This window comes from Camellia sinensis, chromosome 11, assembly GCF_055761805.1.
Source record: "Camellia sinensis isolate YWXY chromosome 11, ASM5576180v1, whole genome shotgun sequence".
NCBI lineage: Eukaryota > Viridiplantae > Streptophyta > Magnoliopsida > Ericales > Theaceae > Camellia > Camellia sinensis.
The window spans coordinates 139104020-139172053 of NC_138971.1; the positions used below are offsets into that span (position 1 = coordinate 139104020).

The window sequence follows — 68034 nt, forward strand, 5'->3', positions numbered from 1 at the left end:
AAGAGGAATTTTTTTTTAAATGAGTTTACTGTAAAGAACTACTCTATACTATATTTTTTTTAAATTTTTTTAAATGAGTTTACTGTAAAGAACTATTCTATACTATATTTTTTTAAAAAAAATTTAAATGAGTTTACTGTAAAGAACTACTCTATCACTAGGGTAGTAGCATTTCTTATAGCACTGGAACTACTCTATAAACTTGCCTCTTGAAAACCATCGAGCAACAATGACATCAAAGCAACCTTTGTAGCGGCATGCTCTGCTTCTTTTAAAGTCCTAAAGTACCCTGGACTCTCAAAGGAATGCCCATCCATTAGGGGTGGGCAACGGTTTATCCGAACCGCTCAAACCGCCCAATCCGCCCAACCCGCATATAAATGGGCGGTTTCGCAAACATAATGCGGGCGGATGCGGTTTGAAATATGACAAATTTGCGGGTTGCGGGCGGGTCGCGGTTTAAACCCGCAACCCGCAAAAACCGCCCGCACTTTAATTATTATTATTATTATTATTATTATTATTATTATTATTATTATTATTTTTATTTTTATTTTTATTTTTATTTTTACTTTTTATATACCAACTTTGTAACTTTTATAGGAGCACCATTATATTATCTATGACACTATAGGATCCTTATTTTTAAGTATTTCTCAACTTTCTTAATGCGGTAGAATTATCAAGTCCTAAACTTGGTTTCTTATATGATTTTCATTGGTGATTCATCCACTTTTTCCTAATAAAATTTTCCTTCTAATGGTCGATGGAACTTATAGTTTGATTATTGATTACTGAACTGGCAATTCTAATTGAGTACAACCTTTAATGCATTGATATACATTTTTTTTATGGCAAAAATGCTAGTGTAGGGTCTCTTTGTTTTGGGTACTTTCATTTAATGCATTGATATTCAACTTTTATTTGTAAACTCATCAAAAAATTGTTATCACAAATATATAAAATGAATTTGATGCCTAAATTCGCTGGGAAAAAAAAACTCGAAAATTAATTTTTAAAGAAAAAAAGTGTAAACCGCAAACCGCCCGCAACCGCCCGCACATTTGCAAACCCTATCCGCACAAACCGCAAACCGCACTGCGGGCGGTTGCGGGTTGACTTTTTTCCAAACCGCATAGATGCGGGCGGGTCAAAACCGAACCGCAAACCGCACAAAACCGATCCGCGAACACCCCTACCATCCATGAACAAAGGATCAAGTTGAACAACATAATACATAAAAGTGATTTTTCAACAAACGATCCATCATGTAGTCATATATATCTAAGTGCCTTGAAGCAAAATTAAAAGCACAACAGAAATGACAAGCAAGTGAATGTAGTCATACATATCTCAGCATGTATCAACTATTAAATTACTTACCAACTTTGACATCTGAAGCATTTGAATGAATCTGAGAACTCATATCTGTTTCTTCAATCTCAGGTCCTTCAGCAATGGGTTTCGCATCTACAATTCAATTATGTATGTGGATTATAAATAATGATGGCGAGTAAAAATATTCAGGGCATGTCAAAGTTCTTATCCAACAAATATCATACTTTTTTTAAACTAAATTATCATCATAGGCTTCTAACTATATTTTTCACAAAGAAAAATGACCTCAAATCTCTCTGTTACCAAACATAAAGGAGAATTGGGGCATCCCAAAGAAACGAAATCATTTGTTGGCTTCAACACATAAAGGTGAGGATCATTTTCGAACTCTGCAGGGAACAAACAAATATTGTAATTAAACCCAAAGATCCAGTTGTCATGGTCTTTGAAGCAAACATTTCAAATATGAAATAATAGAACTAATATGATTAAATGTATCATCTTAGATTCATCAGAAGAAGAAATCAAAAAACAAAAAATAAAAATCAGCTTAGGTGACTCAATAAACTTTCACTAATTTTTAGTTAAGTTAAGTTAAGTTTGATTGATTGATTACCAGGAGCAGAAGCAGAGCTAAACTGCTACCCTAAGCTAGACCACCCAGATTTACTAGGAGCCCACTGCAGCAAAACCAAATCAATGATACACTCTCCTACCCAAAGACAGACCAGATCAAACCAGCCAACTGGGGACAGTCCAAACTCAAACACCCATATCTCATCTACTAAATCAGCCCTAAATTTATCAATTATTTATAAGTTGGGATGAGCAAAGTGAGCCCAATACCATATTCTGATTATCACTGGAAATTTGTTGCTCTAAAAATCTAACATAACTGCATGGAATCGTACACAATCCAAGTCAATAATCAAGAACATAATTTTAAATCCTTAGTTTAATAAAACTTGGCCAAAGGAAAACATCTGAAAGTACTTGATGATAATTTCACTAAGCATATCATTACAAACAATCTCTTATTCCCAAATTCTCCTTTAGTTGCTGAGAAAGCTGTGGTAAATCCAAACAGAAACAAAAAGACTAATAGTCCAATATTATTGTTGAGTGATTTCCCAAACCCAAATTAAAATCCAAATATTTATATAGGGAATGACATGTATTCAGGTCCAAGTGATAGAAAAGACATAAACTTCCTTCATTTTCTCAGCAACCAAACAGTGGACATCCAAAAAAAGAAGAAAAACCCAATTACACCTCACCAAGATAAGGCAAAAGAATGAATCAGAATCATAGATCGGCATAAAATATAATATATAAAGAGAGAAATTTAAAAAGAGCACCTCGACAGTCCAAATGAAGAAATCAAGAGGCTCAGGAGGGCGTTCTTTGTTCATCTCCCAAATCAAGACACAAAGAAACCTAACCTTAAAATCAAATTAAGCTTGAATAAGATCAAATGATTCCATTAAAAACAAAATCAGAAAAAACGCAACATATTTATGAATATATGAGTGATAATGGATTTACTGCGTGAGGAGGAGGTGTAATTATGGATCTGATTGTCTTCTTCTTCTTCTCCTACATTTTATGCTCAGATTACGATTTCAGAGAGAGAAACAGAGAGGGAGGTTCTTTGAACCAAAAGGCTTCACTTTTTACGCACTCTCTTGCTCTCTCTCTCTCTCTCTCTCTGTTACACATACACACGCACACACTGAATCTATTCATCGGCGCCGTGAGACTCCATTTGCAAAGTCCGCCGGAATCACCAGATTGGGATTGAGAAGAACATGAAGGAGAAGGGATTGAGAGATTCAGACCACGAGAGAGAGAGAGAGAGAGAGAGAGAGAACATCTGCAAAGGGCTAGGGCAAATATAAGGAAAAGGAGAAAAATTAATAAAAAATAATTTTTTATTTTACATTTGCCGACTAAAGGCTTTAGTAGCCAAATGTATACAAAAATTAATTTTTTATTTTACATTTGTCGACTAAAGGCTTTAGTAGCCAAATGTAGTAGCCAAATGTATACCTACGGTGACTAAAAGTAGATTTTGTCGCTGAAAATCAACTTTTGGTGACTAAATTTTTAGTCGCCAAAGACAAAATTTAATTTTTTATTTTACATTTGCCGACTAAAGGTTTTAATAGCCAAATGTACACCTACGACGACTAAAAGTATTTTTTGTCGCCCATTTCTGGCATTTTTGCTGACTAGATTTCTTTTAGTCGCCAATTGTGATATTTTTAGCTACTAATTTTTTTTTAGTCGCCAATTGTAATATTTTTAGCTACTAAATTTTTTTTAGTCGCCAATAATTAACATTCCCCTATGAAAAAAAATTAGTAGCTAAAAAGTTGACTTTTGCCGACTAAAATTAATTTTGGTAGCTAATTCCCACGCTTTTGGCGACTAAATTTGTTTTGGTAGCCAAACATGGTCGCCAAAAATATGTTTTCTTGTAGTGTGGTAAGTCTCCAAATTTAGTAGGTGTTTGGTATGTACTAAAAAAATGTATTTTTTTTTTATATATATATACTTATTTAGGTTATATTAATCAACATCTATCAAAATCTTTTCTCTATTTTTCTATTCACTTTTTTTACTTTTCTACACATTTTTTTTTATTTTTTTATAAAAAGTCAAAAAGTACATTTATTTAAAACATCCCAAACCATCCCTTCGTCACATCATCAATTTTTTTATTCAATTTTTTTTGATCAGCAAAAACAAAAAACTTTATTGATAAAAAAAGGCACAATATATACAAAATTACATCAACAAAGTAGGGAAGTGTAAAAAATATTATAGTTAACCTCAGCAATCTTAACTATGTTGGCACCGCAAAGACAATACAATCGTGTACAAGCACTTTAATCCAAAATTGGTGAGAGGCGAATTAAAGACACTCAAAGACAAACAGAGCAACTATACAAGAGCAAAAAAAATCAACGGCAACAACAACAGCAGCAAAATATCAGCATCAGCCGAAACCAGTGAGCAGGGAGACCACTGCACACATCTCCTATATCAAAATTTTTTTATTCAATTTTAGTAGACTTTTTTGGTGCTTCTTTTATCATTATTATTCTCTATATTTAAAAAATGTACAGCTACACGTCTTATTTAGACTTCGTTTAGAAACATATTTTTTTAGTAATTTTTTAATTTTTTAATTAAAATATTATGTAAAAAAAATTAATATATTTAGAATATTTTTTAATTTTTTACGAAAAGATGTACAAATATAGAGAGAAAAAAAAGTCTTAAACTTTTTAGTATAGATTATCGACTTTTGATTTTTTTAATAACTTTTTAATTTTTAAATTAAAAAGTGATATTGCCAAATAAGATCTTAATATATTAATTGATATACTAATTAATGTTTGTAATATTGGTGGAATTTCATACATTAAAACACATCTTAGTGGAATATTTACCATAAATTGGTGAGTCTCCAAGTTTAGTCACATCATCAATTTTTTTATTCATTTTTAGTAGACTTTTTTTGTGCTTCTTTTATCATTATTATTCTCTATATTTAAAAAATGTACAGCTGCACCTTCAATGGAGTACTTTCCACATTGACTATAATAACTGAAAATCATGAACCAACCCTCAATCCCTTGTCGGCCTTAGACTCTCTAGTGGTATCCGAAAAGCTTGGAAAATCATTAAATAATTCGATGTATTATGTGATGTTATTTATATGATATTTTTAAATTTTAATAAATAAAAATTTACAAAATAAATTGTCATTTTCTATATCAATTTCTTAACAAAAAATGGCTAAAAATATTGCCTACCCTAACGTTTTTACTACATAATTACCTGGAAATAATACATGGCCTCGTTTGGCAAGTAGTAATTTTAGCTAAAAAATTAAAAATTTACTAAAAAATCAAAAAGTCAATAACTTATACTAAAAAGTCAAAAATTTCATTTTCTCTCTACTTTTTGTATATCTTTTTATAAAAAATTAAAAAGTCATTCCAAATATACTAATTTTTTTACACCATATTTTAGTCAAAAAATTAAAAAATTACTAAAAAAATATATTTTCAAATATCATATAACACTATGAAGCTAGTGAATAATTGCAGATGAAATTAGTACCTAGAGTTCAATCATGCGCCCACAAGAAGGAGATAGCCCTCGTGTGTGCAAAGAGAACATTTAAAAGATTTCTTCCACTTTTGAATACTCTCTTTTTTTGTTTAAGGAAACAACAATGATTCATCCCCCTTTTTCCCCCACCCCCTTTGACCCCCTCTCTCTCTCATTGGTTACATTTTCTTTTTCTTTTTCTTTTTTTTCCTGTTCCTCCAATCACCACCTGCCACGTAACAAAGGGGGTGAGGGGGTGACCCCCAAAAGGGGATCCCAAGCATTATTCTTAAGGAAAATCCACTAGGATCTGTAGGCCATGGTGTACTATTCCACCAAATATAGGATCAAAATTCTCTTAATAAATCTTTGAAAAATACTCGCGATCCCACCATTTTTTACCCTACAACTTTCAATTGATTTGTAGTCACATATTATATTTTTTCTTTTTCTTTTTTTTCCTCCACTCTCTCTCCTCCCTCTCTCTCACAAATGTGTGAGGGGTGCTGGGTCTGAATCACTTCTCTAAATTTTTTTGTAATAGTTTTTATTAAAGCTGACACAAAATTACCTTATAATTTTAATGTTGTTATTTCAATTTTAGTTTGAATCCTTTTGTTATAATGAAAATATAATAAAATTATTTGAAGAAGAGGATGAGATTCTTTAACCATATCTAATGCCTTTCTTTTGTTAAATTTCTCTTCACAACAATGTTTTTAGTTTATTAGAAAAATAAACTTTATTAATAAGAATCAAGACAAATCTTGTATCATTCATCCGTAAAGTATAAAAAAACTTGAAAGTGCTATAAACATAAAAAAAAAATCTATCCATCCCAACTAAGTTAGCACAATAGGACATGCCCAATCATTGTAGCACAGTCCATTGACAAAGGTTAAAAAGAGATCAACCATTCATCAAAACAAAAACAACCCAGAAGACCTCCCTAGATGCACTGAAGAGAGGACAAAGAGAATTCACAGACTCATCACCTCAGTTTTATTCACCTTTTTTTTTTTTTTTTCCAGCCCACAAGCCCTTGATTTACATATGTATGTACTTTCATCTATGTAGTTGTGTCATGTATGCTGGTATATATATTAAAATGTGGTGGAGATGTGATAAAGGGAGTTCATGCAGAGCGTTGGCTCCAACTTTAAATGGATCTCCGCAAGTGGCCAGCATCATTGGTTTCTAGAATTAGTCGAGATATACGTAAGTTGACCCAAACACCCGATTATATAAAAAAGAAAAGAAAAGTGATAAAGGCTCTAACCTAATTATGTATCTCTTTCATCTTCCTCTCTCTCCTTTTGAACTAGGAGTAAAACATAAAAACCATAAGCACACATTACAAAAAATTTTAAAAATGGGCTAAATTATTATTTTTTTTATTCACTAAGAACTAAATTGATATAATTTAAATATTGGGACCAAAATAGCACAGACAATATATTTTGGTAAGTAAGAGCGTAATTTTTTAAGTGAATTTTATCCATATTCTTATTTTAGCAACATTTAGTAACGGAGTTAGATTAGGGATTAAATTGAAATTTTTTTTATACATTAAAAAATAAATTGGCATAATTTAAATATTGCAGATTAAAATAACACAAATAAAATGTTCTGATCACTGCAATGTTTTTAAATCCAAATATGGCCCGGAGGTAGATACCATCATGATAATGGGGGTCGGTCTTAGCTTGATTACCTCAGAAAACTATGAACTCTTTTGAATAAACCAGTGGTTCATATTTGTTTTAAGGAAAGAGAAAGAGTATATTAAAAGATATTTTTAGAATAGCTGCTGACAAATGATAGATATCTCTACTTTAGTGGGCAGGCATGCCACAAATGGAGATCAAGCTCAAAGATTTTCTTTGTACATCATTATTTCATGATTTAATTTCTTCAACCACCTTAATAATGAAAGGTATTGTTAGGTTTTATTCTTGGCAATCCCGTTTGACAAAATTTCTTTCAGTTGTATTTTTTTTCGCACTTTTATTTCAGTGAGGCTATGAGTGTTTAGATGCGAATCCAACCCGAATTGTGCTTTTCAGAGAAGGTACTACCTATGTTGTCAAATCCGGAGACAAAACATTGTATTGATTCAATTGTAATTTTTTGTGTTTTTGTTCTGTCCGCTCGAGCGGAGCCTTGTGAGCTCGAGCGTAGATTAGCAGGTCTCAGTATTTTGTCAGGGCAAGCAAAAAATACTGGTGGGTGTGATTTTACGCTTGAGCGGATTCTCCTACGCTCGAGCGCATCTCAGTTTGTTCGCACGCAGCTTTTGGTCAGTCCGCTCGAGCGGGCTGTGTTGAGCTCGAGCGGACCGCGCGATCTAGATTTCCAGATTTGATTAAAGAGTTGGTTTTCTTCTAAAATTAGGATTGCTTTGGTTTTCTATAAATAGTTGGTTTTCTCCCAACACTAAAAAAAACTTCTCCAGATCCTATTTTTGGATCTTAAGGTTTAGATCTGGAGAGATTTTGCTAGTTTTCTTTGATGTTTTGATTGAGTCTTCAACTCATGTTCTAAAGAGAGTACATCAAAGGTTGTGTTTTGTTCTACAAAAGAGAGTGTTGTTCTTCAGTTGTGTATTCTGAAAAATTCGAGCCTGAAGCTGTGGTGGAATCCAGAGTGGCTCATCAGAAAGACAATTCTGTGGTGAAGATGGGGTTGGAAGAGGCACATAAAGGTTGGTTCAATTAGGCGTTGTGGATTCGCTAGGTAATTGAGAGTATACCTGTGTAATTCCTTTAATTCTTCTTAGTGGATTGTCTTGTGGCTGTTGCCCGTGGTTTTTTGATCACAGTTGGAGGTGTCCAATTGTGGTTTTTTCCACGTTAAATCGTTGTGTCTCTTTGTCTTGATTGTTTGATTGGGATTGTTATATTCTGCTTAAAATTGATACATAATCACAAATCAACATCTAGGGGATTTCTAGATTTTTCAATTGGTATCAGAGCAGGTCGTTCTATTTTTTTAAAAAAAATTCTTTTAGAACGAGATCTTGTTTGATTTGTGATAATTGATACAATTCGTGAAGGAAATTCTATGGTTCGACCACCCCTACTTGACGGATCCAATTATTCTTTTTGGAAAGCTCGGATGAGATCTTTTTAAAAATCTATTGATGAAAAAGTTTGGCAATCCGTCATGAATGGGTGGACTGAACCAACAATTATCGTTGATGGAGTTACAATCCCCAAACCAATTGATAAGTGGGACACAACTGATTACCAAAATAGTAGCTGGAATAGTAAAGCTATCAATTCTCTCTTTTGCGCTGTCACACCTGAAGAATTTAGTCGTATTTGCAATTGTGAAGTCGCAAAAGAGGTTTGGGATATCTTACAAACTATTCATGAGGGCACTCCTTCTGTGAAACGTTCAAAACTTCAAAGGCTCACATCTAGTTTCGAAAACCTTTCAATGAAAGATAGTGAGACCTTTGATGAATTTTATGCGAAATTGAGTGACATTGTAAATTCCAGCTTCAATTTAGGTGAAAAAATTCCAGAATCCAAAATTGTGGGAAAAATTTTGAGATCCTTGCCCGATCGGTTCCAACCAAAAGTTACGGCTATTGAGGAGGCTCAAGATGTTGACAACCTCAAGCTGGATCAGTTGGTTGGAAATCTCCAAACTTATGAGGCACACAGGAATTTCAAACAGAAACAAAAAGATATTGCTTTTAGTAGTGCTCATAAAGTGGAAGAGGATTCTGATGAGGATTGCGAGATAGATTCCAAGATTATGGCTGCTTTTGTTAAACAATTTAAAAAATCTTTTTTGAAAAAGAATCCTAATCTTTTGAAATCTACTCATTCTCATAAATCTAAAGGCAAAGATAAACTCAAAATTAATCCTAGAGCCAAGAAGGAGAAAGGAAAGATACAAGAGAACTCTGAAAGACTCCAATGCTATGAATGCCAAGGATTTGGCCACTTTGCTTCAGAATGCCCTACTCGTTTGAGGAAGAAGAAAGCCCTCGCTATTACTTGGGATGATGAATCAGAATCTGATGAAGATGAAAGTGACAACGAAGATCAAGGCGAAGAGGGACATAAACAATTCCTTGCTTTCATGGTGGCTTCCGAAGTTGAAGGACAAACAGATTCTCCGAAGATGTCAGTTGAGAATATCACCGATGATGAATCCTCGGAGAGTGATCATGAAGAGCTTGAGCAAGCTTATGAAAAGTTGTATAAGGAGTCTCTTAACTTATTCAAATTGAATGACAAACTCACAAAGAAACTCAAAGCATGTGAAAGTGAGAATGTCAAACTTAAGGAGGAGATTTCCGAGGCCAGGATTAATGCCATCAAGGTAGCTGATGATCGACAAGTTCTTTGTGCAAAACTGCTGGCTTGTGAGACAGAGAGGAATGAGCTGCTGCAAACCCATGCCATGTATGAAGAAAAGATTGAATCTCTCGAGATGTCACAAGTTGCTTTGGAAGAACTAATGATCAAGAAAGAGGAAGAGCTCAAGTGTGCTATGGCTACCATTGGTCTTTGGAACAAAGGATCAAAGACTTTGGAGGATATCATTGGGTCTCAACAAATGATTTGTGACAAGAGTGGCATTGGCTTTGGTGGTAAGAGAGAGCAAAAGCAGAGTGCTTCAACATCTCATGATACAAGAACTCAAGGAAAGGGAGAACAAAAAATTCAACATCAGGATGGACTTCTCAAACTTCCTAGAGTTGGTAAGGTAAAAGAAAAGAAGGTACATCCTGGACACCCTGTTTTTGTTTGTCATCATTGTGGTTTGCATGGTCATATTCGCCCTTTTTGTTATAAGTTGCATGGGACAGTGTTTTTGCCTAGACCTAGGAATAGGAAGTTGGAAACCATGTTGAGACGGGTTCCTATTGCAGGGGAAAGGAACCACAACGTCAAGACACCACCCAAGAACTGCAATTCTCACAACTTTGTTCGTACTAAAGCAATTTGGGTGAGAAAACTTGACTTGTGTTAATTTGTTTATTTGTTTTAACTTTTGGATTTTTGTGTGGTGTTTTTAATGAAAAAAAAAAAAACTTGTGTGCTTGTTTAGTTTTTTTTTTTTTTTTTTTTTTTGTCTTACTTTATTTTTTAAAAATAAGATAAAAATCCCAAAAAGATTTTCTTAGTATGATTTTGCAAGCTTGAAATTTTTTGAGTGGTCCTTGGTGCATATTGGAATTGATGAGAATATCCATTACATGTTAATATGTGTGTGCTTTCTGTGGTCATTTCTCGTTTTGGAGTGTGTGTTTTTTTGATTAGTATGTCTCATTCTGTACACACTCTTGGATTAGCAAATTTTGGAGTCTTCTGCCTTAGTGATTATTTTTTATGGACTTCTGGCATTGTATCTTTTGCTTTTCTAGAGGAATTGACCTATACTAGCATATCATGGGTGATGTTGAGTCTCTTAACCACCTACTATCCTTTTGCATCTCCATGGCTTTCCCCTTAATTCTTTGCAGTCTAGCCATGAGTAAAAGGCTACCTCAGAGTCACCAACCAGGCCATCCTTATTATATCCATGCTTCTCTGGTTCGGTTTCCATACTCTTGAGCGTGTCAGCCGCCAATGATTGTGCAAAAGAAAAAGAAAAAAGAAAAAGAAAAAGGAAAAGAAAAAGGAAAAATATGCACAAGAAAGAAAAGAAAAAAATGTGAAAAAGAAAGAAAAGAAAAAGTGTGTGAAAAAAAAAGGAAAAAGATTCATTGATTGAGGGGAGCCTCCACCTTTACTCACCAAATACCCCTTGATTCCTAGTGGTTTGACTTTCCTTTGTCGTGCTTAAGATTCTCTTGTTGGAGGTCCAACTTTCAGATCACTACTAGGATTGAATCTAGTGTTTGTCGAACTCCAAGAGTCACACACACACACTTTATCATGGGATCTATGCTTTTCACATAATGCATCACTTTTTTTTATGAGGAATTTTCTATAGACTGTGCACATTGTGTTTTCTTGTAATGGTGCTTCTTGGATAATCTTATGTGTTTTTAAGGTACTAATCTGAAATTCCTTGCTTACTCCACCATATTATTTTTTATCGTTTTCTTTTTGTTCACTGTTTTCAGTGTTTGTGGTTGCTTTTAGTGAGGGGGAGTTTGGTTCATCTTGTTTTGGCTTGGTAAGGGAGTTTGGTTTCTCATTGCTAGAGTTGTTTAGCATGAACACTTTGTTTTGTTTGGTAAGGGAGATTGGCTATATGTTTTGCATGTTGCTATGCACTATTTGCCCTTTTTGTATGTTCATGGTCTTTACATCGTCATAACATTGCTTGTGTGGTTTATAATCTTGTTTTTGTTGTTTGAGAGTTGTTTTTTTCATGAGTCTTAGTTTTCCTCTATTCATGTTTTCCATCTCATGTTTCAAGAAAATCATGCCATATGTCTATTGCTTTTTCATATACTCTTGTGGGACTAATAGTTGTTTTGGAGGTTGTGGCACTAATAACTATTTTGCAGATCAAGACCTTGAAAACGATGTTGGCTTTTGTTGACTGTAATGGGTTGGGGTGTTTAGGATTTTATTTGTTAGGTGTGTTTTATCACGGCATTGCCAAAGGGGGAGATTGTTAGGTTTTATTCTTGGCAACCCCGTTTGACAAAACTCCTTTCAGTTGTATTTTTTTTCGCACTTTTATTTCAGTGAGGCTATGAGTGTTTAGATGCGAATCCAACCCGAATTGTGCTTTTCAAAGAAGGTACTACCTATGTTGTCAAATCCGGAGACAAAACATTGTGTTAATTCAATTGTAATTTTTTGTGTTTTTGTTCTGTCCACTCGAGCGGAGCCTTGTGAGCTCGAGCGTAGATTAGCAGGTCTCAGTATTTTGTCAGGGCAAGCAAAAAATACTGGTGGGTGTGATTTTACGCTCGAGCGGATTCTCTTACGCTCGAGCGCATCTCAGTTTGTTCGCACGCAGCTTTTGGTCAGTCCGCTCGAGCGGGCTGTGTTGAGCTCGAGCGGACCGCGCGATCCAGATTTCCAGATTTGATTAAAGAGTTGGTTTTCTTCTGAAATTAGGATTGCTTTGGTTTTCTATAAATAGTTGGTTTTCTCCCAACACTAAAAAAACTTCTCCAGATCCTATTTTTGGATCTTAAGGTTTAGATCTGGAGAGATTTTGCTAGTTTTCTTTGATGTTTTGATTGAGTCTTCAACTCATGTTCTAAAGAGAGTACATCAAAGGTTGTGTTTTGTCCTACAAAAAAGAGTGTTGTTCTTCAGTTGTGTATTCTGAAGAATTTGAGCCTGAAGCTGTGGTGGAATCCAGAGTGGCTCATCAGAAAGACAATTCCGTGGTGAAGATGGGGTTGGAAGAGGCACATAAAGGTTGGTTCAATTAGGCGTTGTGGATTCGCTAGGTAATTGAGAGTATACCTGTGTAATTCCTTTAATTCTTCTTAGTGGATTGTCTTGTGGCTGTTGCCCGTGGTTTTTTGATCACAGTTGGAGGTGTCCAATTGTGGTTTTTTCCACGTTAAATCGTTGTGTCTCTTTATCTTGATTGTTTGATTGTGATTGTTATATTCTGCTTAAAATTGATACATAATCACAAATCAACATCTAGGGGATTTCTAGATTTTTCAGGTATTTTTGAAGAATTTAATTGTAATGTATAGGAATATCAAGAAATGAATCGGTATTACTTGGGGGTGTAATGGTATTGAGAGTATTAAACAATACGTATTAAAAATCGAGTGACACAGTCTTGAATTTATTAAAATTATTAGTCATGGAAAAGTAATTTTAATTACATATAAAAATATGTATTTTGAACTTCTCGACAAATAAACATTTTGTTTCCATTAATATACTGTATTTGATAAAGAGTCTAGCCATGATCAAGCTTCTTCAGATAGCTCCAGCTCCAGCTCCAGCCAGCATGCTCATGCTCAGTCGACAGCTTCATCTTTATTATCAGCACCTGCAACTGCAACTGTTAAGCAGTTACAGAGTAGTTACGCAGTTACAGAGTAAACTAGAGTTAGTTAGTTTGTTATGAATTAGTTAGCTTGAACCAGAGTTAGTTTGTGTAGTTTATAAATACCTTCATCCATGTAATTGTATTTCAATCTGAATAATAGAAATGTTTTGATCTCTGCAAAATATCTTTTATGGTATCAGAGCCATCAACTCTTGCAAGTATTAGTTCTTGAGGGTTCATCAATGGCGTCTTCACTGCCATCTTTGAATCCGACCTCTTCTACTGTATCATCTACTTTATCTTCCATACCTCCAAATCTTGCACTACTCATTACAAATCTGAATGCCTTTGTCACTGTCAAACTTGATGGCACAAACTTTATTATCTGGGAGAATCAAGTTCACAATATTTTGAAAGCTACACAGCTTCTCAGTTTTGTTGATGGCACACAGGTATGTCCATCATCCACTATCATTGATGAACACAATCATGAGATTCTGAATCCAGACTATACAAATTGGATGCTGATTGACTCTCATCTTCTCAGTTGCTTAACTGTAACTCTCTCACCATCTATTTTCACCTCTGTGTTACATTGTTCCACAAGTCATGAAGTGTGGAGTGTTCTTCTCAAACGTTTCACATCTTTGTCACGATCACATATTCATCAGTTGAAGAATCAACTTAGTCAAATTGTGAAAAAAGGCCACACAATGGATACCTATTTGACTCAGATCAAGTCCATTGCTGACCAATTGGCTTTAGCTGCATCACTTGTTGATGATGAGGATCTGGTTCTCCTAATTCTTAATGGATTGCCTAATGAATATAATGCATTCAAAACAGCAATCCGAACTAGAGTTGAAACCATTTCCATTGGAGAGCTATGTTCCCTATTAAATTTTGAATCCATTCATGTTGAATCTTCATCAAAGTAAGCTCATGCTTCAGAATTACCTTTTGCTTATCATGTTTCAAGCACTTCTTCTAGGGGTGACTTTAGAGGTGGTTCTTACAGAGGTCGAGGAGGAGGCCGAACTGGTAGCAGGTTCTTTAAAGGAAATTCTAGTGCTAATTTTCGAGGTAGAGGCAGATCTTCTACTTCAGGCCAAGGTCACACAGGATATCAGTCCTATCAATCAAGTTCTTCTGCACACTCTGCTGCATCTGCTGCACACTCTGCTGTATCTAATCCTCATTCTCCTCAAGTGATTTGCCAGATCTGTGGGAAACCAAATCACTCAGCATTAGAGTGTTGGTACAGATTGGACACATCTTCTTTTCACTCTTCAAGGCCTCAAACTCATCAAGCCTATATTACTAATACAAATCAGTCTGCTACTGGTTCTCCTGGTGACAGTTCTCCCACCACTAACTGGTTTTTAGATTCTACAGCTACTAGTCATATCACCAATGACTTGAACAATCTCTCTTCTTATCAACCATATCATGGACATGATCAGGTCACTGTTGGTGATGGAACTGTCTTACCTATTCACCACACTGGTCAAGGTTTTCTCCCTACTCCATCATTTCCTTTTCATCTTTCAAACATGCTTCATGTACCTTCCATTTCTTCCAACTTAATCTCTGTCTATCAACTTATTTCTGATAATCATTGCACTATTACTTTTGACAAATATATGTTCATTATACAGGACAAGAGTACCAAGAAGGTGCTATATAAAGGCTTTCATTCCCATGGTCTCTATCATCTTCCTAGTGCTGCTCCATCTTCTGCTTCTGCATCACCAGCTTGTTTTCAGTCCACTGTTAGTTCTTCTCATTGGCATTTTAGATTAGGCCATCATTCTTCAAGGAAACTTCAGCACATTGTTACACATCATTTGTTACCTTCTTCATCTGTAACTGTTCCGTCTGTTATTGATAATAAAATGTGCTCACATTGTTGTGTTTCCAAAAGTCATAGACTTCCTTTTAGCTTGTCTAATTCTACAGTTAATAAGCCATTGGCTCTTATTCACTCTGATGTATGGGGGCCATTTACTTCATCTGTTTCTTCATACAAATATTATGTGTTGTTCATTGATAACTACAACAAGTTTACATGGTTGTTTCCTCTCCATTATAAAAGTGAAGTTTTTCCTAAGTTTTTGGAATTTAAAGCTTTTGTTGAAACACAATTCTCTACTCAGTTACAAGTGTTAAGAAGTGACAATGGTGGTGAATATCTTAGCACCAAGTTTCATGATTTCTTAAAGAGCCATGGCATCTAACATCAGTTAAGTTGTCCTCACACACCTGCTCAAAATGGGGTAGCAGAGAGGAAACATAGACATCTCATAGAGACCACCATTGCTCTTATGCACCACTCTTCATTGCCTCTTGTTTATTGGTTTGATGCTCTTGCCACATCTGTTTTTCTCATTAATAGACTCTCTACTGCTAAGATCAATTTTCTTACTCCTTTTGAAATGTTGTACCACCATGCTCCTGATTATACATTGCTCAGAACTTTTGGTTGCCGATGTTATCCATGGCTTAAACCTTATGTTTCACATAAACTTCAACCTAAGTCTGTGCCTTGTGTGTTTCTTGGTTACATTACATCTACCAAGGGCTATAGGTGTCTTGATCCTGCTACTGGACAAATTTATGTTTCCAGACATGTTTTTGATGAAGATGTCTTTCCTTTTGCTTCTTCTCCATCAGTTAAGTCTGCCTCTCCTTCTTTGTCCCAGCTGAGCTCATTTTTCTGGTTTGATCAGTCTTTATCTGTGCCTTCCCCTGCAGTTTTTCCTGCTTCAGTGTAGTCACCACAGTCACAAGCTTTTCCACAGTCCCAACTTTAACCATAGTCACAAGTTCCAATTCCTGCTTCAGCTTAGTCATCACAGACACCTCTTTTACCACAGTCCCAAATTACACCACAGTCACCAATTCCAATTGTTTTTGGTCAATTTGATTCTGTTCCAGCCACTGCTGCTCCTCTTGGCAGTCTGCCTTCTGTTTCAACTCAGTTTGCTGGTTTGCCTCCATCTGCTGCTGCTAGTTTGCCTCAGTCTGCTGCTGCATTGTCTCTATCTACTAGTTTACTTCCTTCTTCTTCAATCTCCAAGCCTACTTCTGAGCCTTAAATTCCCATATCTTCTTTATTTGTTCTTTTACCTCATATTCCTTCCTCTCATTCTATGCCCTCCAATTCTCCTCCTAACATTCATCCCATGATCACTAGGTCTAAATCTCTGCATCAGTGTTTTCTCATTTCTTCTGATCATACTAAGCCTCAATCCTATCAAGAGGCCTCTCAATCCAGTGCTTGGACTGCTGCCATGCAGGAGGAATACACTGCCTTGATCAAACAAGGTACTTGGACTTTGGTCCATCTTCCTCCCACCAAAAGGGCTATTGGTTGCAAATGGGTATTTCGCCTTAAGAAAAATTCTGATGGGACTATTGCTCGGCATAAAGCCCAATTGGTTGCAAAAGGGTTTCTTCAAATTGAGGGCATTGATTACTTTGAAACATTTAGTCCCGTAACAAAACAACCTACTATCTGAATTCTCCTCTGTTTGGTTCTTCATTTTAAGTGGTCTATCAAACAGCTGGACATTTCTAATGCATTTCTCCATGGTATTTTAGAGGAGGAGGTGTACATGCATCAACCTATTGGTTTTGTTGATCAAAATAATCCTTCCTTAGTTTGCAAACTAAATAAAGCCTTGTATGGCCTTAAGCAAGCACCTAGGGCCTGGTTCTCTACTTTTTCCTCTTTCCTTCTTACTCATGGTTTTAAGGCCAGTCATTGTGATTCATCTCTGTTTGTTAAAAAGACTCCTCACTCTATCACTATCCTTTAATCTATGTTGATGACATATTACTTACAGGCAGTGATTCTTCCTATATTTCTACTCTCATTACTCAGATGCATTCTACCTTTCTCTATGAAGGAATTGGGGCTGCTCAATTATTTTTTGGGAATCTCTGTTACTACTTCTTCTTCAGGATATTTTTTATCTCAAAGAAAGTATGCTATTGAAATTTTGGTTAAAGTTGGTATGACCAATTACAAATCTTCTCCTTCCCTTTCGCCTCTCAAATCTTCTACTGATCTAGTAGATTTACCATTTTCTTAGCCTTCTCTCTATCGTAGTCTTGTTGGTGCCTTACAATATCTTACCATTACTCGTCCTGACTTAGTCTTTGCTGTTAATTATGCATGCCAATTTCTTCAAACTCCTCTTACCAGCCATTTTGCTTTGGTTAAAAGAATTCTCAGATATCTAAAAGGCACTCTCCATCAAGGTCTCCATTTTACTCCTGGCCCTCTTACCTTGCATGCCTTTTCAGACTCAGATTGGGCAGGCTGTTCCCTTGATCGAAGATCAACCACTGGTTATTGTGTGTTTTTGGGTCCTAATTTGATTTCTTGGTCAGCCAAGAAGCAACCTACCGTGTCTAGATCTTCCACTGAAGCTAAGTACAGAGCTTTTGCTCAAACTGCTGCTGAATTAAACTGGCTTCGCATGTTGCTGTCTGATCTTCATATTGCAATTCCAGCTCCCATCCTTTGGTGTGATAATCTGTCTGCAATTTCCTTATTCAGCAATCCTGTGTTTCATGCCCGATCTAAACATATTGAAGTTGATTATCATTATGTTCGAGAAAGGGTTGCAGCCAAAAAGCTTCTTATTCATCATGTTTCTTCAATGGATCAACTTGCTGATTTATTCACCATGCCTCTCTCCTCTCCTCGGTTTTTGTATCTGCAGAACAAGCTTCTGGGATCTTTCATTCGTCTCAGCTTGAGGGGGTATGATAAAGAGTCTAGCCATGATCAAGCTTCTTCAGTTACAACTTCTTCAAATAGCTCCAGCTCCAGCTCCAGCTCCAGCCAGCATGCTCATGCTCAGTTGACAGCTTCATCTTTAGTATCAACACCTGCAACTGCAACTGTTAGGCAGTTACAGAGTAGTTAGGCAGTTACAGAGTAAACTAGAGTTAGTTAGTTTGTTATGAATTAGTTAGCTTGAACCAGAGTTAGTTTGTGTAGTTTATAAATACCTTCATCCCTGTAATTGTATTTCAATCTGAATAATAGAAATGTTTTGATCTCTGCAAAATATCTTTTAGTATTGATATCGAGAAGCTGATAAACTAATACATATTAATACATTGTTTATCGGCTGATATTTAAAACATTATTCCAATCTCAAGTTTTTTTATTTTTATTTTTTTGTAATTTGAAAGCATACATTATTTTATACTGAGACAATATGATTAAGAAGGACTTATATACTTTGGCTTTAGCTTTTGTTGTCATTCATAAAGATGCACGCTATTTATAGTTAATAGAACACATGGACTTCCTATAAATAAATAAATAAATAATAAAACACCTGGCCTCATGTCTCCAGGCCAAAAAAATGAAATACAAAATGCAGAGAGAGAGAGAGAGAGAGAGTTAAATATGAATGAACTGAGAATGACTTTGTATTGATTTGCTGGAAGCCATTAAAATGTGCTGAAAGCTAACGAAATAAAATAGCCCTTTAAATAAGTTATTCTTCAATTTGCATATTAAAAAAATAAAAAATAAACTATAATGATTTTTCTTAAAATTTGGAGAAAATATAGGAAATTTTTATAATTTTGACATAATTACACATGTCTCTCTTTTAGTTAGATTAAAGAGACCAAAACTAATATAAATGGTATAAAGACATAACGATAGATAATGCAAAATGTAAATTTTAATATAAAAGAGATAATAATATTATTTTTTTATTCATACGACTAACGAATTTTTGATAAAAAATTGTCATGTATTATATAAATTAAATTGTTAAGAGAGCTTAGTATAATTATACTAAATTTTAAGGATTTATTGTATTTTTTCAAAATTCAGGAGAAGTCCGTATAATTTATTATAAAAAAAAAAGAAGAAAAAAAAAGTCATCAACTTGCAGGATGGGTCATGGTTGTGGCTTTTGCCCTTATATTTTGCATATTTGATTCTTATTGTGCTCAATGGTAACATGGGTAATCGATTTTCAGCCCTAGTGAATGACCCTGGTAATGCCTGCATTGATCAAGTTGGGCCAACACTTTCTTTGGATACATCAGGGTTGGGCCATTTTTCTTTGTGTTGTGATACCAATGTTGGGCCTTCTACTGGGCAAGCCTCCCAATCCATCCTTCTAACATTTCAAGCTCACTGCAAAAAGCCTATCCGTCGAAGCCCACGGCGTAAAATACCTGACCCCCCTCTGTAGGTTGTTTCTAATCTAAATAAAGCCCCCAACCACCCAAGCCTTATCCCAAATTTAGCTCCCTTCAATCCTTTCCCATCTTTACAGGACTTTCCCCCCCTCTGATCCTTCATGGCAGGAGGTTCAGGAACTAGGAGAGATAGTCATGATGACCACACTTTGGCAACCTAACCTGCCACCCTACCTCACATCCCTCCCACTCCTCCTACAGTTCCTGGTCGACCACCTGACATCTTGCCCAACTCTGCTGATGGTGCAAGTTGCCCACCGTATTCCAATGCGGAATTAGTGCCATATCAAGAGGCTTCTTACCCGACTTTTGACGAACATGGGTCTGTTGCAGCAGCTACGGCAACACGGGTTGACCGACCTAGGTCAACCGAGATGGACATATGATACGGCCTTTGGACTTCTCTTTTTTTCTTGGTCAACTCCATGAAGATTCTTGTTTGGAATTGTAGGGGAGCTGGTAATGATGCTACGTTCAGGATGATATGCGAACTTGCTAGGTCTCATGACCCTGTTATTTTGGTTCTACTTGAGACTCATGTTACAAGCAATAAAGGGAAACGAATAATTCGACGAACTCGATTTTCAGATATGGCAGTAGTTGAAGCTACGGGTTTTGCTAGTGGTATTTGGCTGTTTTGGCGTGATGATTTAGTGGAAGTGGAAATTTTACCCCCCCCATCTCCAAGCTCTCAATGTCATTATTCAGAGAAAGAATGAAGCAGATTAGCTCTTCACAGCTTTGTATGCTAGTCCAAACTTTGCTTCTCATTCAGAGTTATGGAATTATCTTGTGGATGTTGCTTATGGTCTTTCCCTCCCTTGGCTTATTGCGGGCGATTTTAATGAAATAAGTTCCAATGCTGAGAAACAAGGAGGTGCACCCTCCACCCAATGGCGCCTCTCGCGATTCATTCAAGTTATGGATGAATGCCATTTGACTGATTTGGGGTTTTCGGGACCCAAATTCACTTGGACCAATGGCCATCACGGCTTAGCAAATATTAAAGAAAGACTTGATAGAGCTCTTTGTAATGACCAGTGGCACACCCTCTTTCCCGAAGCTTGGGTCCAACACCTTCCTAGGATAAATTTGGATCACTGTCCACTTCTTATTTCACTTCTTAGGGTTGTCCCTCACCCTTTGAGACGTCCATTTCGAATGGAGGCTGCGTGGTTAACCCACCTTACGTTTGAAACCCTTATGCAACAAGCATGGAACTTTAGTGAGAAAGACTTGCCACTTACAATTGAAAGGTTTATGGCTGCTGCTACTACTTGGAACATGGAGGTATTTGGGAATATCTTCTGGAATAAAAAACGTGTGTTAGCAAGACTGCATGGTATCCAAAAAGCTTTGAGTTTGGCTTCCAATCCTTTCCTTGAAACTCTTGAATCTCATCTCACTGTTGAGTATAATCAGCTGTTGTTGCAAGAGGAATTGCTTTGGTACCAGAAATCAAGATCCAACTGGCTCATGTTTGGTGACGCTAACACTCGTTTCTTTCATACTTCGACCCTTATTCGGCGCAAGTGCAATAGGATCATGGCTTTAAAAAATGAGGATGGTACATGGTGCACTAACCAGATTGAGTTTCAAGCTAGAGCTGTTCAGCACTTTCAAAAGCTGTTTACGACTGAAATTGAGAGGCCAGTTTCTACTCTACCTTAGTCATTGCCCTGTTTAACACCGCAAGAGGTGACTGTGTTAGCGCGCCCTATCAGCATCATGGAGGTTAAAAATGCAATTTTTTCCTTAGGCCCCTTTAAGGCCCTTGGACCGGATGAGATTCAACCTTTTTTCTACCAACGTTTCTGGGATACTTGTCGGCCTGCTCTCACCACTGTGCTTCAGAATATTTTCCAATCAGGGCACATTCCTGTAGATTTGAATAAAACCTTGATTACTCTTATCCCCAAAATTGATCACCCCTCAAATTTGGCCCATTTTCGACCCATCTCTCTCAGTAATGTTACTGTGCGGATTCTCTCCAAAATTCTGGTGTTTAGAGTGAGGCCCCTCTTAACTAAGTTAATTAGCCCTTTACAGGGTAGCTTCATTCTAGGAAGGCAAGCCACTGACAATATTGTGTTGGTTCAAGAGTTGTTACACTCAATGAAGAAGTCTAAAAATACCCATGGAACAATGGCAATTAAAATCGATCTGGAAATGACATACGACCAGATAGAATGGAGCTTCTTGGAACAGGTGTTAAATGAAATGAAGTTTCTTATTTCCTGGACCTCTCTAATTCTGCAATGTGTGTCTACAACACAACTTGCAATTCTCTGGAATGGTGAGACTACTTCATATTTTCAACCCTCTAGAGGACTGCATCAAGGGACCCCCTTTCACCTTATCTCTTTCTCTTCTACCTTGAAAAACTGGGACGAAGCATTTCTGAGGCAGTCGTCCAGCGACAATGGAAGCAGGTTAAGATTTCTCGAAGAGGGCCTGGCTTTTCGCATCTCTTTTTTGCGGATGACATGTTTCTATTTGGGGAGGCTTCTACCAGGCAAATGTCGGTCATTAAGTAGCTCATGCAATCCTTTTGTGCATCCTCGGGCCAACGAGTAAATTTCCAGAAATCTAGAATATTTTTTCCTCCAACTGTTCCTAAACAAATTGGGCAGGATCTGAGTTTGGACAGTGGAATCCCTATTGTCTCTCACTTGGGTAATTATTTGGGTGTCCCATTGTTACACAACCGAGTTTCCAAAAGCATACTCATATTCTTGATTGAGTTCGGAACAGATTAGCAGGGTGGAAAGCTCGTCAGCTATCTCTAGCTGGACGAGCTACCCTTATTCAATCAGTCACTTCCCCCATACCTGCCTATGCTATGCAATCTACACACCTTCCTAGTTCAGTGTGCTCAACTATTGACAAATATCACCGTCGTTTTCTTTGGGGTGGTGATCAAACGCAGCAGCACATGTCTCTTGTGGCTTGGGAGGATGTGTGTCTACCAAAAGGAGATGGGGGTTTGGGCCTTCGACGGATGAGAGATGTCAATAATGCCTTATTAGCCAAGTTGGGTTGGCGTGTGTTACATGAATCCGCACCCTAGGCTAGCGCTCTTCGTAACAAATATTTACCAGAAACGAGAAAGTTGTGGGATCCTTGCCCCGCCAACTCATCTTACACATGGCGTAGTATCACCAAGGGCGCTTCTGTTATAAGGGATGGATCCCACTGGCATGTTGGCAATGGCCGAATGATAAATTTCTGGATGGACTTATGGTTGGGTGACTCCCCTCTTCAACAGCATGTTCTTTTTCCCCTCCCAACACTTGAACTTTTGCTCAAAATTTGTGATTATTGGATGGATGGATCTGGTTGGGATTGGCAGAGATTGGCTTGTTGGCTTCCTAGTGAAGATTTAGATTCTTTTCGTGCCATAATGGTTCTCACGGCCGATGGCAATCCTGACATTTTAAGTTGGAAGCACTCCCCCAATGGAACTTTTTCCACTAAATCGGCCTACTATCTTATTCAGCAGCATGATCCTCCAAGGGCAGATCACACTGAGGGCTGGAAACAAATCTAGGGTAGTGTGGGGCCTAATAGATGGAAGCATCTTACTTGGCTTGCACGGAGGGACCGCCTCTTAACCAATGCCTTGAAGCATCAACGACATTTGAGTGTTGATTCATCCTGTCCTATTTGTTTGCACCATGATGAGACCTCACTTCATGCACTTCGAGATTGCCCACGATCGAAAAGAGTTTGGTCCGAGCTTATTCCTCCTTCACATTGGTTGTAGTTTTTTTTCCCTTCTTTTATCTACTTGGATTGATGTGAATCTGGGCTAACCCCCTTGGACCGATGGTACCAGCAGTAATTGGGCCCTAATTTTCATGGCTACTATCTCATCCTTATGGTTTTTGTGTAATCAACAACTTCATGTTAGTGATTTTCAGGAGCCCTTGCAACTTGTGGAACATATCCATAGTCGGGTTTAGGAATTTCAGCTTCATTCTGATAAGATTTTGCACAAGAAGGATGCAACTACCATTCACGTGGTATGGCAGCACCCTCTGTTGGGATGGGTAAAGGTCAATGTTGATGGTGCAGTCTGTCGGCACACTGGCAAGGCTGCGTGTGGTGGTCTAATTTGCACTGATCAACGACGGTGGTTATGTGGTTTTAAGTAGCAGGTGGGCCACTCATCAGTTGTGACTGCCGAATTATGGGGTATCTGGCACGGTTTGCAGTTGGCTTGGTAAGAAGGTCATCACTGGATCATCGTTGAGTCGGACTCAACGGAAGCAATATCGACTTTGGTAAAAACCAATCCACTGCACCCTCAGTTTAATCCATTACAAGGAATTTGGGAGTTAATGGCAAGGAGTTGGGTGTGTGACATCCAACAAATTTGGCGGGAAGCCAATGTCTGTGCTGATTTGCTTGCGAAAGGGGCCCTTGGTATGGCTGCTAACAAGGAAGATTTAGTAGATGAGCCCCCTGGCTTGGCTATAGCTTTAGATAGAGATATATGGGGGCTTGGTTCCTCTCGTAGTGTTATTCTTTAGTTTTGGCTTCGGCCTGGAGTTTACCAAAAAAAAAAAATGTTACCCATTGCCAAAAAAAAAAAAAAATAAATAAAAATAAAAATAAAAATAAAGGTTTATCCAGCCATTGGGCCCAACAATGAATCGGGCCGAATCTAGCAGCTACAATTTGGGCCTGAAACCCATTTTTTAAGGGTAAAACAAGGCCTTGATTTTTTTATTTTTTATTATTTATTTATTTATTTATTTTGGTTTTGTTTTTATGGAGCAGTGGCATCAAGGCTGTCGCTCCACCTTAATGCCATGTAGCTGAAATCTCCATGTCTCAATAACATTTAGAGCCAAAAAAAAAAAATTCCACAGTTTTGGTGAGAGATTAACTTGTATGAGAATATTATTTTGCCTCCTAAATTATTATTTAAAAATCAATTCAACACTTATTTTTTTAATAATAGTAATATTTACCCAGCCGTTAACTATCGTTTACAATCAAATTGAAGTTGTTGGCGTGAAATTGAAATTTTATTTTAAGATAAATTATACTGACACCTCTTGAAATTTATGTTTATTACAATTTTCCTTTCACCTTTTGAAAGTTACATCTCCCTTCTTGAAGTTTAAAGTTTCATTACAGATTTTCCCCCTCAACAATTTAATTTTTTTAAATACCAATTTTTCCCTCACTGGGTAAATTACATTGGCACTCCTCACATTTTAGAAATTACAATCCCCTCTCTAAGGTTTATAGTAGTATTACCAATTGTCCCCTTAGTTAGTATTAGTTGGAAAAAAAATTAATTGAAAAAAAAATTTGTTAGTAAATTTTTTAAATTTCTATTTAAAAACCAACGTAAACTCATTTTTTGAATTTACGTTTTTTTCTCAAATTTACAAATTGAGACAACCATTTATAAATAAAAAAAATTATCAAACAAATTTTTATGATAGTTTTTAAAATTTTTGTAAATATAAATTGAAAACTGAAAACAAAATGGTTATCAAACAGGTTTCAGATGGTAAAAATGTCGTAAAATTAACAAATAATTAAATAAGTTACCAACGTAAGAAATGACTTATCAAAAGATTCTTAGGCTATGTATGGTTTGATTTTTAGAATTTTTTTTAAAAAAACTTAAAAATTAATTTGGTTAAGAAATAAAAAAATAATTATCATTTTTATATAATTTTTATCTTTCGAGTTATTAGAAGTAAATTTTTACAAATTAAATTGAAACAACCATACGTATGTATATAACCTGTCCAAAAGTTAAAATAATAATTATCTTTTAGCCTTAAATGATAACTATTTTTTATTTTTTATTTCTTAACCAAATTAATTTTTAATTTTTAAATTTTTTTTTCTAAAAATCAAACCATACATAGCCTAAGAATCTTTTGATATGTCATTTCTTACGTTGGTAACTCATTTAATTATTTGTTAATTTTATGACATTTTTACCATCTGAGGCTTATTTGGTAACCATTTCGTTTTCAGTTTTCAATTTATATTTACAAAAATTTTAAAAAGTGTCATAAAAACTTGTTTGATAATTTTTTTGATTTATAAACTGTTGTCTCGGTTTGTAAATTTGAGAAAAAAAAGTAAATTCAAAAAATGAATTTACGTTGGTTTTTAAACAGAAATTTAAAAATTTTACTAACAAAATTTTTTTTCAATTAATTTTTTTTTAAATATTTTTTTGTTCAATTAATTTTTTTTCCAACTAATACTAACCGAGGGGGCAATTGGTAATGCTACTTTAAACCTTAGGGAGGGGATTGTAATTTCTAAAATGTGAGGGGTGTCAATGTAATTTACCCAGTGAGGAAAAAATTGGTATTTAAAAAATTAAATTGCTGAGGGGTGAATCTGTAACGAAATTTTAAACCTCAGGGAGGGAGATGTAACTTCCAAAAGGTAAGGGGAGAACTGTAATAAACATAAACCTCAAGGGATGTTAGTGTAATTTATCCTTTATTTTATCCCTAAACTATTTCTAAAATATCATTTAGACTCTCAAACTTTCTTTTTTATTCAAGGGCCTAGGCCTAATTGAGATTTGGAAATAGTTTGAGGATAAAATGAATTTCAAATGAAATCTGGGTGTCACATCAATAATTTTTATCTTATTATAGATGCCAAATGATGGTGGGGTAAAATTAATACAAAATTAAATAATTTAGATATAAAATTGATATTATTAAAAAATCCGTTGTTAAATTGATTTTTAAATGATAATTTACCAGGTAAAATGATACTTTCACTTTGTATTATCACTCCATTCCATTTATGAATTTTCATGAATAAGGTTACACCGCACTTTAAGAAGAACTGAGGAAAAAAAAAAAAAAAATTAACATAGAAAAGCATGTGCCTTTAAAAAAAAAAAATTAATACTTTGGGTTTCATTATAGATTTAAAAAGAGATTTAGAAAGAAAAAAGATGTATAAAGTGTAAGTTAAATTATATTTCACTCACATTTCACATATATTTTTCATTTCCTTTTCTAAATTTCTTTCAAAATTTATGAGCTAAACACTACTTGAATTTTTTTAATTGTGATAATATTTTAAGATAAAGAGTAAAAAGGATAAGTGGACATCATCAAATTATTTTATTTATTTGTTTGTGTAATAAAGAGAGGGGATACGGGGTGAGGAAGTTCTGGATCCCACATGTGGTTTTGGTCCGTCATTTGTTTCATATTGTATTAAAACACTGGTTAACTGTAATACTAGTATAAAAATTAAATGAGATTTTTTTTATGTGTTTAATTTAAGTTTTCTGAATTAAATTTTTTGAAAATTGAGTTTTTTATTTTTCGTATTTTTTTATTTTTAGTGAATATTATTAAAATTTTAAACATTGTTTTCAGTTTTTTAGATGCACTTTACTTAGATGTATCTAAAAAGTAAAAAATTTGTGAAAAAATATTTTAAAAAATTATTAAATACATAAAAATATAAAAAATGTACTGAATTCTCATATTTTTTTTGTATTTCTTGTATTTAGTGAATTTTTAAAAGGTTTTTTGCACAATTTTTTTACTTTTTAGGTGTATTTATGTTAGATATATCTAAAAATTAAAAAAATTGCTTAAAATATTAAAAAAATTCATTAAAAATAAAAAAATACGGATAATAAGAAAGTAGAATTTTCTAAAAACTGTTTTCAGAAAAACGAAACCAAACAAGCTGATTAGATATATAAAAATTGCAATATTAAGGGATTAGGCAATTCGATATTATTTTCTTTCCACATTAACTGTAAAAAATAATTATATATTTTTATTCCACTCTAATCCAGGATAATAATTTCCTCTATTCAATCATTTATCCTATCTATTTATTCATGTATAACTTATTCTCATAAGAAAAATGAGTTAGACCTTTAAAAAGAGAGCTCTAATGGAGTGTTAATTTATCTTTTTCTTTCTTATATTTTTTCTTTTACCTCACCTTTTTTTTTATTATATATATATATATATATATGTGCGCCAGCTCATTAGAACTGTTACAGTGCAGTTCTAATTAGAACTCTACAGCACTGCTGTTTTCATAATTTCATCTATAATCCTATCAAATATTCATTCATTTCTATTATATCACATAATATAACTTACACATCACAATCTAATTCCATCAAAAACTAATTCAACAATCATACGTACTCATAAGCTTCGTTTGGAAAGTGGGTTGGCTTTTTGACTATTTTAGTCAGAGATTAAAAAATCTTATTTGAGAATGACTTTTTGACTTTTTATGAGAGAAAAAAAGTAATGATTATGGGTTGGATGTGATATTTTGTCTTATTATGCTAAAAACTTATTTTGAGGTGTTTTGAGAAGATGGTTAAAAACTGTTTTTTATTTTTTTTTGACTTTTTTTGTGAAAGAGGAAAGTGGTTTAAAAGCTGAAAAATGACTTTTAACCCACTTCTCAAAATAACATTTTTTTCTCAATCCAATCATTCTTCCCAAACGAAGCCTTAAAAGTATCACCAATTCATGTCTCGCTATATCTAGGAGTGTTGTGAAAAGATGGTTAAAGTTAATTTTTGATTTTTAACTAAATTTTTTGATTTTTTCAGAAAGTCATTTAAAAAGTTGGTAAAACACTAATTTTTGACTTTTTTGCTTAATATTTATTATGCTGTCACATCATAATTAAATGACCAAAATACTCTCCACCCAATTTAAAAAATTTATATTTTCATACATGTAACTCATTTTACAATTAAAAAATATAATTATAATTTCACAAGTAACTTTTGCCTACCTTCTCAAATAATTTTGATACTAAAAGTAAATTCTAACTCTTTATCCAAACTACAAAACAAATTTTTATCTTTATTCCCAAATGACAGGCTAAACGCCAATAATTATAGTACAAAGACAAAGTTCAACAAATAACAACTTTTCCGTGGGCACCATTCATTCATATTTTAAATTATCACGTTAGTACATACCACGCTGTCCTGTCATCGTCCACTAATATTTTATAATTATAATTTATCTAACATATTTTAAATTGGTTTTGGATCTGACACATTTTAAATCGGTGGTTAAAGTGAATACATCGCCCAAAAAAAAAAAAAAAAAAAAAATAACGCCTCATCTGACAAGTAATTTTTTGGGAAATTTACCAATAAATCCTATTTTACAAACTGTTATACCAAATAGTCCCACTTTTATTTTATTATACCAAACAGTCCTGTTGGTGTATTGATTTGGTCCTTTTTGTTTTTTTTTTTTCTTTTTTGTTTTACTCTGTGGACGAGAGTGCCCTTTCATTGATTTACAAACTGTCATTTTTGGTTCACTGATTTGGTCCCACTTTTCGGTGTGGCACACCCTCAGAGATTTGCGTGTGTGTGTGTATTAGTGAGTGTGTTGCAAAAGGGGTCTCCATGAGAGAGATGAGTGAGGCGGTGGGTCACCATGAGAGAGATGTGTTGCAGAGTGGGTCTCCATAAGAGGGCTCGATCAAGCGGTCATCAATTCGTACCCTCGGTTTCCATTCTCGAAGGATCGAGGCGGTGGAATCAACGATCCGATGTATTTGATCTGCTTGTGTGAGTATAAAGATGCTGAGATGCTGAGGCTGCTGCTGGGTGTGTGCGTTAATGGTGTCTTCTGTGTCTTCCAGTACGCCCAATCGCTCTGTCTATCTTCGATCTGCTCCACCGCCGCCTCTCTTACCCTCAACTCCGGCTCGCGCATCATTCTCCGACTGCCGCGGAGGCTCGGCGGGCTACGCACGAACCGACGGCTCAGGAAGATTAGATCGGTCAGCAACGGCGTCCCTGTGTGTATCTGTGTGTGTGTGTGTCTGCCCTCACAATGTATGTGTGTATCTGTGTGTGTGTGTGTATCTGTGTGTGTGTGTGTGTCTGCCCCTCACAACTCCAAATCAATGGATTACTTCTTCTTCTTCTTCTTTTGACCGATCAACTATGGGAAATTGCTTTGGCAGACCTGCAAAGTGCGCTCATGCTTCTTCTAATCTATTCGTTGGTACAATTCTTCTTCTGATTTTTTAATTTTTCCCAATATAATCATGTGGGTTTGTCTTTGATTTCTAGGGTTTTTCTTTTGCATTTGTTATTTTGAGAATCTGTATTGAGCACAGCTTTAGAATCAGATCGAACACTTTAAGGTAAAATTATTGAAGTGCATTTCCCCAAATTCTGTGTGTGTGTGTGTGTGTATCTGTGTGTGTGTGTGTTGCCCCTCACAATGTATGTGTGTATCTGTGTGTGTGTATCTGTGTGTGTGCCCCTTACAATGTATGTGTGTATCTGTGTGATAGGAGAAAGAGCCCATTCCAGCCCCTGTGTGTGTCTTACGGTTAGATGAGGGTAATTATGTCCTTCACAATTAAATGGGACTAAATGGTTTAATAGAATAAAAATGGGATCAATTGGTGCATAAGTTCAAATTTTGGGATTTATTGGTAAATCTCCCTAATTTTTTTTAATTAAAAAATTAAAAAATTATTAAAAAATTAAAAAATTAATAATTCATATCAAAAAATTAAAAGTTCTTTTTATTTTTATTTTTTGCACATCTTTTCGTAAAAAATCAAAAATTCATCCCAAACATATTATTTTTTTTAGCTCATATTTTAGCCAAATAGTAAAAAAGTTACTAAATTAGCCTGTTCCCAAACGAGGCCTAAGACTCTGTTTGATTTAGATTTCAAAATATAGTTCTATCATTGATTTGAGTGTGGTATTTAGTTGCAGTTTTCAAATCATAATTTTACACTCATTTCTCAAAACTAATTTTAAACTATAATCATTACTTTTCAAAACTCATAACAAAAAACACACAACTCAAAACTCATTTCAAAACTCATTTCAAAACTCAAAAACAACTTAATTTTCATTTTAAATATTTTTTATTTTTTTGTTTTAAATATTTTATTTTATTTTATAGGGATATTTTTAATATTTTAATTTTCATAAAAATATTTTAATATTTTAATTTTAATATTTTGATATTTTAATTGTAAATATTTTGATTTTCGAAATATTTTTAATATTCTTTATATTTTAATTTTCGGAATATTTTAATTTTCTAAATAATTTTAAAATATTTTTAATGTTTATACATGCCTAAAAAATGAATTAACAGAAAAATTAATTGACATAAAATAATTGACATAGAAGTTATTTGAAAAAAAAATATTCCAAAAAATTACTTAAAAACAATTATTTGAAAAAAAAATATTCCAAAAAATTACTTAAAAACAATTAATTGAAAAAAAATTATTTTTTTATTTGAGTATTTTAAAAATAGTTTGGTTATGACTGTTGATCAAAAATACGGATATCGAGTTATGAGTTATGTGTTTGATTATAAATTATAAATTAAATTAAGTTTTGAAAACTATTTTAAAAACTTATCATCAAACAAGTTTTATTATCTCACATGTCACATCAAACTTTCAAAACTCGATTCTATATACAATTTAAAACTCAATTCAACACTCTATTCAAAAATCACAACCAAACAAATTTTCTACACTCAAATCATAATTTCACAACTCACAAACTCAAAATACAACTCATACTCTCAAATCGTAATTACAAAACTTTACAAAACGCAACTTAAGTCTACCTATTGAGTAATTATTGAATAGTTTTAAAATACAATATTATCTATATAATTCTTTTACTTACACAGAACACACATTCCTAAATTTGTTCTTTGATTCACCTTAGTGTAAATCATTTATTAAAAATATCACACAAATAATGACATATGTTACTTTGAGAGAAACTAATATTTTTTTAATACCTATTTAGATAAGTAAATTGCACCAAGGATCCTCTAGAGTGAAATTTTCCTAAAGTTTCCTAGAGTGGTATATTGTGTGGTTGAGATTTACTGGCAAGTCACATCAAAAAAATTGATGTGACTTGCCAATAAATCTCAACCATACACTGTAGCACTTTAGAAAACTTTAGGAAAAAATCACTCTAGAGGATCCTTGCTCAGTAAATTGAGGGATGTGCCCTATTTTCTTGCAAACCTTGCCATTCATGTAGAACTTTTGTGGTTACTCTTTGCATGGGCATAAAAGTTTGTGAAATTTGTGGTGGAAGCAGAGAAAAGCAGCACTATACATGAATTTCGCTTACGCCTTGTTTGGAAAATAGATTTTTAATAAAAAAATTTATAAATTATTACATCACTCCCTTTATTTTTTTATATATCCTTCCATAAAAAATTAAGAATAATTACAAAAGTCAAACTTTAATGCATGGCTTGTGTATTGGCAAGCCAAGCCATGGATTTGGCTTTTGATATAGAAATTACATACAGCTTGTTCTCAAATGCTCTGAAGAGTTTGTCCTATATCCCATCTACCTCCTTTCAACTCCCAAAACCGGGAGTTTTTTGTTTTTTGTTTTTCTTTTAATATTTTTTTTAAAAATAATTTAGAGAATTGACTCATTTTTTAAATTATTTGAGAAACTAACCTGCTTTTTGAAATCATATTTTGAAAATGTAATTTTAAATTAAAAATTACATTTTCAACATGTTATTTCAACTTGAAATCACATGTTGAAAATGCAATATATCTTAATGAAGTCTATGTCATCATAATATTACATTTTCAACATGCAATTTTAAATTGAAATTATATATTGAAAATGAAATTTCAATTTAAAATTACATTTTTAAAATGCAACTTCAAAAAACAGGTTAGTTTTTAAAATAGTTTGAAAAGTGAATCAAATCATACATAGCCTAAGAATATTTTGATAAGTCATTTCTTACGTTGGTAACTTATTTAATTATTTGTTAATTTTACGATATTTCTACCATATGAGGCCTGTTTGGTAACCATTTTGTTTTCAGTTTTCAATTTATATTTATAAAAATTTAAAAAATTGTCATAAACACTTGTTTGATAATTTTTTTGGTTTATAAATTATTGCCTCAGTTTGTAAATCTGAGAAAAAAACGTAAATTCAAAAAATGAGTTTACGTTGGTTTTTAAACAGAAATTTAAAAATTTTACTAACAATTTTTTTTTTCAATTAATTTGTTTTTCAAATAATTTTTTTTTTCAATCAATTTTTTTTTTTCAACTAATACTAACCGAGGAGGCAATTGGTAATACTACTTTAAATTTTAGGGAGGGGGTAATGTAAGGGGTGTCAATGTAATTTACCCAATGAGGGCAAAATTGGTATTTAAAAAAATTAAATTGCTGAGGGAGGGAATCTGTAACGAAACTTTAAACTACAGGGAGGGAGATGTAATTTTCAAAAGGTTGGGGAAGAACTGTAATAAACATAAATCTCGGGAGTATTAGTGTAATTTACCCTTTATTTCATCCCTAAACTATTTCTAAAATATCATTTAGACTCTCAAACTTTCTTTTATTCAAGGGCCTAGCCCTAATTGAGATTTGGAAATAGTTTGAAGACAAAATGAATTTCAAATGAAATCTCGGTGTCATATCAACAATTTTTATTTTATTATAGATGCCAATTAATGGTGGGGTAAAATTAATACAAAATTAAATAATTTAGATATAAAATTGATATTATTAAAAAAATAGTTGTTAAATTGATTTTTGAATGATAATTTACAAAGTAAAATGATACTTTCACTTTGTATTATCACTCCATTCCATTTATGAATTTTCATGAATAAGGTTACACCGCACTTTAAGAAGAATTACGAAAAAAAAAAAAAAAAATTAACATAGAAAAGCATGTGCCTTTAAAAAAAAAAGTTAATGCTCGTAAGTTGGGTTTCATTTATAGATTTAAAAAGATATTTAGAAAGAAAAAAGATGTGTGAAGTGTAAGTGAAATTTAGTTATATTTCACTCACATTTTATATATATTTTTTATTTTCTTTTTTAAATCTCTTTCTAAATTTATGAACTAAATACGAATTAATTTTTTTTAATTGTGATAATATTTTAGGATAAAGAGTAAAAGGGATAAGTGGACATCATCAAATTATTTTATTTGTTTGTTTGTGTAATAAAGAGAGGGAAGATCTGGATCCCACATGTTTTTTTAGTCCATCATTTGTTTCATATTGTATTAAAACACTGGTTAACTGTAATACTAGTATGAAAATTAAATGAGAAAAAAAAAAATCTATAAAAATTGCAATATTAAGGGATTAGGCAATTCAATATTATTTTCTTTCCACATTAACTGTAAAAAATAATTATATATTTTTATTCCACTCTAATCCAGGATAATAATTTCCTCTATTCAATCATTTATCATATCTATTTATTCATGTATAACTTATTCTCATAATTTCATCTATAATCCTATCAAATATTCATTCATTTCTATTTAATCACACAATGTAACTTACACATCACAATCTATTTCCATCAAAAACTAATTCAACAATCATATGTACTCTTAGGTTTTGTTTGGGAAGTGGGTTGACTTTTTGACTTTTTTAATTTTTTGTGAGAGAAAGAATATAATAATTATGAGTTGTATGTGGTGTTTTGTCTTATTGGGCTAAAAAGCCTATTTTGTCTCAATCCAATCCTTCTTCCCAAACGAAACCTTAAAAGTATCACCAACTTCATGTCTCACCACATCTAGGGGTGTTTTGAAAAGATGATTAAAAGTTAGTTTTTGACTTTTAATTTAATTTTTTGACTTTTTCATAAAATATTTGAAAAGTTGGTAAAAAATTAATTTTTGAATTTTTTGCTTAATATTTGTTATGCTGTCACACATCACAATCAAATGATCAAAATACCCTCTCTCAATTTAGACAATTTACATTTTCACACACGTGACTCATTTTGCAACTAAAAAATATAATTGTAATTTCACAAACGGAACTGCTACGTAGCTTGAATTGTTGAGCTCGAAATTGGCTCGAATCCAATTTCAGAAGCAGAGAAGGAGAAGAGAAGGAAGGAGGAGGAGGAGGAGGACTGGAGGGGGCATAATCACAGGGGGAGAAGAGAAGGAAGGAGGAGGAGGAGGAAGGAGGAAGGAGAGGGGCTCGGCCGACAGCAGTGGTGCTGCGACGAAGGGGAGGGGCTCGGCGGGACCGGAGGCGACGGCGGTAGTGCTGCGACGATCGCTAGTGCTGGGACGAAGCGGAGGGGCTCGGCTGACGGCAGAAGCAGAGGGGCCCTCTCTTCTCTTCATTCCCTCTTCCCCTCCTCTTTCTCTTCTCCTCTCTTCTTCCTCTCTTCTCTCCCTCTTTCTCTTCTGTTTTAAATCACCCAAAACACCCAAAACGACATTCGAACCAATTTCAAGCTAAAATTTTCGAACTATGACTTATTTTCCTTTCACAAATACCTTTTACCTATCTTTCCAAATAATTTTGATACTACAAAAGTACACTCCTAACTTTTTATTCAAACTACAAAACACAACTTTTATCTTTATTTCAAATGACAGGCTAAACGCCAATAATTATAGTACAAGGACAAGGTTCAACAAATAACAACTTTTCCGTTGGCACCATTCATTCATATTGTGTTGCAGGGTTGAAAGCCAGAAATTATGACATTAGTACATAACCACGCTGTCCTGTCATCGTCCAATAATATTTTATAGGGCAAATTACAAATACTTCTCTTGAGATTTGATAAAAATATAATTTTTTTTTTGAGGTTTGAAAAATTACATCCCGTCCCCTGAGGTTTATATTTTCATAACAAATTATCCTCTGAGATTTTTATTTTCATATAGATTCCCTCCTAATTTTTCCTAATTTATTATGAAAATTTGACTCTCATGTAAAATAACTGATGTATTATTATTGATTGTATTGATAATATTGTGTTATGTATTACAACTCCTATATATAGAAGAGAAGGTGGTAGTAGGTGTAGTGTAGTGGAGGTGGTAGGTGAAGTGGGTGCTAGTGGAGATGGTAGGTGGAGGAGTAAAGTGGTAAATTCTAACAGCCCCCCGCAAACTCAAGGAGGATAGGAACTAACCAACTTGAGTTTGGAGAGAGTTACAAAACAAGAAAATACATAAAAATAAAAAAAAAGGATAGGAGACACTGTATGGTCGTGTCAGACCGTTGGTGAAGACACTGAAAGGTGGTGCCATAACGTGGTAGAGGACACTGGATGGTGGTGTCATAACGTGGTAGAGGACACTGGATGGTGGTGTCATAACGGTGTAGAGGACACTGGATGGTGGTGTCATAACGTGGTAGAGGACACTGTATGGTGATGTCATAACGTTGTAGAGGACACTGTATGCTAACCGGAATCAATGTCGGGACAGTTTATAGGGTCATGTCGGACCGTTGTAGATGCTAACCGGAATCAATGTCGGGACAGTTTATGGGGTCATGTCGGACCGTTGAAAATGCTAACCAGAATCAAATGTCGGGACAGTTTATGGGGTCATGTCGGACCGTTGAAAAAGGCTAACCGGAATCAAATGTCGGGACAGTTTATAGGGTCATGTCGGACCGTTGGAGATGCTAACCGGAATCAAATGTCGGGACAGTTTATGGGGTCATGTCGGACCGTTGTAAAAGTTGCACCCTCAAAAGGTGTGCCCAATTTTTCAAAAGGCGTGCCATCAAAAGGCGTGCCCACTTTATCAAAAGATGTGCCATGAAAAGGCGTGCCAGTTTGTCGGGCGTCAAGAGGCGCGCGATGCGCGTGGCTGCCTCGGCTATAAGACGGAGGCTGAGGCAAAAGGCTGAGACAAAAAAAACTGCGAAAATCTTTTGAAAAAACTCTTCCGTTTCTGAGAGAGAGAGTCTGTAACACTTGCCCAGAAAATGGCTTCATCGTCTTCCCGCGGGCTGCTCACCCTCTTTCCCGACCTTAACGAGTCAACGAGAGAGAGAACTGGTGCGGTGGCACTGGAAACTCAACCAAGCGCCCCGGAGTTTGCCCCGTTGAACTTTCCGATGCGGTCTGTGGAGCAAAGAATGGCAGTGCAGTCGGATGTGGAGGCCAATCAGTATACTTTGAAGGCATGTGTGGAAAGCATGACGGCGGTCACAAACCTGTCGAACCGGCTGCAGAGTAGGACAAATGAGGTGCAGCATTTAAACTCCCAGCTGGCTCTGCTCCAACGCATGTATAAGGATGCGCGAGCAGAGATAAGCGTGCTAAGGACAGAAAACAAGGAGCTGAAGCGGAAGGCCACCGTGATGTTCCGATTTGGAGGACCGCCATATGCGGCAGTGGAGGAGCAGGGAGTAGTGAACGTGCTCGGTGGACTAGGAAGCACTGAGGCAACACCGTCAAGGGCCGCCCAGGACGGAGGCAAGAAGAAAAGACCGGCGGCATAGTAGAGAAGAAAATCCTGCCTGTGGATGTGGTTGATTTGTTGCTTTTTTTTTTTTTTTTTTTTTTTTTTTTTTTGGGTGTAAAAGTGTGATCGGGGTTGAGCCCCGAAGATGAATAAAATATGGTTGTTGTGCAAATTGAAAAAGGGTTGTGGTTTTTTTTTTTTTTTTTTTTTTTTTTTTAAGAAGGGGAACACGCCCAAAAAAAAAATAATAATAATGATAATGGTGTGGGGTTTGAGTAAGATATGATAATAAAAAGAAATATATATATATATATAGATATATGGGGCAGTGATGATGAAAGTGGGGTGTGGTGACTGTTATTGAGTGGAGAGAAAATAATAAAATAAAATAAAATAAAAAAAAAAGGAAAGTGAGGGTGTGGTGACTAAGTGGTCGGCAGGTGAGAATATTTGGTAAGGATTACGAAAAATAAAATATAAAAGGAAAAGGAAAGTGGGGTGCCCATGTGGTTTGAGCGTCAAAAAGATGCCTTCCTCTCCCTAAGTTCTTTTGGACACGCCGACTTTCGGATGCTCTCCAAGAATGAAGCATTTTCAGGATCATCCAACCTCCGCAATGGACCATCATCTACTGTGAAACCATTACTCCAGAAAATGATATAGTTCTACAGCGCCTGCTTGTCTAGCATGAGTGAAAATCGCATCCACATCATGGACTTTGGATGGATCTTGGACAAGCATTCCACTCTTTTCGCCGCCAGTGAAGGACTCCTGAGGCTCGTAATCAGAGTCACGACCAGAGCCATCCGAAGACTGGCGATTCAGATCGGAGAACGTCCGAATGCCTCCAGAACGACTCCCCGAGGGCTTCGTGTTGGGCTGCCGCGATCGGAGACTGGAGCGGTTGGGCTGCTGCGAGCGGAGCGAAGGCGGCGGAGACGGCGATCGGGAGCGAGACACAGAGGGGGACGGAGGGAGGATGGGAAGATCGGCGGCGGTGGCGGAGGGTTCGAGGAAGGTGCAGAGGGCGGAGTCGAGAGAGAAGTTGTGGCTTTCGAGGAAGAAAAGGGCTTCGTCTCGGGAAGTAGAAGTGATTTCACAGAATGTGTTGATGAGATCGGGGAGGGAGGAAATTGATGAGGTTGAGGTCCGGCGGGCGGCCAAGGCGAGGTTGCCGCCCGCCAGTGAAGCGAGAAATACTAAGGTATTAACCTTGCTCTGATACCATGTAAAATAACTGATGTATTATTATTGATTGTATTGATAATATTGTGTTATGTATTACAACTCCTATATATAGAAGAGAAGGTGGTAGTAGGTGTAGTGTAGTGGAGGTGGTAGGTGAAGTGGGTGCTAGTGGAGATGGTAGGTGGAGGAGTAAAGTGGTAAATTCTAACATCTCAAGAAACAATTTATAATTTCTCAAACGTCAGGAAGGAATCTGTATTTTTACTAAACCTCGAGGGGGTGTTTGTAATTTGTCCTATTTTATAATTTATCTAACATATTTTAAATAGGTTGTTAAAGTGAATACATCGCCAAAAAAAAGTCTACTTATTGAGTAATTATTGAATAGTTTTAAAATACAATACCATCTATAAAATTCTTTTACTTACACAGAAAACATGTTCCTAAACTTGTTCTTTGATTCACCTTAGTGTAAATCATTTATTAAAAATATTACATAAATAATGGCATACGTTACTCTCAGAAAATCTAATATTTTTTTTTAATACCTATTTAGATAAGTAAATTGAGGGATGTACCCTATTTAATTCTTGCAAACCTTGCCATTCATGTAGAACTTTTGTGGTTACTCTTTGCATGGGCATAAAAGTTTGTGAAATTTGTGGTGGATTCAGAGAAAAGCAGTACTGCACATCAATTTTGCTCGGGCCTTATTTGGAAAATAGATTTTTAATAAAAAAATTTATAAATTGTTACATCACTTTTTTTATTTTTTTTATATATATTTTCATAAAAAATTAAGAATAATTACAAAAGTCAAACTTTAATGTATGGCTTGTGTATTGGCAAGCCAAGCCATGGATTTGGCTATTGATATAGAAATTACATACAACTTGTTCTCAAATACTTTGAAGAGTTTGTCCTATATCCCATCTACCTCCTTTCAACCCCCAAAACCGGGAGGATATATATATATTTTTTTAATATTCTAAAAAAAAAAATTTAGAGAATTGACTCATTTTTTAAACTATTTGAGAAACTAACCTGCTTTTTAAAATCATATTTTGAAAATGTAATTTTAAATTAAAAATTACATTTTCAACATGTAATTTCAACTTGAAATCACATGTTGAAAATGCAATACATCTTAATGAAGTCTATGTCATCACAAAATTACATTTTCAACATGTAATTTCAAATTGAAATTATATCTTGAAAGTGCGGTTTCAATTTAAAATTACATTTTTAAAATGCAATTTCAGAAAGTAGGTTAGTTTCTTAAATAGTTTGAAAAGTGAATCAATTCTCTAAATTATTGTTATTTTTTAAAATATTTAAAAAAAACTCCCAAAACAAGCGTGCAAGGTGATCTGGGCTTTAAAGTTACCTCCGAAACTTAAACACTTATGGTGGAGAGTGTATAAAAATGTGCTTGCTACAAAAGACAATCTGTGCAAGAGAAGATGCGTTGTGTCAAATTTGTGTCCTATTTGCCAGGGAAATCCTGAAACAGTCGAACATCTTCTTTTCGGATGTGCATGGGTACGTGTAGCTTGATGGGAATGGAGGACCGGTGTTCCCAGTTTTCAAATCGGTGTGTGATATGTTGGACTATTTCAAATTGGGCAAAGAATGGGAATCTTTTTTTAGTCTCATAGTTTGGACCAATTGGTTTATTTGGAAATACTGAAATAATTTCGTTTTCAATCATATAATTTTTCAGGAACCCTTATATTTTAATTTTTCTGTCATTTTAATCTTTATAACTTTAATTAGATTAATTTTATCTTTGAATTTATGATTTTATCTTAATTTAATCTAATTGATTATATATATTAGTGTTTTTGATGGAAAATGCGCATGTGAATAGCACGTGTCATACTTTTAATGACAAAATTATAAAGTTATTCAACGCTGTAAGTTAATATCAACAAACTCAATTACTATTTTTCTTCAAACATATTAATCGAGATTATCAATTAGACTAAATTAATACAAAATTTAAAAATAAAGATCAAAATCTTGTCAATTAAAAATGTAAAGACTAAATTGACACAAAGGACATAATACAAGAACCACTAGTATAATACGCCCTTATTTATTTATGAAATCCTGATTTGATATCGTAGAAGGAAAAATTATTTCGTGGTCCACGACATTATGTGGTCATGCCCTTGACCAATCATACACTATCATACCTTCTACTGTTTTCTAATTACTTAACACAAAATCGTAAACCCTATCTTCTTCAACACCTGGTAAGAATGTACAGACAACTCCAATACGTATTTGAATTTTGAATTTTCAATATTCTAAATATTATATAAAACTGTATTTTCTAATACATATCTCAATATTTTGAAATTATGGCGAGAGAGAAATCAATTATATGCGGGGAAAAAATACAAACACAAGACAAAAAATACTAAAAAAAAATTGCCATTTCCCGACTCAAATGCCCCTTCATTTTTTCATCTCCCTAAATATCATTTCAATGTCATATCCTAAATTCTATTTAAGTGCCCGTGTGGCAATTTGACTTATTAAATTTTTTGATTTTTTTTAATGAAATGAAAAAATTTAGTTTGTTTAGAATATTTTTTTAATTAAAAAAATAGTTGTGATTGAAAAAAAGATTGCTTAATGTGGATGATATGACATTTTATTTATTTATTTATTTTTTGTGATTTTTTAATTTCTTAAGTAAAAAACCACTAACCTAGTTGGGCCTATGTTTCCTATTTATAGACAAACTCAAGAAATCTTAATATGAAAACAAAAATGTTCAAGAGCTCTAAATTAGGAGCTCTAGAGGAGCTCTAATTTGTCTTCTTCCTCGTGATGATTTGTCTTTTTTTTTTTTTTTTTCTACCAACTGTGTAGAGCTCAATTTAGAGCTTTACACCTAGTGGTCTCTATCACAGCCCATATGAAAATCCTACTCATTATGAATTCACAGTGAATTACAGATTTTTACACCCAATCCAAATACATAAAAGAAAATAAATAATCGCACAAATTTTACAGAATACAAGACAAACACCCAACACTTTACTAGTTTTGTTATAGATTGTAATCTCATCATCCTACTTGTACTACATCTTAGGCCATCTCTAACGTTACATCAATTCTTTCATTAAATTCAAATTGATAAAAAAAAAAAAAGAAGTCTTAAATGTCAGATCCAACCCTTTCACCAAACTAATATCAAATAGAGGGAAAACCAAATATTTAATCAAATGAAGGGAGATTTTATCCTTCATCAAATTTTGTAGGTAGCCGTTGGGTCGGACGTCCTCCTGAACAATCGAGCTTTCTTTATCTGAACGTCAATTTTTGCTCTTGGCCGGACATCCTCCTAGATAACCGGACTTGTACCAAGATTTGACGAAAATTTTGAATTTATCATTGGAATGCATTGTATCAAATCAAATTTTTACTCAAATTTGATGAAAATTTTGATACAATATTAGAGATGCTATGATCCACCATGTATTGTTTTTCGTCATAAGTGATAATAGTCCGTCAGATTCTGTCCGCACACCGGACAAGATATTTATTGGAGTTGGTGAGGGTAGTCCTGAGACCTGGATTGTTGATCCTGACCAGTCCGACCAGTTTCAGATGCTAAAAAAAATGAGATTCAAGCTCATTGGTGACAAGGACAAAGAGTACGTTTGGCATGGAATAGAAGTTGTGAACCGGTTCTTCCTAGTTAATGTTTGGACGGACTACAAAGATACACTGTTGGGAAATGTTGGAAGTATTCCAAAGGGTGCCATATATTTAGTGGTTGCTACTGTTAGTTGAAAAGAATGCAAAATTACGTTAAGGAGTCAAATGTACTTTAAAACTGTTTAGAATTATAATTTATGTATTTTTATTTGTAATGTTCAGGTGAATGGAGGTAGACGATATAAAAACTGGTATTGTTGAAGGTGTTTCAGCAAGTGATTTCAGTTGTATTGAACTTGCTTTGCCTAATTTATTTTCTCAGTTGAGGTTGAGATACAAACATAAGAGTATTAAGGTTGATAAAATATTCCTCCATTTGCGCACCCAATGCTAGTGGGTTGGTCAAAGTAAATGTGTATGATCAGAGGTTAGAGAGTAATGACAGTCTGCAAGCTTATTTTATTTTCCTTTGGATTGTCAATACGAGTTAGTGTATTATGGGAATAGTTGTTGTTCCATTAATGACAAACAAGTGCCATGGATGGTGAAGTATCGACTTGAAAATTTGAATATTAAAAGAGGTATTACGTATTGTAAAATGAAGGGGTATTTGAAGTATTCTACGAGTGACATGCTAGAAGATTCGCAAATGAGGGCCCCATCTATTATTGTGTTATCTAAAAAATATACTAATGATAATGTTGATGTTTGGCATTGTGCTCCAACCAAGGCTATTCCGATTTTGACACGGACTATGTCTGTGGGTTTATTGGAGAGGCGAAGAGATTTGTTGTTAGGAGGTTTTGGGGAAAGTGGTTCAGTTATTCATGAACGCAGAGGTCGTCTGAGTATGCTTGAGATTGATGTACACAGAGATGGTGATGGTGCTAGTGATGTTGATCCTAGTTTGTCGATTTTGAAGTTTGGTGCTAATAGAAAAGACGGAGTTGATCGGAGAGGATCAGTTGCTATGGACCCCGTAGAATTTTTGAATGTTTTACGAAATGTAATAATCAGTGTAAAAAATAGTGATGTGACTCAAGTTGTAATAGTTGATGATAAGGGAAATGTAGTAAGTAAATAAAAGTTTGAGTGGTTTCATAAATAAAATTAATAAAATTTGTTATTAATCATGGCAGTGGTTACATTTATGTCAAACCATTTTCTTATTCTTGGGGGCATTATGTCTAAGCAACTATTGTCCCCATTAGTTAATATAATACAAGTAATTCCTTCTCTAATGGTGAGATCTGGTTGGAATTTAACAAATACATGGAAGTCTTCGGCAGGGACTGTCGGGTATTTGAGGTCATTTATGACGTTGTAGACAGCGTCTTGATCGTAGTCCTTGAAGCTTATTCTGCCGGAGAAGTAGTTGTGTCATCTGAGATTTCTAGCCCAGGCAGTTTTTCCTATTCTTGAGGGTCCTTCGAGGTAGAGGGAGATTGGATGGATGGGCCACTGTTCTGGATCCTGTTATCAGAGGAGGATGAGAGTTCTTCGTCAGTATATAAATCGTGAATATTATTCCTGTGTATCCCTAATCTAATGTTGTCGTCTTCACTATAAATAGAGAAACAACAATTTTGACATAGTTCGTATTTTATAAAATTCTGACTTACAAACAAATATTATTTTCTGTCCATTTTTTTTTACTTCTTCATTTAAAAAGGAAATGAATTAAAGGGGCTAGTATATGGGGGCTGCTCTCGTTTGTAATAATCCCTCGAAAATGTTTTCAATTGGGGGTATTTTGTGACGTAATCGGTGGGGCATCTTTCTTTGCAGGGTGCAAAGAATTGTTTCTCCATTTCTGATTCTGCAAGTATTCCCTGCCAGAGTTCAACTCTGTTCTTCGAAGGACTTTTCCTCTTAGATAAAAATTCTCCCCATTCTACGAAGTTGCCTTCTTTCTGTATATACTGTCGACTTGCTATTGAAGAATGGGGTTTTTCTATATTTGGATGATATATTCTACCAATGGTTCTGGTGAGATCGAAAAATCTCGGGTTGAAGGTGTGGATCTTTTTTGTGCATTGAACCATGGCATGAAGATGATGGTTTCCATCTTCGTAGAGCTCCCTTGCGACAAGTATGTAGTATGGCTGAGATGCTAGTTAGAATAGGGATTAGAGGAGTCCTCAGAGTTGTTCTTTTGGGCAAGGGCATTGTGGGTCGGTGAGGAAAACATTCTTGGCATAGAAATGTGTGAGTGTTGGTTTTTGACCACACAACCAAATGGGGAACTCAGTTGGAGAGCACTGACATAATAGATTAAGCCCAAAAACCTATACAAGAAGATGAAACTTCGGCGATGGTTCGTCCACCTGGGGCACTCCGACGATCAAGTTAGTAATCTATATCTTTCAAAGATAGCAAATTGTGCTTAAACTCACAAGAAAGAACTTACCTCAAACCAACGAGGATGCCCTGCTTTTATAGCTAAAACTGACCTGATCTCTGTAGAAGCCTCACTTCAGTGGACTTAGGCTTAATGCTCATCCTGGACTCTCAATTAGATAGGGATAAACTCCCTAAGAGCTTTATCTTTATCCAGACTAAGATCCTCCTTTATTCTAGGACTCTTGTCCCTTATCTGCTTATCTCGGATTCTGGTGTCTCCGCAGATAACCTCGGCCTAGACGAGATCACCTCGGCATCATGACCAGGCCACTTGGCACATCGGCTGACACTTCGGCATCACCTTGGCCACGTGCTGTCATTCACAAAATATGTCCCCACAACTATCCCCTAGGTTCTATTACCTCGGCAACCTAAGGTGATAGAACTTACATCGCTTGTTCATATATTATGTCGGCTAAAATTCATTCTTCTCTTCGACCAAGGTCATGACTCGTCGGTTTCAAGTACCCAGGACTTAACTGTCCATCTTTATTAAGGATCAAGAACCAAGAGTCAAGTTCTTTAAATATCTCAACTGAGATCCCTCCTCTAGCCGAGGTTATGGAATCATTATTTCAAGAATTCCAAGAGTTCTAACTGCGCATGAGCTGTCATGCATGGCTTTTCCAACCATTTTATACATGTGTTTCATTTTCATTAGGTCATACCCGACACGCGCCATGAAGTCACGTCGATTCAGTCCACGTCGCCTGACAGGCACGTCGCCCAAAGCACCATCAAAACACTTTTGCTGCCCTTTCGTGTTTTTGACAAAACTTCTCCTCTCTCTCTGTCTTTTCACTACACAAATTTGATTTCCCTCTTTGTCTCAAACTCTCTCTACGAAAACCTCTATTTTCATACCTTCAAAGCTTTCTGCAACCGTGTTCCTTTCCGTACCTCCAGTGAAGCATTCACGTTCGTCTGACTTCGGCGAACCTTACTTTGGCGTCCTCGTTTTCGGCTGCAGTCGATAAGTCCCTGATTTCTATTTGTATTTCTGTTCATATTTTCGAATAACTTGTACTGTTCTTCGCCATATTGTTTTTCATTGTGTCTGTTTAAATGCCTTACATGTTGCCGTTGAATCAATTTTAGGTTTTCGTCCATTCTCATGTTCTGGTCATTATGAGTCATATCTGGTTTCTTGAGTCTTCGTTGTGCTTTGAATTTCATCATTTAGAATGTCAAACGTTCTTGTTTGTGATTTAAACTGTTCGTGGTTCTTGCACACACATACACATTGTTAATGTGTTTGACGCTTTAACAATTTGTCACTGCTCTTGACTTTTGCACATTTGCACACACCTACTCAGTATTCTTGAATCCCTATTGCTTTCTTGAGTCTAAATCATGTTCTTTTCTATTTCTCTTTGCCTTGTTTGCCAGATTCTTATCCTTGCACCTTTGTTTTCGTGCTTAGTTTTTAGGTTTGGGATTTGCCTAGAAACCAAATACTTAGGTAAAACTAAAACAGACTCTCATTAAATCTTCAAAAACCCTAGCTCCAGTGCTTGTTTAGGATTTAGCCGAGGTCTTTAGAACCTTATCAGTCACTTTTTCTAGAAATCTTACTTCAAGTTCACTAAGCCGACATCATGGATATGTTTAGGTAGAGGGTAGACACCCAAGAAAAACTTGAGCACTTTAGGCTGGAGTTCTCTATTTCAGCCAACGTCCACTTGAGGTTAGCTGGGGAAGAGGACTCTATCATGCGTGATGGAGACTCCATGCCTTTCCCCATTGTTGCATTCATTGAGTGTGGACTTCGGTTTCCCTTAGACACACTCTTTCGATAGATCCTTCATTATTATAGACTCAACCCCACGCAACTTGCCATAAACTCATATAGGGTATCAATGGCATAATCGAACTAGCACACCAAGAAAACGCTAGGATCACATTAGCTGACATCCAATTTTGCTATACCATGTGTGGCCTCAAGTCTGAAAAAGACTATATATATTACCTTAAGCCCAAATCCACTGCCTACAAACTAATAGCCGACCTCCCAGACTCCAACAAGGGTGCTGGAGATGATTACTTCATCGTTTCAGGCAACTGGGAGTTTGCGCCTGATGATGATCTTAAAGAGGGTGATGGTAAGAACGGAGTTATCCCATAACTCTTCCTGTTTAAGATTCATCAACTCATCTATTGACACTAATGTTTGCTTCTTTGTTTTTGCAGCTCTTTCCCAACCATCAAAATGATTCCGACAGTTTTATGTCCTAAGCCAAGGTTTAAAAAAGTTTCTGGATCTTCCCATCCAGAAACACAAAGCCCTTCTTCTACTGAATTACATACCCACATACAAGTCGGCTTTGCCCGACGACCCTAGGAGAAGTTGAACTCCACCATCTGCCTTAACCCCTCCAGTTACTTCTTCACCAAAGGCTGACCAGGTTTCCTCTTCAGATCTAGTAGACCTGCCATCTACATCTGCTCCCTAGTTGATTCCACCCTCTCAACGCCAACTTCGACACCGACGTCGTGCTCCACCAAACGCACCTGCTGGTAGAACTCAAAGCTGCCAACGTGGAGAATTTGAAGCATCGGCTTACAATCCAGCCAATTCCCCAATTGCCCTTCCAGCGATCCACTTCAGCACCAGAGTAACTGTCGCTGCCACCGCCGACGAAATGGGCCGCAAACCAGCCGTCGTTGAAGATCTTCTTGCCAACATTCCTGGGGTTGTGACTGTGCAGTCCTCCTCTTCTCCATCCCAATTCTCACGACCCAAACCCCCCCTTGTAGGTTTAGCACCGTAACCGGCCAGTAATTTGTGGATTACTGAAGGCCTCTGAACAGATTAGCAAATAGTAAGGGGCTACAGAAGCAATAATACAAAATAGACAAGGTCCAATGAGCTGTGATAACGTACATGGGACAGAACATTTCAAAACTTATTTATATATACGTAAACATGCCAGTCCAGATACACAATATTTACAAGGTATTTACAGAATGTACTTCCCAAGACATGACTTTATAGAGCATACACAAAGACTAGCATGAATACAAAAACAGCCATGACTTTAGGCTTCGTTCGGAACCTCCTCGGGAGGCACAACAGTTGGTTGACAAAAATAAAACAGAAGGCCGTCAACTCTGGCCCTGGTCATGTGCCGGCTCACCTACATACATAATATAAACTGTGAGCGAAAGCCCAGTGAATAATAATAGAGTAAAGGGTTTCAATGAATGAGTTCGTATAGATTCAGAAATCATAATTCAGATTTGTATCAAATTCATCATTTGTCCAGATCATATACAGACAGAAATCATAAGTCATGATTAAGTTTACGTGATATATCCATTAGCATTAACAGAACAGAACAGAACAGAACATATACACATGAGGTTACGAATAACCAGTTCCATAAAGAAACCTCCGGATCTGGGTAACAAAACAGAAGCTGAGCCCCCGTGACAGGGCCTCCAGTACGGGTAATAGAGTGTAGACAGAAATAAGTTTCATAAAGGAACCTCCGATATCGGGTAACAGCTAACAGATATCACATGATACTAAGGATGTCACGAATACATATCAGAAATTGAACAATCATTCATTGTACAGAACATATTATTTCGGAAAACAGATCTTGTTTTATCACATAGAAAGTAGATACAGTTTGAACATAACTTTACTAAATTATTACTCACAGTTGGCCTTGAAACAGACAAACGGAGCAGATTGATCACACGATACGCGGCACGTGACCTACATAAGACATAACGGACACACACTTGAAACACACATTCTAATTGCACAAAACTTACGTCGCTGGTTTTTAGTGTGTTTCTAACCTTAAATCCTCACTATAGAGTCTTAAACATGGCCTAGGAATGCCTAGGATGGAATGAGGATGCAAAGATGCCTTGGAAAATATTTTTCAAAACTTGCTGAAAACAGAGGTCTCGCTCGAGCGTAGCTCTGAACAAACGATGGTTGCTCGGGCGTGGAATCCTTCGCTCGAGCGAGGAAGCCAAATTCTGGAATTTTCAGATTTTCCTCCCAAGCTCAAACCAAGCATTCAACACCTCAAATCTCAACCCTTTGGGCCCATTTTCTGGGAAACACTTGTAAACTCATAGTATAAGATGTTTCAAAGATCAATTTGTAAAATCAAAGCCCAAAGGTGAGTCAATTAAACACAATTTCAAATAAATTTCAAGAACATAACTGAAATGTAACATGCATGAATTCTAATGACTTCTATTGCTCCAAAACATGATCCAAAGCAAGATTAAGCTCAAGAATAGGATGAATTCATGGACTATAACAAAAATGTGGACATGCATGTGGAAATTTATGAAGAACAACTCCAAAATCCAAGAATATATGCATGCATGCATGAATTCACTCTCAAACCCAACTCTTTAAACTAATTCTAGACTTTAAACTCTAATCTCCATATAAGAATTAATCTTAAATTCATAATTGAAAGGGGAATCTCCTACCTTAAGTCTTGAATTCCAAGTCTAGGAGCTCAAATTTGCAAAGCCTCTTCAATTCTCCTAAGTTCCAAGCCAAATCTCTAGATGAATTCAAGTTTCTCTCACTCTCCCTCTTTCTTACGGTTTAGGCAAGGAAAAAGGCTGAGAATGGTGTATGAATCAATTCTAAACAATGTATGAGAAAGTGGCCCACTCAAGGGCAATGATGTAATTAACTTGAACTAATGTAATTTAGCATTATATAATCTAATTTAATCATACCAAATCAATTTTCACATAAATTTACCATAAAATCACATAAATTCTAATTAGCATAAAACACTACTCAATTTCTGAATCAGTTGCCGATAAGGCTTTCAATTCGCAGTTTAAAGTCAAAACATGATCAGATCATTTTATGGCAAACAGATAAAAACACAAGGATAATGCAATACATATGCAATTTAATTCTAGATTCCTTCTAAATTACTGTTAGGCATAAATAATCATGGTTTAGCATTAATCGGAGGTCGGGGTTATTACAGTCTTCCCCACTTAAAAGAGTTTGGTCCTCCAAACTCGAATTACCTTCATTCGGAATCAACATTGGGTCCAATGGGAACAAATCCGGATATCTCTTCATCATGTCTTCCTCGATTTCCCAAGTTGCATAGGTTCCTCCGTGGTTTTTCCAATCAACTTTTACCAATGGTATTTCTTTATTTCTCAACTTTTTGATCTGGCGATTCACAATCTGGATAGGTCTTTCCTCGTAAGTGTAGTCACCCTTCAAAAGCACATGTATCGGTTCAATGACGTGGAGTGGATCCCTCAAATATTCTCGTAGCATCGATACATGAAAGACGTTATGCATGTGTTCCATTACTGGAGGTAAGGCTACTCGATACGATACTGGATTGATCTTTTCGAGGACTTCATAAGATCCAACATATCTTGGCGCCAATTTTCCCTTAACACCAAACCGAGTTTGACCCTTCATCGGGGTCACCTTTTGTAGACACCCCATTTTTGACCGTCCTCAAGACTTGGACGTCACCGTTTGAACACTCGGTGATCATCCATGCTTGTGTTCGTTTGGAGTTCCCGGAGGTCTCGGCAACGCGCTTTGTCTCAGGATCTCCGAACTCGACCGTTTAGTGTCTGGTTTTGCACCAAACACTTGTGTTTTGCCTTGGAAGGGCAGGGTAGGGCTTGTGGACCATCCCCACCCACCACCGGCAGTGGCTAGAGGCCACCGGCTGGTTTTTGCTGCCACCGGCAATGTATATTGCCGGCCGGCACCATTTGTTGCCGGTCAGCACTATTTAGTGCCGGCCGGCACTCTTTTTGGCCAAGATGGCATTTTTGGCCGGCCGACTACTGTGCATCTGCTTTTGCAGATATTTTAAGACAGCTGTCTTGCCTTTTGCTCCCCTCCATACACGTGTATGGAGGGATCTCCCTCTTATGAAGCTTGTCTTGTAAGCTTTACAAGACAAGAAGTGCCATATAGAGAGAGGTGGGTCTCTTGGCTAGAAAGGTTAGAGACTTAAGATATTTTGAGAGCTTAGACAGCCATTGTTAGGGTTTGAGTTCTAGGGTTAGGGTTAGATACACACTCTATCTCTCTTTCCCTCTCTTTTGTGCTCTTGTGTGTGTTTTAGTCCATACTATTGCACACAAGCACCTAGTGTTTCACCTTCCTCTTGGAACTGAGGTTCTAAGGGACTGATTTTGAGGTTTTGGTATTGGATTCAAGCTAAGGAAGGCCATTGGAGCATCATTGTTGAAGAAGGCTTCAAGGGTAAGAATCTCACCCCTTTTTACCCCATTTTTGCATTGTATTTCTAACTATCTTAAATTCGTTTTTGAGCTTAGTGTATAATACAAAAAAGTTCTATTTTTAAGCCCTCTTGGTTGTTTATTAAGAGTGTTTTGTGGTTTGGGTAAGTTTGAACACCCTTAGGCCTTAAAAGGCCTCATTTTGTGCCCTTTTGTGCTAGCTCCGGGATTTTGGTGTTGGGGTCCCTTCATCACTGAAATCCCACTGAAATCTTGAGGGATTTCAGTGGTGAAGGTGATGCCTTGAAGTCCCAAGAAGGAGAGGGCCACCCCCTCTCCTTGTTGTCCTTGAAAAGGGCATGTTTTGGTCTCCAAAGGGAGCCTATGCTTGAGTGTGTGTTGAGCATGTTTAGGCTGTTTTTCATGCTTATATATCCATAATATAACATGATTTTAAATTGGTTTTGGTACTCCATGCATGCTTAGCATAGTTGCCTTGTAATGCCATGTTATTGCCTCAATGTGCCTTAGGTTGTTAACCTTTGTTGGAGCATGTTTTAGGCTTAGTCTTGTGAAGATTTTGTGCATGTTTTGTCCTGTTCTAGGTCTGTCCTAGGTTGTTTGGGTCAAATTTGGCATGCATCATATAGCCCCTTTGCATTCCGGCTTGTTGGCCTTAAGTATGTGAATGTATAGCATGCCATCCTTGCATTGTTTTGGTGATTTGGGACCATCCACTATGCCATTTCAGACCTTATTGTATGCTTGAGAGCTCGCATTTGATGTCCCTTTAATGCCTTGTAAGGTTGTCATCTCATGCTCCATGTTTTGGTGATTATGCATGCCTTTGTTTTTGAGTCATTTGGATGCCATCTAAGTGGTCCTTAGGCCTTGTATTAATGTCCCAAAACTCTGTTTTTGGTCAATAAGTTCATGCCATGTTTGGTTTTGCTAAGTGTAGTTCAATACTCCTTTGTTTTGTTTTGAGCACTTAGGCCATTTGTTGCATGCTTGGCTTGATTTGTTGCTTGGTTTGACACCATGTTTTAGCATGATTTTAGAGCTCATATTGCATGCTAATTGTCCATGAAATCTCTTGTCGGGTGTGCTTGAATGTTGCTTGCTTAATGCTTAAGGTTTGGACCATAACATGTGTATGTGTGCATGTTTGTTTAGCCTCCATTTTTGGGCATTTTGGCTACTGTTTTGGGCCCTATTAGAGCTGCCCAAATCATGTTTAAGACCACCTTTCCATTGGCTAGCATTGCCTCATGTTTGCTTGTATGCTTGCATAAGTGCCTTGCCATGCCATGTTGCATCCTTAGCTTGCATGCTTACGTTGCATTGCATCTTGCATGCATGCCTTGTTCCTTGACTTAGTGATAGGAATTGGGCCTTGTTTGGTTTGATTTGGTTTGCATGCATTTGAAATCAAAGTTGCATACTTGGTTCTTTGGGCCATCATGCATGGAAATGCGTGATTGGTGGTCCGAGAATCGAGGCACATGCCCCTTTGAGTCATTATCATGATAAGGGACATGGTTGGTGCATATATGCCTTGAATTGTGCTGCCATGCTTTGCCTTGCCCTCTGTTGCTGTCATTTGCAGATTCTGCAGGAACACTCTGCCGACCGGCAGTGTAAGGTGCCGACCGGCAACAATTCCTCTGCCGACAGCTTCATTTTGTGCCGATGGCCACACACCACTGCCGGTGGTAATTCCACTCAGCCGGTGGCACTCCCCAGTGTCCAGGGATGCAGTCCTGAGGTTTTGACAGCCTCCAGAGGAGTGAAGGAAGGAAAACAGAGGCAGCCTATGCATGGCGGCGCGTTTTCCGAGGCGTCCTTCCTGTTTTCTTAGTTTTAGTTAATTTGCTTAGTTGATTAGGCAATTTTTAATTATTAATTAGCTTGCGTAGTTAATTAATTTGTAATATTTATTTGGTCCCTCCGAGTGAGGGCAAATCTGTAATAAGTGTGCGTGAGTGTGTGTATGTCTTCCAACCTCACGTCTTTCTTCCCTTTTATTTACCTGCTTATGATGGTAGATTAGGGCACGTTTAATTTAGCATACCTTATGCTATGCATGTGTGCATCCATGCATTTGTATTGCATGCATTAGGCTCGGTACATCACGCTAACTGCATTTGTACTTTAATTCAAAAATTGAATATGTGATAGTTGATCGCATTTCATATGCCATGCTTAGGTTAGCCGAGCCTATCTAATTGCATCCTGTATGTGTTGCATTAGGCAATTTAACATGAACTAGGACACGCATGTTTGCTAACTAGTTTACTGTTTTGGCACGGAGTACAATGTAAGTATTTATGCTTTAGCATCTCGCATGTGCGTGAATGTTAACATGACAGTATGCTTGCCATGCGGCTAAATGCTTATGTGTTAAACTGTTTGAATGCCTGTGGGTGAAGGTTGGATTGTTTGAGTTGGAAAAACTCATTGAAATCCGTGTTTTAGCCTACTTGCGAGTAGCAAATTTCAAAGCATTTTCAAAACAAACGGATATGCAATGTTTCTTTCCAAATTAGGCAATCTAGTCTATACTTGTTTGCTGCGCGCATAACATAGTAATTCTAGGCTAATAAATGGAATAAGAACACATAACGTTTTCAAAATCGGATATCATGGTTAGTAGAGGCCGGTCTTCTGACCGGGCGAAAGGGGGTGCTCATAGCTGACCTTCCCCGATCGTACCCAAGCTCCCGAGCCGAGACAACTTCGGTGATGACGGACATGTGGCCTTCGGCACCGAGTCAGGGTCAGAGGCGGAGGCAGAGGCGGAGTCCGAGTCAGAGGCGGAGGCAGAGGCGGAGTCCGAGTCATCGGAGGAGGAGACCGGAGACGGTTCTAGCTCGGGCTCTGACGACGATGTTGATGATGCTCCTGGACCCTCGTCCAGGAAGAGGACTAGGACGGACTGACAGCCCTTGGAGTGCTCGACATGGATGCAGATTTTTGTTATCTTTCTTCTTTCTTGTACTTTTCTTTTTGTTGGTAGATAGATTACCTTGTACTGCCGCAGGCAGATTTTTGTTTCCAAAACTTGTACATTTGAAAAGATAATGAAATGAAACGGACTCTTTATCTGAAAAAGTGTTTACATTTACACATCTCATGCGCATCACATCTCATCATGTTACACCTCAATGTAAATGGAACTGATTGGTTGTCTGAAAATTAAACACTTGCACTGTAATAATCAGATAACTTAAACAGCTAACAACAAAATAACCCAAGCAACCCACCGCCTGATTCTGGACACACAGCCCTTGCTCTGTTGGGGGATTAATCTGCATACAGCCCATAACACAGCATTCGATTCATTCTGCACACGGCAAATTCTGAACAAACGACCCAATCTAACAGGACGGACCTCAAAGATGGAACCGGTTGGAGTCGAAACACGCTCAAATATAGAGAATGGCACAGCATTCTTGAGCATAAATGATTTTTGAAATCGAATGAGGGTTTTTCAGACTGGGATGTCGAGCCTACAACTGAACACAGCGGGGAGGACTCAAATATAGGTACACGACCTAAACACAACGAGACACGCTCGGAAAAGACTAAAAACAAAAGACGAGAGCGTCAAATCAAAGAAACACGACACACAGACGCGTGAACGAAGATGGGGGAACTCAGATCACGAGGGGCCAGTTTCTCTAGGCATTGTTTCCCACCCTTTCTGATTTGTGATTCTCACATCACTCAACTCTCAAGCTCGGATTTTCTCTCGAAACCCTTTTCCTCACTTTTCTCTCAACTTACACCTCTCTATTCTTCATTCTCTCATTTTTCATCCCTCCCCGGGGTGATTGATGGATAAACAGGGAGTTGCGGGTTCACGCCCGATGCCGTTAGCTCACAACTATTTCTTCTGGCGGGCAGAGCGCCCTTCTGGCAAGTACGTCGATGACGGGGGAAAGACAGAATGCCTGGCTCGACTGTGCCCCTAGTTCATCATTTTAACCATTCTTATTTTTGCTTTCTACCAAAACAGTTTTGATCAAAATGAGAGTCGGATTAACGTACTTGTTCGATTTTTGATTTGAAAAGCATGCGAGTCAGGCTGTAAGCACTGAAAATTTTCCTTTTTGGGGTCCAAGAAATGGTCCAGTTTTGGAAAATGGAATAGTTTTCGAGAAAATAGTCAACCTCAGTAAAAATTTTCAAAAACTATTTTTCAAACAGCTGATGCTCAACAAGCATGGAACTTACTCTTCGAGATGCGCAACCTCAGACCGGAGGCAATGGAAAATTGCCCCTGGTTTGAAGGGGGGTGGGAGGCAACGGAAAGTTGCCCCTAGTTTGAATGGCGGCTCACGGCGGCTCGTGGCAACGGAAAGTTGCCCCTTGTTTGGGATGGTGCCGCAGCAATCTGTAAACAGTCTTCATTGGCGATGGTCGAACTCTCAGACACAGAGATGACGAAGACGGTCACAACACATATATGGGCACAATCACCTTGAAGGGTGTTGGCCACTGGACTTTGGGGATGAAATCGAAACCATTGCATGGACTGAAACGCTATGAAAGCGTTGGGGGTTGGACTTCATGATGAAGTTGCCTACGTATCCCAAACATGGGAATCAAGCCTTACGTAGTTCCGGTTAAGGTACACTCGGGTATTTTAACCTTCACTTTGTTTGGCTCTCATTTTTGCCAAGGCGCCCAATGTGGGTTTTCGTCCTTGCGAGCTTCTTTTCATTTTATATTTTCTTTTTTTTTTGCATTTTTCTTTTTCTTTTCTTTTTTGTATCTTTTGTCTTTTCTTTTCTTTTCTTCTTTTTTGTATTTTTGTTTTTTTGTATTTTTCTCTTGCTCTAACTTTTGCCTGGGTTGCCCTTCCGGGTTTTCGGCCCAGCGAGCCTCTCAAGGGTAAAAGTGTAGCAAGTTCATGCCAAATGGTTCCTGAAATTGAAGCCTCTCTGTGTCTAGAAGAACGGCTGTTGCACTGATTTGCGGAGAATCCATCATGGCTGCTCCACGAGCTTCTTCCGGCGAGATCTACTCCTTCTGATTTGGCTTTTGGTGCCACTTGCTCGAGGGCTACTTCGAAACTGGCCACACGGGCCTTTCACGGCGTCTGTCCGTTGAACTTTCTGAACGTTCTGAACGGGTTCAAAGCCAGAAAACAAATAGGTTGAATCTTGAGGCTGAGAGCGATCCTAGGCTGCGCGACCTCAAGAGGGATTCCACACAAGTCTTCACAGGGCCGCGCAAAACATTTTCTTTTGAAAGTTTTTAAGAAAGCGACAAATCACTCGCGCCGAAGATAGTGTGGAACCAATCTGGATCAGGCCAGGGTCCTTCTCAGTACTCACGCCGACAAGCAAGGTTTCACTCATAAAAGGCTTAGCACGCCTTTCTTTCTCTCAAAATGATCAAAATTTTACAAAACCCGAGGAATTCCTTCCTCTTCGTTTTTATCACCGCAGTGTTCAAAAGTTTTTTTTGTGAAAAACTTAGGTTAATGCAATGAGTTTGGCGCCCGGGAGAGCAGGCGAGATGTACTGTCAGCCCAATCAAATTTTCTGGCACTTATGCTGAAAGCAAGCATGAAGTTTGAGATAGCAACAGCTGTTTCAATCGGCTCTGTTGGTGCAACTGGCCCCTCGGCAGAAACAGACTCAAAACAAAAACAGATAATAACAACATGGCGTTCGGGACAACGACCCCAGAATCACCTAGTATTATATACAACGGGGACTGACTCGATACAACCAGACAGACCCTTAAGCAAAAAAGACTGACTCAAGACAAAGAGACAGACTCAAAACAAAAGACTGACTCGACATCCAAGCCAGGATTTACAAAACTCGGTTTCACCGATGCTCAAAAATGCGTGCCAGACGCTTCAAAAAAAAATACACCAAATTTTGCCCGCAGGCGGTCCACTTCACATACTCGCAGTATCTGAGCTCTCGAAATCCAACAACTGAGTGGTGACGGGCTTGCCTGAGGTGGGTGGTAGGATAACCTTGTTATCAATCAAATCCTGCACTTCATGACGAAGGCGGGAACATCCATCGGTACTGTGACCGGACTGTTGATGGTACGCGCAGTACAAGGTAGCATCATGAGTGGCGGGGAGATTCTTCGGGAGTGGCCGGGGCTCCAAAGGCTTAAGATGCCCATTCTTCGCCAGTATTAGCAATGCCCTAGACAAAGGCATGTGGAGGTCGTGAAAGACCCTGCGCCCTCGGGGCAGGTACTTTGCAGTTTGAGGATTCTTGCTAGATGCGCTGGCGAAAGGATCGGCTGGCGCTGCCTTGGCTTTTTGAACCTTTCCCGGTGCAGGGTTGGGAACTACAGGAATTGTCTGGGCATGACGGGGCCCATCCCGATTTTCTACCTGGCTTGAACTGCCTTTGATTGGAGTGGGGAAAGCATCATCCACAGCTTTGATCACGATTGCGGATGTTTGTTGCTTGTTCATCCCTCTGACTTTCAGTGCCTCGACTGCCCACAGCAGTTGCTCAATAGGGTCGGCATCTACCTTTGCCTTATCCTTTCCTCTGGCCTCAGCCTGATCAAGGGTCTGGATCGGTGCTGGCATGTCGCGGCTGTAGCTGGAAGCCACCTCTGGCTGGCTGAGCTCTATCACAATCCGCCCCAGTAGCGGGGGCTCCTGTGGTACGAAATTCCCGGCATATGGCGCCGCTGGCGGTGAAGCCGACATTCCATAGGCCAGATCGGCCACGGACCTCTGGAGGTCCCCTATCATTCCCATCAATTCAAAGGGGGTGGGCTCACGAGCCTGATATAACTGGGGAGCCCAGACCGGGTGCACAATGGGCGACCTGGGTGGGTGTGACACACTGATGCTGGCCTCACTCTGCGGAGCGGTCCCCTGCTCCAATGCAGCCGTCATAACCACAACTTCTTCTGTATTTTGTGCTGCCATAAATCCTGCCTTAGCAAAGGGGAGACACTGGCTATTCTGTATTAACTCTGCAACTTTCCGAACTGAAAGGAAAAACAGACAGCATTTCAGCCCAAACTGATCAAACACGGGTGTAGCCAGACAACTGTACCCTACTGCTGATCACTGTTCCCAGATTTCTGTTCCCAAGAACTGAACCCGATACCCGCAGATAACTGATTCCTGATAACTGATTCTCAACAATACTGATTCTGGTGCCCTCGGGCCCGATACTCAAACTCGCAAACTGGTATATGCGTTCCTGTAGAGATACACTCTAAAAGCACATAGCAAGTAAGTGAGAGCCAAAACACCCCTATGTTGGGGTAGGGTTTCCCTGTCCTATTTTGTCAGGAGCTAGGGTTTCACTACGCACACAGCGGTTTTCAAACAACCTAACATCGGGTGAGCAACCTGTCCTAATTTGGAATGGTCACTACGGATCCGAACATGTACTAGGTCGAATGGTCAAAAAGGGTGCCCCGGTAAACCGGGGTTTGTGTTCCCATGCTGTCAGAGCCCATAGCCGGTCAGCCTTATGGACATGCCTTGACAAGACAAGCCTCCGGCAAACCGTTCAGGAATGGCAGATGGCAAACACTGTGTTCCTAGGCGCACCAATGCACATGCAATGCAAAGAAACACATAAATGAGATCAAAATAGGATATCACGAGTTCGAGTCAAGCTCTCTAAAATCCCCAGTAAAGTCGCCAGAAACTGTAGACGTCCCCGAACGCCCCGGGAGGGTGAGTCCCGTTCTGTTCATTTGGGGTTACTACAGTTCGGACTCGACTTGTGTCACGGTTCTTAATCTGAACCAAAGAGTCCAAATCTGGCAAATCGTTTTTGAGAAACTGATTTTTGAAAAAGTAGTGCCAAACATGGACTGCTTTGCCAGATACAGAGTCGCCACCTAAATATTTTTTATGGGAGAATTTAGGAAACCCTGACTCGGTGCCGAAGGCCACATGTCCGTCATCACCGGAGTTGTCTCGGCTCGGGAGCTTGGGTACGATCGGGGAAGGTCAGCTATGAGCACCCCCTTTCGCCCGGTCCGAAAACCGGCCTCTACTAACCGTGATATCCGTATTTGAAAACTTTATGTGTTCTTATTCCAATTATTAGCCTAGAATTACTATGTTATGCGCGCAGCAAACAAGTATAGACTAGATTGCCTAATTTGGAAACAAGCATTGCATATCCGTTTGTTTTGGAAAATGCTTTGGATTTGCTACTCGCAAGTAGGCTAAAACACGGATTTCAATGAGTTCTTCCAACTCAAACAATCCAACCTTCACCCACAGGCATCCAAGCAGTTTATAACACATAAGCATCTAGCCACATGTTAAGCATGCTGACATGGCAACATTCACACTCATGCGATATGCTAAAGCGGAAATACTTACATCGTACTCCGTGCAAAAACAAAGAACTCGTTAGCAAACATGCATGATCCAAGTCCATGTTAAGTGCCTAATGCATCGCATACAAAGTGTTGCTAGAATAGGCTCGGCTATCCTAAACATGGCATGTGAGAAATGCACAACTATCACATATTCAGTTTAGAATTTGAAGTACAAATGCAGTTAGCGTGATGTACCGAGCCTAATACATGTAGCATAAATGCATGAATGCACGCATGCGTAGCATAAGGTATGCTAATTTAAACGTGCCCTAATCTACCATCATAAGCAGGTAAATAAAAGGGAAGAAAGACGTGAGGTTGGAAGACATACACACACTCACGCACACTTATTACATCTTTACCCTCACTCGGAGGGATCGAATAAATATTACAGATTAATTAACTACGCAAGCTAATTAATATTACAAATTAATTTAATTAACGAATTAAATAAACTAAGAAAAGCAGATAAATCGCCTCGGGAAACGCGCCGCCATGCGCAAGCTGCCTCTGTTTTCTTTCCTCTGCTCCTCTGGAGGCTGTCAAGACCTCAGGACTGCATCCCTGGACACTGGGGAGTGCCACCGGCTGAGTGGAATTACCACCGGCACTGGTGTGTGGCCATCGGCACAAAATGGAGTTGTCGGCAGAGGAAAGATTGCCGGCCGGCACCTTACACTGCCGGTCGGCAAAGAAAGCCTGCAGAACCTGCAACTCACAGCAACAGAGGGCAAAACAAAGCATGGCAGCACAATTCAAGGCATGTATGCACCAACCATGTCCCTTATCATGATAATGACTCAAAGGGGCATGTGCCTCGATTCTCGGACCACCAATTACGCATTTCCATGCATGATGGCCCAAAGAACCAAGTATGCAAATTTGATTTCAAATGCATGCAAACCAAATCCAACCAAACAAGGCCCAATTCCTATCATCAAGTCAAGGAACAAGGCATGCATGCAAGATGCAATGCAACCTAGGCATACAAGCTAAGGATGCAACATGGCATGGCAACAAACTTATGCAAGCATACAAGCATACATATGGCAATGCAAATAGATGGAAAGATGGACTTATACATGGATTAGGCAGCTTTAATAAGGCCCAAAACAGTAGTCATAATGCCCAAAAATGAAGGCTAAATATACATGCACACATACACATGTTAAGGCCCAACACTTAGGCACAAAGCAAGCAACATTCAAGCACACTTGAAAGAGGCAATCATGAACGATTGGCATGCAACGCGAGCTCTAAAATCATGTTATAAAATGATGCCAAATCACATTAAACAAGACAAGCAAGTGTATGCAAGCATGGTCCAAGTACTTGAAGCAAGTCATGAAGCTTTGAAGCATGTTTATCACAACAAACATGGCATGCATTAAACTACTAAAACAGATTTTTAGCATGTCAAAACAAGGCCAAAGGACTTCTTAGATGGCATCTAAGTGGCTCAAATACAAAGGCATACATAGACACCAAAACATGGAGCATTGCTACACAAGCTTCCAAAGCATTAAAGGGGCATGCAAGGCAATCAAACAAGCATGGAAATGGGACTGAAATAACATGTGGAGGGACCCCAAATCACCAATTCGATGCAAAGATGTCATGCTACACATGCACATACTCAAGGCTAACAAGCCCAAATACAAAGGAGCTATATCAAGCATGCCAAAATCAACCCAAACAACCTAGGACAGACCTAAAACATGGCAAAATAAGCACATAATCTTCACAAGACTAAGCCTAAAACATGCTCCCACAAAGGCTAACAACCTAAGGCACATTAAGGCATAAACAAGGCATTACATGGCAACTATGCTAAGCATGCATGGAGTACCAAAACCAATTTAAAATCATGTTATATTATGGATATATAAGCATGAAAAACAACCTAAACATGCTCAACACACACTCAAGCATAATGCTCTCTCAAGAGGCCAAAACATGCCCTTTTCAAGGACAACAAGGAGAGGGGGTGGCCCTCTCCTTCTTGGGACTTCAAGGCATCATCTTCACCACTGAAATCCCTCAAGATTTCAGTGGTGAAGAGACCCCAACACCAAAATCCCGGAGCTAGCACAAAATGGCCCAAAATGAGGCCTTTCAAGGCCTAAGGGGGGTCAACCACCCTCAAACAACAAAACACTCTTAATAAACAATAAAGAGGGCCTAAAAAAAGAACTTTTTTATGTTATACAATAAGCACAAAAACAGCTCTAAGGCAAGTAGAAAATCAATGCAAAAATGGGGAAAAATGAGACTAGGTTCTCACCCTTGTAGACCTCTTCACAAATGGTGCTCCAATGGCCTCCTTTAGCTTGGATCCAACACTAAAACTTCAAAACTAGTCCCTTAGAACCTCAAGAGCCAAAGGAAGGTGAAACACTAGGTGTTTGTGTGCAATAGTATGAACTAAACACTATTTTACACACACAAGAGGGAAAAAAGAGAGAGATAGGATGTGTATCTAATCCTAACCCTAAAACCAGAGCTTGGTTTGTGTTTTTCTCTCTCTCTCTAATGTCCAAAATCTCCAACCTTTTTCTAACAAGAGAGAGCCTCTCTCTATCTATCTAACCAAACTTGCAAAACTTACAAGTTAAGACAAACTAGAGGGCCATCCCTCCATACACGTGTATGGAGGGAAAGTCACTGCAATACAGCTGCCTAAAAATATCTCAAAAAGCAACTGCACAGTAACCGGCCGGCCAAAAATGCCATCTTGGCCAAAAAGAGTGCCGACCGGCACAAAATAGTGCTGACCGGCAACAAATAGTGCCGGCCGGCAAACTATATTGCCGGTGGAGACAAAAACCAGCCGGTGGCCTCTAGCCACTGCCGGTGGTGGGTGGGGATGGTCTACAAGCCTCACCCTGCCCTTCCAAGGCAAAACACAAGTGTTTGGTGTGAAACTAGACACTAAACGGTCGAGTTCGGAGATCCTGAGGCAAGGCACGCGAGCCGAGGCCTCCGGGAACTCCAAACGAACACAAACATGGATAATCAACGAGTGTTCAAACGGTGACGTCCAAGTCTTGAGGACGGTCAAAAATGGGGTGTCTACAGGCAGTTGCCTAACAAGATCCATGCCTCACTGGGCAAATGGCCAAGGGCTAGATACTGGGTTCAAATTTACTGTGGTTGATGTATTAAAGGTGCAAACCTTTGACACTTCTCGCACTTTCTGACGTAGGCTTCAGTATCCTTCTGTATGTAGGGCCACTAGTAACCCTGAGTGATGGCCCTATGAGCAAGTGATCTGCCCCCAGCATGGCTTCCATATACACTTTCATGAAACAAGAAGTCCTCAACCTGAGAGGGATGCACACATCTCAAAAGGGGCCCGGTAAAGGACCTTTTGTGGAGATGGTCTTCTGCTGTTAGGCTAAACTTGGCCGACCTTAATCTTGTCTTGTGCGCATCTTTTCGGTCATCTGGAAGCTTGCTATCTCTAAGGAACATTACTATTGCATCTATCCAGCTTGGTCCCATCTCCACACACATTTCTTCGTACTCTGTGATCAGTGGTTCTACATTGGACCTGGCAAATAATCGACCATTATTGTCCTTAACTCCTCATATTTTATTGCACTAGCCAGGTTAGCCAAGGTATCAACATGACTGTTATCATCCCGGCTAACCTGCTATAGCTGGCAATCCTGGAACAATGCTAGTAGTCTAACAACTCCTTTGACATAGGCTATCATTCTTTCATCTCGGGCTGCTGTAATTTGACTTTTTCGCGCCCCCTTTCGGAAGTTGAAATAAACCCTACAGTATCGGACTCCTGTAGTTTTGAATCTGATCTCATAAGTGCAATGTGAAATAGATAAACACCAAAGAGTTCCAATCCGGCATATCTTTTGGAAAATCGATTTTGAATTAAATTTCTAAAAATGGACTGCTTTGCCAGATACAGAGTCGCCACCTAAATATTTTTGAAAAATTTAGAAAACCCATGACTTATGCCAAAGGCCACGTGTCCATCATCACCAAGATTATCTCAGCTCGGGAACTTAGGTACGAGAGGGAAAGGTCATGAATTGAGCATCTGCTCGTCCGATCAAAGATCAGCCTCTACTAATCATGATATGAATCTTATCTACATTATATACTCTTGTTCCAGTTTATTAGGCTGCATTACAATGTGATGCGTACACACACAAGTATAGACTAACTTGCAAGAATTGGAACATTTGATTCATGTTTGTTTTGAAAGTTATTTGAAATATGTACCATTTAAAAAGGTGATAGCATATGAACATTACTAAAATTATTTTAATTCAAGCAACTAGCCTTCATCCATAGGCATTCAAGCAATTTATAGCACTTAAGCAATTAGCCTCATGGCAAACATGCTAGACATGGAAACAATCACACACATGCGATATGCTAAAGCGAGTAAAGACTCACCTAGTACTCCAAGCCAAGAAGAAATGGTAAAGTTAGAAAGATGCATGATCCTAACTAGGCAATATGACTAATGCAACACATGTGAAAATGCAACTAATAGGCTCGGCTACTAATATGGCATATGTGAAGCAATTTGATAGTATGCGGTCTAAGCACGTATTCAAAGAAGTATTTAAACTAACAATGCAAGTTAGAATGATGAATTGAGCCTCGGTGCATGCAATACAAGTGGATGCAAACATGAGATATGCTAAACGAAACATGATGTCCTTAAACTAACCATCATGAGCTAGTAAATAAAAAAGGAGAAAGACGTAGGGTTGGAAAACATACACATTATTACGTTGCGCTCTCACGAAGGAGAGTCCGAATGGACTAAGCTAATTATTACAAAACAAATGAATAAATAGCTAAACTACTTAACTAATTATTACAACAAATGAATTAACTATTCTAGTTAACTAAAATAATTACAAGACGAAATCGAACAACTAGTTAACTAACTAATTAATTACAACATTTTACAAAATTAACTAGCTATAACTAATTAATTACAACAAATATCTAAGATAAATATTTAAACTTAAACATGCTCGGTATGTGTAGACTCGACTTTCTTCGCGTGCCTCCTTTTCGGAGAGGCGCGAATTGATCTCTTACAGTTCAGACTCCTGTCACGGTTCTGAATCTAATCTCACAAAGTGCAATGTGAGACTGATAAACACCAAAGAGTCCAATCCGGCAAATCATTTTGGAAAATCAGATTTTACATCAAATAATGCAAAAACTGGACTACTTTGCCAGATTACAGAGTCGCCACCTAAATATTTTATTTTGAAAAATTTAGGAAACCCTGACTCGTGCCAAAGGCCATGTGTCCGTCATCACTAAAGTTGCCTCGGCTCGGGAACTTGGGTATGAGAGGGGAATGTCCTAAAATGAGCACCCCCGCTTGCCCGATCAAAGGATCGGCCTCTACTAAGCATGATATGTTATTTTATAAACATCATGTGCTCTTATCCAGTTATTAGCTAACTTTACTATGTGACGCACACATACAAGTATAGACTAAATTGCAAGACTTGGAACAAAACAATTCTTGTTTGTTTTCGAAAATGGTTTGAAATTGCCACTCGCAAGTGGGCTAAAACGCGAATTTTGCCACTCTCAAGTGGGCTTAAAAAATGATTTGCCACTTCGCAAAGTGGGCTTAAAACTCACAATCATCGAATTGTTCCAATTCAAGCAACAAAGCCTTCATCCACAGGCATTCATGCAGTTAATCATTTAAGGAAATAGCCTCATGGCAAGCATGCTATCATGGCAACACTCACACTCATGCAAGTATGCTAAAGCGTAAAACTTACAGTGTACTCCGAGCCGAAAACAAAAGCTAGTTAGAAATATACATGATCTTAACTATGCTAGCAATGCCTAATGCAACACATGAAATAATGCAACTAAATAGGCTCGACTATCTAAGATGGCATATGAATGCAACAATTTGATAACATATATTCAAGGAAGTATTGAAATACAATGCAGTTTGAATGATGCGCCGAGCCCGGTGCATGTAATATAAATGAATGATGCAAACATGCAAGCATAAGGTATGTTAATCAAAACGTGCCCTAATCTAACCATCGAAAGCAGATAAATAAAAGGGAGAAAGACGTGGGGTTGAAAGACATGCACACACACACGCACACTTATTACAACATTGCGCCCTCTCGAAGGAGGGTCCGAATAAATAAGCTAAACTACACTAAGCTAAGCTAATTATTACAAAACAACTAATTAACTATTCTAGCTAATTAATTACAAATCGAATTGAATATCTAGCTATGTTAAGCTAAGTAAAATATTACAAAATGAATTAAACTAATTAATTACAACACATGTATTAATTAGCTACAACTAACTAATAAAGCGATAAAGTGGCCTCACGGGCGAGGGACACATGCATGCTCGGTTGCCCTCCTTCCGAAAATCCACCGCCTTGCCTTTAGATGCCTCTGTTTGCACTTTGCTTTGATCTCTGAGCATTGTAACAATTTCCAGATTGCTTCTGCCCCAACACAGGAACATTTTGAACAACTTTTCCATTGATGGCCGGTCGGCTACCATAGGTGGTTGTCGGCCACTACCACTGGCCGGTCGGTCACCACTGGTGGCTGGTTGGCCACCCTTTCCCTGGAATTCTCCCTTTTGCTGCAATGGAAAGTAAACAGAGGCAAAACAGTGTATTCTCAAACAATATGTGTACTATTACCTTCCTTATCATTTCTCAAGCTCAAAGGAGTGTAATTCTTGGCTTTCAAGCCACCAACCAAGCATTTTCAATGCATGATGGCCAAAGAGTCAAGCTTGTACAAAGTCAATAAATGGACAAATAAGACTCTAAGTGCCACCACCCTATCATGCATGATCAAGGGTGATGACGACCAAGAAACGTGACCCGTTTCATTACTTTGAGTATGAAACGTCCCATATTTCTTGTGTTTGGATTAACGTCCAATCCAAACACATGCAATGCAACACAAATGCTTATCTTGTTCATGTTTTACTTTCCTCATTTTGTTTACACATTTTAGCATTACCAAGCCATTCTTTAACCGGTTAAGTCTAAGATGATTGTCCTCCAATGAGAGAGGGGTCAACTGAAGAATGGTTTAAGACATGAGAGAGATCATGCCTTTGGTTAGTAGAAACCCTCAAAAGAGAGTTAAAACCATTAAGCACAAACTCTATCTCAAGCTTAAACACAACCCTAAGGTTAACCAACCCTCAAAACAAATGAAAAAGTGAAGAAATGAGGGAGGTTGCAGAATTTTTAGTGCTAAAATGGCATGAAAAATAGTGCTACAACATACAAGCAACACATGCACAACATGTTAGGAGCCAAAAGCATTAAAGCTAGTGAAGAACACTACACTAGAGGCATGCAATATCAAGCTCAAATGACCAAACCAACTCAAAACAGAGCTAGAACATGCCAAAACAGTGGCTAAAATATGCTGAGATGGTAGCATAAAAAGCTAGAAGAACATACTCATATGTTGGCTCATAAACATGACTCAAAGCATAACTCTCAAAAGTAATGAAAGAGTGAAATATGTGAGAGTGTGACAGAGCTATATGCACTGAAATTACATGCTAAATGATGCTACGACATGTAACCATCTCATGCAAAACATGTTAGAGGCTTTAAAACACAAAGCTACTAAAGGCCTTTTGCACTACAACCATGCAAGGCAAGGCTCATATGACCAAGAAGGCTCAAAACAAAGCTAAAGAATGCTAAATCAATAGCAAAAATATGCTGAGATCAAGTCACAAATAGGTAGAAAAACATGCTCACATGCTAAGCCATCTACACTTGCAAACAAGACATAAGGAGGAGAGGCCACCCCCTCCTATTTTGGACCTCAAAATCAAGTTTATACCACTGGGATTCAGTGGTTAAAAGGCCAAAAAAAGGTTGTTTTAAAAGCTTGAAAAGAGGCACAAACAGCTTCACAAGCCAAAGAGCAAAAGATGAGACACCCCCCCTAACTCAACAAGGCTTAAACCATCATTTTGGTACCTCAAAAATAGAGTTTTTATGGTTGAAAAACAAGATCAAAACAATGTAAAAAGGTGACCAAGCAATTAAATAAAACAAAGCTTTAAAGAGGTAAGCTTTATACCTTTGAAGCACAGCAACAAAATAGCCAATATTCTGAGCTAAAACTAACCTTAGGAGCTTAAACAAGACCTCCAAGAACCTCAACTCCAAGGTGAAGGTGTTTGGCTAAGGATGCTAGTGCAAATGTGTAGAGAATTCCCACTTTCAAGCACAAAATATATATAGAGAGAGAATTCTAGAGAGAGAGAGAGAAATTTTTCTCACAAAATTTTGTAACCCCAAAAATGGGGGAGAGACCCCCCATTATATAGAAAAACAAGCAAAAAACTTGCCTTCATCCCTCCATACACGTGTATGGAGATGAGCATCAGTGATCAACAGTTGGCACAACTGGCAAATAAATATCTGAAACAGGAGAAAAATGGTCGTCGGCCATCAGTGTAGCCGACCGGCCACCATTGATGGACGGCAGGCACAAGCCATGGTCAATGGACATTGGGGGTGGCTGTAGACGCGCCCGCGTGGGGGGCCCTCGCTACAGTTCGGACTTGATTTGAGTCACGGTTCTTAATCTGAACCAAAGAGTCCAAATCGGGCAAATCGTTTTGAGAAACAGATTTTTGAAAAGAAGTGTCAAACATGGACTGCTTTGCCAGATACAGAGTCGCCACCTAAATATTTTAAAATGGGAGAATTTAGGAAACCCTGACTCGGTGCCAAAGACCACGTGTCCGTCATCACCAAAGTTGCCTTGGCTCGAGAACTTAGGTACGATTGGGGAAGGTCAGCTATGAGCACCCCCTCTCGCCCGATCCGAAGATCGGCCTCTACTAACCGTGATATCCGTTTTTGAAAACGTTATGTGTTCTTATTCTGGTTATTAGCCTAGAATTACTATGTTATGCGCATAGCAAACAAGTATAGACTAGATTGCCTGATTTGGGAATAAGCATTGCATATCCGTTTGTCTTAAAAAGTACTTTGGAATTTGCTACTCGCAAGTAGGCTAAAATACGAATTTCAACGAGTTTTTCCAACTCAGACAATCCAACCTTCACCCACAGGCATCCAAACAGTTTATCACATAAACATCTAGCCACATGGTAAACATGCTGTCATGATAGCATTCGCACACATGCGAGGATGCTAAAGCATAAATACTTACATCGTACTTCGTGCCAAAATAATAAACTAGTTAGCCAACATGCATGGTCCT

General features: G+C 37.5%; 1 protein-coding gene and 1 long non-coding RNA gene across 2 annotated transcripts in view; one reads left to right on the forward strand and one right to left on the reverse strand.

Annotated features, from left to right (window-relative positions):
• LOC145803276 (uncharacterized) overlaps positions 1-2787 on the reverse strand; it is a 3719-nt gene extending 932 nt beyond the window's left edge. The window contains exons 1-3 of the long non-coding RNA XR_014345386.1: positions 2697-2787; positions 1624-1727; positions 1384-1470 (exon numbers count right to left, since the gene is read on the reverse strand). This is a non-coding gene — a long non-coding RNA (uncharacterized LOC145803276). The remainder of the gene's footprint in view (positions 1-1383; positions 1471-1623; positions 1728-2696) is intronic.
• A 17184-nt stretch (positions 2788-19971) lies between these two features.
• LOC145802665 (uncharacterized) lies at positions 19972-21324 on the forward strand. The gene is made up of 3 exons (XM_082895427.1): positions 19972-20003; positions 20105-20277; positions 20429-21324. The coding sequence occupies exons 1-3, from the start codon at positions 19972-19974 to the stop codon at positions 21322-21324; spliced, it is 1101 nt and encodes a 366-aa protein (XP_082751553.1).
• The last annotated feature ends 46710 nt before the right edge of the window (positions 21325-68034 follow it).

Coding starts and splice junctions, on each gene's coding strand:
- LOC145802665 (XM_082895427.1), top strand. CDS start 19,972: ATGGGTCTGTTGCAGCAGCTACGGCAACACGG. Junction 20,004..20,104: donor CAGCAGCTACGGCAACACGG/GTTGACCGACCT, acceptor TTGGAATTGTAG/GGGAGCTGGTAATGATGCTA. Junction 20,278..20,428: donor AGCTACGGGTTTTGCTAGTG/GTATTTGGCTGT, acceptor CTTCTCATTCAG/AGTTATGGAATTATCTTGTG.